Genomic DNA, 72,089 nt, shown 5'->3' on the forward strand with positions numbered 1-72,089 from the left:
TTCAAAGAACAATCAAGAAATGATTCTCTTCGTTTTAGAATTTGAGGTTGAATTAAAGGAACGCCCCACAAAATAGTTCATAATATTGTGCTATTGAATAGTACAGAGAAAATGGAAATAATCACAAATTATTCCATGTTTTCCACATCACACATAAGGCTTCATAAAATCACATCTCAATCAAAGAAGATTCAGATATTTCGAATGCACACATCTAGTTCGAAGTTAAACGTGACAAGGTAAACTGTTTCGAAGAAAACATAATATATTTATATTTCAGCATTAGAAATATATTACGGAAAATATCGCTTAGATCCAGGATGACACAGGTATTATGTTAATGTACTACTCTTACGAACAAGTCTTGTTTCAAGAAAACATCAATAAATCATGTAGTTTTCACAAGTCACGGCCAAATTGCATAAGCTCAAGGTAAGCATGTTCTTCGGTACTCATTGTTTCCACAATTATTTATTATTTGGATTGCTTGAATTCCCTCCTGCTCACAATTGTAACTCTCTTCTTGATCTCGAAAGTGACCTTGTCTAGATCAGCTACAGTAGCTAGATGCCCGTACAAAACCCTCGTTTTTTGTCCACTCTTGGAATCTGGTTTCACAAGGTTTGGATTGTTTTCATCATCTATACCAAGGGTGATCGAAGGTTTAACATGGGCCCATGCTTTTCGCTCATGCTTCTCTTTGATGAAATATTCTGCCAGTCGCAATGCCTCCTTTAAACCAGATTCGTCGCCTGGGAATTTTACTGTATGGATGCCGAGATGGCCTTCTCGTGAATGCATGGACATGGACTTGGCGCTAGGGAATCCAAGATCTAAAACATAAGATTTGTGGAAGGGCAGGAATGAGTACACTAATATTTAACAGATAGTAAGCACAATTCAAGATCCTAAGGCCAATTTCACCATTTGTAGCAAGATGAAGCATGAAACTTCTACATATTTAAGATCATGCCATTTGTAGCAAGATGAAGCATGAAACTTCTACATATTTAAGATCATGCCATCAATCCGACCCTGATATTTTATCTTATTATCTTTCAAGATACACTGTCAAATGAAGACATTATGAATTGACTGAAGATGAAGAGATGGAAGATAAACTAGCGGAACACGAGAAAACAATAATGTTGTATCAAAAACTATACAGCTATTAAATATAGATCAATCAGTCAACAGTAATATCAGCCTATGCCTCTCTCAACAGTAAGCAAACTTCTACTTTTGCAGCTCAAATTATGGTCAAATTCACGGGAGACAGAAGAACAGAGAATATTGGAAATCCATGAAAGGTAGCCTTCAATTGCCAAACGAGCGGTTGTTTTTGCTCTCCATCCAAAGATACACTTGCCATCTCTATTCATCCTCTCAGGTTCAAAATTTTGTAACGCCCTATGACACTAGTTCAAAATATCTATCTAAATTATAGACAGAGAAATTATCACCATTGATATACACTCATCAGACATCACTAAACTTTTTGGGAGTGGGAGTTCATCTATTCAAATATCGGTTTTTGGAGACCCGTGTTCCTATGAATAATCTCTTCCAATCGGATGATATTTTTCTTATCCATTGGACCCACCTATCTAAAAAGATAGGAAGTTTGGGACAAGGAACCTTCCATTATATAAAAATCTTAATTAATAAAATAAGATATACAAATTAAGGGAGGTTAAGCTCAGGTGACTGCAAACATGACAGAGATGAGCAGCCATCTTCAAAAGGAAACACCATCTGAGAATGTTTACAGTCACTCTAATAAACATAAATGAACATTAATCCGCTACAAGATTGAGAAAACGAACAGGGAGAATAATGTGCTGATAATAAGACGTGCAATCACAAGCACCTGATTAAAATGCATACATAAGCTTAAGGAGACTAGAGCAATCAATTTGATGAGGAGGAAAATTCAAATGAATCCTAGGTCAAAGTCATCCTAATTAACTAACCTGCACATACTAGAACTTCCTTTCATTGAAACTGGGCCCTCAAATTCTAAAAAAATAAAATAGAATAACTCCTCAGACGGAAAAAGGAAAGGGCAGATCCGTTTATGTGTCACGTTCTTAAAATAATAGAGAAATTCCACCAAATAAAAAGGCAAATAACTTCTTATTTGAATATAGAATCCATAGTTGCTGCATGGATGCCATGAGCTTCAACTTTTTTCCATAAGAAAATTTAATCATCAAATTGCATCATAAAGTAAAATCTATCAAGCACACTGATCCAGCAAATATAGATAGTGGATGTGAAAACTATACGACGCACTTAATGAAGAGCTTCAGAACCTAGGTGATACGCTGTTTTAAGCGATATTATACTCGGTTACAAAAATAGGTCAACGGCCCAAGTATGGAAAACGTAAAAATAAAATTAATCTAGCAGATAATGGTTATCATGGATAATGAATAAGGATACAATTAAAGCAGGACGCCTGTGATCATTAGTCAAACACCCTCTTGCAGTGATAAAGAATCACACAATTTAGAGGGTAGAGCTGATATATCATAGAGGGCATCTGTAACTTCATTAGGTCAAATGGCATCACTATAACATATAATAAATTATACCACATTCCATTCAAATCACTGACCAATTAGCCTGGAGAAACTTAAGATAGACCCGGCCCCAACTGAAAAATCTATTCTAGAGCATATAAGAAGGAATATACCAAATGCAAATAAAAGGTGTTGCCTGATAAAAGAAAATTAATAGACAAAAGATATTATAACAATTACAACAGCACACCAGTCATCTGTCACTAAAACATTGACAGTCGGTTGCGGGGGTAAAATTCATAATATTAAAAGGGAATAATGAAACCAACAAATTCATTATGAGAAGCAGACAACAAGTGAAATTTCAAACTGCAGAGGATGTGCCATTAAGAATCTAGAAGGGCACAAAAACCTAGTGGATGCTATAAAACAAAAATGCTTTACTGGTGCAGCCATTCAAGATTGCCAGACAATCTGAAACCTAGTGGATGCTATAAAACAAAAATGCTTTACTGGTGCAGCCATTCAAGATTGCCAGACAATCTGAAAGAACATCTCGCAATAACAGGAAAAACATTAAAAAGAATGGTGCATGATACCTCTAAGAATACTATCCATTGCCTTGTTTCCTAAACCTTCCAAACGTCCATCTCTACCTTTTCCAGTGATGGTATTATGAATTAACACTGAAGGCGGCCACATAATTAGATCATCCTGGTTTGCCTCAGCAACATCAGAAGGCAATTTCTGATACGCTTTCGAGTTATCAGGAGGCGTTAAATAGTTCCAGCCCATAAGAATGCACAAAGCCTTGTGAAAGGCCAGGTGATCCACAATTGATTCAGCCGTGTCCGAGTTGTATGCATGCATGATAAGGCTATGCATGTCTTGAAAATCTTTTGAAGCCCTGTATTTTCATGCCAAAACCGTGTTGAAGTTCTCACACAAAGACAATTTTGCACAATAATAAGATCACAATATATAACTATAGCTAATTTTCTGACAGAACTCGAATCATGAAGGATTCATTGGTTTCAATAGTCAACTAATCAACACGTGAGAATAATATTGATAGATAGGTAACTATAGAGAAAATTATTTCTCAGCGTTGGATAACATCTGACCAATATAGATGTCTCTGAAAATGTTTCAACTTAGATATACTTAATTTATAGAGTCATCCAATCATCTATATCAATAGATGACATAAATTATTTCCATTTGCAGGATTAATTATTGGCTATGATACTTGCTAATGCACAAATCAGCTTCCAAGAGACCTTAGAACTTGGCACAAAGTCAGTGCCCCAACTAGGTACTAATAGACTTGCACAAACAATTAAGACCGGTATGAAAATTTAACATACTTCAGATTCAGAGATTTGAAACTAAGTACATAAATTGATTACTATTGTTCGGATTGCTTTGAGTACAATAATTCAAACTATTCCCCTACCATTTCCAACTTTTATATCAATTAATATAAGAATTTCAAATCCATCTACAATAAAGTCATTTAAAATTCATTGTAAAGTTCTTATCTTAAATTCTAATCATTCCATCCAAAGGCAACATGATTTCTAGAAGCTGTGGGTTGCCACTACATAAACCTACCATATATCCAATAAAGTCAGAAGGATAAATCTAAGGGAAACATGTGGAAAAACTGAATCGTTAAAATCAGGGGTATAAGGCACTTACCTATCCAAGCACACCTTATAAACTTGGTTATAAAAAGGTAGTATTGTGCAATACCAGTTGGTCAAACCTAGAAAAAAATAGCCAGACCTGATTGTGAGCCTATTCAACTATGAGACTTTACTCATTGCATGAACTGAGGTCATATGCCCTAATGATATTTCACAAGAATCACAGGAGATCATCAGCAAATCTCAATGGCGTTCAAAAGCATGCGAACATAAATTACTACATTTGACTCATATATTCAAATAAGGTGCACATTTGCCAGAATAAGTCAAAATAGAAGTACTAGAACGGAATTCTCAATCACACAGATGACATTTTAAAAGATATAGAAAAATTTCAGTCATCAATTTTAATCTCTTCTTATCAAAGTTGGAGTCTTAAAAAATTTAACTTCTTGGTCACCAAGGTATTCGCATTTTCAATTCCCAATGGTTCACTCTCACTTTGGTAGCATAATCTCCTATACATTTGTATTTTACTGTTCCATCTTAATTTTGGAATTATGTTCAAGGTAATCTTCGTATAAATTATATGACAACTTCATCTTTTAAAAAATTATGCAGTTTAAATAAGAGAAACAAGACAATACTTTGAAGCACAGAGAGTAGTATATCACAAAACTTCCCTACCTTCTACATCTATTCAAAGCTCAATAAGTTAACTACATCCATTCTAGTCAATGTCTATCAGAATCAACGTACCAACAAATATGTAAATAACATGTTTCAAGGCCTCCCCATCACAGTATTCGTTAAAATTTTCAATTCCTAAAGATTTGCTCTAGTTTTGGAAACATAAATTTCCAATCTTTTTGTGTTTTACTATTCCATCCTAATTTCAGAGTTATGTAGAAGATAATCTTCTATAAATTAAATGCGGACTTAATATTTTGAAATTAAGCAGTTAAACAAAATAAGACAAAGAAGACATTTTTGAGTAAAGAAAGTAGCATATCGCAAAACTTTCCCACCTTCTGTATGTATCCAAAGCAAAAAAATTTAAGTACATCAGTTGTAGCCAATAACTATCAAAATTGGCATACCAACAAATCCTATATACATAACAAGTTTCAAGGTCTCCACATCACAAGCTACATTGTGAGATGAGTATGGACAGGAAATCAATTATGATGTCAACAAAACTAATATCAAATTCAAAACCAACCAATACGCCAAATCTTGCCATCTGCAAAAGCAGCAACAGGACATCTACTGAGACCAAAAAATCAGATAAATAAACTTATGCAAAGCCAGCACAAGCCTTCTAAATAACAGAACCAAAAAGAGAAAAAACAAAGAAAATAAAATATTGGCGGCCAAACAATTAGAAGAAAATTGGACATGTAAAGGATCGAGAAAAATAAACAAGAATTCAAGAAAACTGTTAGTCTTCACTTTTTTTGGGTTAAGAAAACACATATTGTGCTTCATTCATGTTAGAGTGAATGTACTCAAAATTCTGCAATCTATTATCGCAAGCATCAACCACATATAATATATATGAAAATTAATAATCAATAATCCACATAACACAGTTCAGATTAAAGGCTAAAAGCTACCGATAATTAGAAACATAACAGATCAAATGATTGTAACGAGAACCGCTGTAGATAGACAAATGTTCTGCAGCCAAAGTATAAAACTTGAAAATTCATATAAAGCTAAAAACCGATTCACATCTAATCTGATCCCGACCAAGATCAACGAAAATTAATGGAGGGTCACTCACGCTTTTTGATACTCACCAATGGGATGGAAATAAGAATAAATTGAAGATTGTGGAATTGACGATTGCAAGAAAGGCAAAATGTGGGAAAAGGATATGTTTGGAAATTCAAAGTAGAACAGTCAAATAAAAGTCCAAGATAGACTTCATTAGGCTCTGGGCTAGGTTCACTTATTCTAACCGATTAGAAGCGGTTAATTATGGTAGAATGGGCTCAAGAGTTACTCTTGTATCTAATTTTTGTAGCCTTCATTTAGTAATTTTTATTCGCTAACCAAAGCAGTACTTAAAGCCTATCATAGCTGTTTTAGTTTCTACACAATCTACTGTCTCTTCTTGATCTTACCCTTCATAAACGAGAATCAGACGCAATTTCAACAAGACCATATGTGAAAGTCAATGCTGACTGCTCATTGATTTATTATAGTAAAGCTAATGAGGACAGTCGAATTGAGGACATTTAATATCAAGCAAAGTGCATAATTATTGCACCCAGTTGAGGTGTAGACCTTCATCGTAATCATACCACCTACTATCAGGCTATCAACTCCGCAAACACTAACAAAACCACACAATAATTTCCAAGGTATTTCTGTGGATGTAAAGTATTCAAAAAGAGTAATAACGATGCATCATGTTAAGCAACATTTCTGTCGTGATCAAGCTTCCTGCTATATAACCTTAGTTTCTACATAAAACGTGAAAATATATTTTGTGCGGTACCATTGTTTTCTTTATACCTAAATTAACCCAATACATTTCCTAAAATATTTAAATATACTGAGATATTTTAATCTAAATATTTTCTATCACGGTTCACTAGACTGCAAGATAATGGCTGGAAGAAAATGGCAAGCTGCTTATTTCCAAAATTCTAAGAAGTTCTAAAGGGTTGGGCGAGAAATGGACAATCAAGTGTATTGGGCATAAAAACTGTGGAAGGAACAACATTACATAGAATGGAAAAGGAGCAGGCAGAAAAAAAGATAAAACTTGGTAAGAAAAAATTATCATTACTCGATGTGGTTATACCCATACAAGCATCTGAATCGAAATTTTACATAAAGCAAGAGACTATGGATTACCATTTGGTATCGCATATATCTTTTCTCGAGAAAACCATCTCATAACTATCTATAAAGTTATATATATATATACACACACACACACACACGCATATATATACATGTTTATGTGTGTTGTATTACAATGATAAGATACCTTATAGAATATCCCAATTATGAGTTGCCAAAAACATTATCCATATTTACGTATTTGACCGTTATATATAAAAAAGAACCCGTAGATCCCGCTTCGGCGTTTTAAATTTTCCTCTAACAAGTTAGGACAAATAAGAATGACTTGACACGATAAATGTGCCCGTAACGGTAATGAATATATATTTTCATACCCAAAATACATTTTCAGAAAATTTATCTCCTAAAGTGCCTTAAATGAAACCAAAAACATCCCATAGTTCCAAAAGAAAAATGTAATTGCTACTTTACTGATGTGCTCGTACCGGTAATGAATATTATATTTTCATACCGAAAACACATGTTCAGAGAATTTACCTCCCATAGTTCCTACAGAAAAATTATGTTTCCTATCAAAAAAAAAAAAGTTCCTACAGAAAAATTTAATTTAGTACTACAAAAATTGTTCACGGCTGCTTACCTGAATCCCATTAGTTGCGGGGATTAAGCAAATTATCAAGACCTAAGCACATGTATTTGCAAACACTCAACTCACAACCAAGCCTGAGCAACACAAATAACCATCGTGACAAAGAAAACGCTGGAAAAATGTATTGTATAATGAAATCTGAAATATTGATCACCATCAGACCTGCTGCAAGCAAGACATCGAAGAGACCCTTGTTTCCCATCCCCCAAATAACTCTTTTTCTGACTTGCAGTTTCGAAAATCGACTTCAAGAAATGAAAAAACGCCTTCTTTAAGGCATTCTGGTCAACCTCGCTATGCTTAAGCTTACTCGCATTCCCCTCGAGAGTCCTCGGATTCTTAGAGGCTCTCATCTCCTCACCTCTCCCAAAATTATACCCAGAACTAGGTCCTGGACCATTCACATTTCCATACTGTAAAAGCTGTTGTCTTTGACGCTCGAACCCATCATCGATAGCTCCCCTCTCATCTTCCCCAAACTTACGTTTCAATGAACTCTCGGGCCCTGGATTCCAAAACTCTGGAACCCTTTCCCATGCATTGGAACCTCGAAATTCAGGTGTTATATGGAACGGAGGCCTATCGAACCCAAACTCGTTCGGTCCACGAAATTGAGGACGAAAACCCAATCGTGGCATAGGCGTAAAGTTCTGGTAATCAGGGGGTAAAGCGAAGTAAGATCGTACAGATCCGTCAGCAAGAACTATGCTCCGGCGGTCGAGCATGTGGAATCCATAAGATGGGGGCGGAGGTGGTTCGTTGAAAGGGAAAACTGACCTTTGCCCTGATAAAGAGTTCGGATTATCTCTTGGAGACGGGTTTTCCGGCCTGGGAATGGACTGTTGAGTTGAAGGTTTTCTGTTAGCATCTTTACTACTAGGAATGGCGGAGGCGGCAGCGGCAGCGGCAGCGGCGGTAGAATTAGAAGAAGGTTTTGATTTAGGAGCCGTGGAGGCTTTGCGGTCGGCGGAGGCGGCAGCCGTCGAAGAGGATGATTCCCAACGGGATTTGCGGTGGTGGGATTGGGCTGAGAAGGAAGAATGTGGTTGTTTGGAAGAGCTACCGCCCGGCATGTCACACACGGAAAGTTTACGGTGCAATGGAAAGTTTGTGCGAGGGAAGCAATGGATATATGTGTGTATATATATATAGATACAGAAAAATGTTGGAGTGAAAGTAACCAATAACATAGAAAATTAAATGAAAGTCCGACTCCAAATATGTGAAAAGTATTATTATATTTGGATTTTTATTCATGTAATATATATATATATATATATATATATATATATATATATATATATATATATATATATTTGAAAATAAATGATTTGAATATTGAAAAGTAATAGTTGAATATTTGAATGTTGAAAATAAGAGTTGTAAAATTAGAAATTTGTGTATGATGATGTAGGTAATGATGTATTTTATTTTTTGGATTATGTGTAATGAAACTCTATAAATAGATCTCTCATTTGTGAAGAAAATCACAATTGAGTAGAGAGAAAAATATTATAAAGTATGTAGTTTGGTAAAATTTTGAAAGTTTGAGATTTTTACTTTTTACCATAAATTTTTACTTTTTCACAACACGTTATCAGCACGAATCTCTAAAAGTCCTACATACTTTTCCAAGCTCCAAACAGAAGAAAAAAGTAACAAAAGTAATTATATTTATTTTACTGTTATTTATTTATTGTGTATTTATTTAATATACAATATAATGTTATTATTATAAATAATAAAAATAAATTTTCATAAACTTGTTATAAATCCTGGGAGGATGTTAAGACGACATCTCATACTCTCGGTAAGGGATACGACAAGTATAAAAGCCATTATAATATTATGATATGATATACATAATTATTTAAACATGTCTAATATTATATATACCATATTATTACCAAAAAATTATACAAATACATACCTTTATTTTTTTGTACACCAACGGTCATAAATGGTAAAAAAACGGCTAGTTTTTGCCCTATAAATATGATCTCACAAACACATTCAATCACTCCAACTTTCTCTTCTTCTCTAAAAATTATTCATCATCAAATTTTTCGAAGAAAAAAGAAGATGGCTTTCTCGAGGATATTTTTAATTATTTTGGTTATCATACTCACGAATCTTGTATTTATCGAAGAATATCCTCCTCGTGCGTTTTCTTTATTTTTACAAATACTTGTACTTGTTGTTTATCCGTTACTTTGTATTGCAATATTTATTAACTAATAAAATGCATCGTAATTTTTTTAGTACCACCATGTCAAATTTAACAAAGCTCGAATTTGTTGCGCTCGACATCACGGGAAAGAATTATATGCCATGGACTCTAGATGTAGAAATGCATCTTGAGTTATTGGGTCTAAGCGAGACCATTAAAGAAAATGGCATATGCACGTCACAAGAAAAGGCAAGAGCCATGATATTTTTGCGTCGACATCTCGACGATGGATTGAAATGTGAATATCTGACTGAAAAAAATCTCATGGCTTTGTGGAAGGGATTAAAAGAAAGATTCGAACATATAAGAGAAGTTATACTTCCGACCGCCCGGGATGAATGGAATACATTGAGATTCCAAGACTTTAAAAAAGTCAGTGATTACAATTCGGCGATGTATAGAATAATCTCGCAATTAAAATTTTGTGGACATGAGGTCTTAGAATCTGAGATGCTTGAAAAAACATTTTCCACGTTTCATGCATCAAATATTACTCTACAGCAACAATATAGAGTACGTGGATTCGCGAGATATTCTGAACTCATCGTCTGTCTTCTTGTGGCGGAAACAACGAGCTATTAATGAGAAATCATCAGTCCCGACCCACTGGATCAACAGCATTTCCAGAAGTAAATGCTGTAAGTAAAAATGCATTTAAACCTGGAAAACAAAAACAATTTCAAAGACAAGGTTTTGGTCGAGGTCGAGGTCGTGGACGTGGACGTGGTCGTGGACGCGGCCGTGGTTTTGAAAATAATAGAGATAGTTTTTTTTATAACTCATCTCAAAAGAGCGTCTCAAACCATCCACTGAAAAGGCATCATGAGAATACAAGTGTTAATGAGAATCACTCAAAAAGATATGAAAGTTCTTGTTACAGATGTGGTACTCCAGGACATTAGTCCAAAGTTTGTTGAGCCCCTGAGCACCTTTGTAAACTTTATAAAGAATCATTAAAAGGGAAAGAAAAGGAGACCAACTTCACTGAACGCAGTGACCGTTTGAGTGATTCAACTCATTTTGATACTGGTGATTTTATGAATGATTTCTCTGGAAATGATCAATATGTTGGTGGAATAGAAATGAACAATATTGATGCTGCATATTTTCTCAACGATTTCTCTGAAAATGAACAATATAATGGTAGAATATAAATGTACAATAATTTATTTTTCATGTATTCGTAGAATAATGTTTTATTGTATAATTATGATATGTGTTATATTTAAATATATATTGCCAGTAATTTATTTCATTGCATATTTTTTTGAAGTTCAAATATGAAAAATGCTATGAGCAAAGCTGAAGTTTGCATACCCGATAGTGGTACAACGCACACTATCCTCCGAGATAAAAGATATTTCTTGGAACTAAAACCAACAAAAACAACGGTGAATACAATATCAGGTCCTGTAGACTTGATTAAAGGATGTGGTAAAGCACAATTTTTGTTACCTAATGGTACAAAATTTTTGATCAATGATGCTTTATATTCACCACAATCGAAAAGAAATTTGTTGAGTTTTAATGATATATATTCCCATGGGTATGATACTCAAACAATGAATGAAGGGAATGAGAAATATACGTGTCTAATCACATATAAATCAGGAAAGAAATGTGTGATTGAAAAACTACCAATGCTCCCTACTGGATTGCATTATACACTTATAAGCCTCATTGAATCAAACATGGTAGTTGATAATTCTTCGATAATTGACATGATCGATTTGGACATCTTGATTCAACAATGATGCGAAGAATTATAGAAAATACACATGGTCATCCACTGAAAGACCAGAAGATCTTTCAGAATAATAAGTTTCAATGTAAAGCATATTCTCTTGGAAAACTTATTATAAGACCATCACCAGTCAAAATCCAAACTGAATCACCAATGTTTCTTGAACGTATTCAGGGTGATATTTGTGGACCAATCCATCCACCATGTGGACCATTCAGATACTTTATGGTATTGATTGATGCCTCCAGCAGATGGTCACATGTATGTTTATTGTCAACTCGAAATGTCACACCCTTACTCTATACTTGACATGATTAATGATACTTATACTTGTAATCAAAATAAGGTTTGAATGATATAACTATAGTATGAAGTAAATCAAAACCAGAGGCATCACTTTGATGGTTTATAAAAATTTTGGCATGATGTTCCTATATTTTGTATACACCAAAACTCAAGCAATTACATTCATATATATAAAAACATATTTCATCTACACAAACGTATTCTGCTTCATTCTACACATAGACATAAACATTGTAAAATATGTTTCAAACCCTGACATTGTAAAACTTATAATACATATGTGGAAGCTATACAATAAGAAGCCCGGTTCTTGTCGAGGTGAGACACGTCACAAGCATCCATTGGCGAACCGGCACCCTAGGTCTCTTCACTACCTGATCCTGTAATACATGAGCTACGTGAGTTTATAAAACTCAATAAGTTGGCACTTGTATGTATCAATATGCATCGAAGGAACATACATATCAAGTCGCGGCAACAATGAAGCTTTAAACCATGTCATATCATAGCATATATTCATGTTCATTTTGTACTTGAGGCTCATTAGTTGACCTGTACTACCGTGCTTGCTTTATTATATAGCTACTACTGTGTTGGACGTCAGGGAGCAACCTTTGGCAACCCCACGCCCCATGAACATATATTGGCCAATAGCTTTGGTGGACTTAAAACCACCCATGATGTCAACAAGCTCTATATCATGTAAAAATCAGTCCTTTTCCTTTCATGTTCATGTTCTTGTTCTTGACATAGCACCCATCTTCAATATTCATGAGTTCCTTACATATTTAATACATAACAATGGAATATGGTGCTAAGTTTTCATCAATAAACATACTAACAATGTACATATATTAATAGACAATGAGATGCATTTGAAATTCATAATATTACTCATGTATTACTTCAAGAACATGCCAACTTACCGTCCAAGTGTACGAATACTTGTTTGGGACGATGTTTATCAGTCCTATGCTGTCAATAAACCAATAGTTCAGTTACAATTTCTATACAAGGTGAAATTTACCCCTATCCATGTAGAACAACTAAAGGAGAAGAAAACTTACACCTTTAGGAAGCTCTTGGAATGGAGAACTAAGTTTTAACCTCAAAATGATAAAAGGAATGAAGAAGGAAGCTTTTGGGAGAAAGAAATATTGTTTTCCCTCGAGTTCTTGATGGTAAAGTGGAGAAGGAATGGTTGGAATGGCTTAGAAATTCGATACTTATCCTTGTACAGACTGCCGGCGCATATGCGCGACATTCTGGGCGCATATGCGCGACCCTTACTGCCCTCCCGGCGCACATGCGCGAATTCTGGCGCATATGCACGCTACATTCTGCCACAAAACTCATTTTTAACTTCCGAATTAGCAAAAGTGGTCAACATGAAAGTTGTAGCCCTATGTGTTTTCTTGAATCTCCCCAAATTTCAGGTCATTTGGAGGTCTGAGTAAAACGTTATGCCTATTCTCCCAACATGTGTCATTGTAGGAGTGACGATACACACAACTCACTTCGGGGCGTTTTTGGCTCGTATTCCACAATGATTTGGACAAAACCCAAAACGTGAAAGTTGTAGCATTATATCTTAGCTTTCTAAGGGTTAAGGCCTCACACAATTTGGATCAATATTCAAATCATTATGCTAAAACCCGTAAAAACTACCATATCTACATCTCATTTCCTACCAACTTCATAACAATATTTCTATGTACACATCTTACCATCACTATTTTGACATTTATTCATTCTCAATGCACCATAAACAATATAAAAGTCATGTTCAATCTCAATATTGATACTTCAATCATCACGTGAAATCTAATAAGGTAATTAACTACAAAATAAACGACATAAACGCATTATTATCATTTGTACGAGTAACCGGGCATTACAATTCTCCCCTCCTTCAAAGAATTTCGTCCTCGAAATTTGACGTACCATATAGTTCGGGATATCTCTGTTGAATCTCGTCTTCGCGTTCCCAAGTTGCTTCTTCGATTGCATGATTTCGCCATAACAGTTTCACCAATGGTATTTCCTTGCCTCGTAACACTTTTGATTTCCTATCGAGGATTTGGACTGGTCGTTCTTCATACGAGAGATTCGATGCAAGCTCCAATGGTTCGTAATGAAGAACGTGAGAAGGATTGACCAAATACTTTCGTAGCAAGGAAACGTGAAAAACATTGTGAACATTTGACAAGTTCGGAGGTAAAGCAACTCGGTAGGCTCTATCTCCTATTCTTTCCAAGATTTCAAATGGACCGATATATCTTGGACTCAATTTTCCCTTCTTACCAAAACGCAAAATGCCCTTCAATGGAGATATCTTTACAAATACATGGTCACCAACCTGAAATTCCAATCGACGACGTCGCACATCAGCATAGCTTTTCTGTCGACTCTGTGCAGTGTGCATCCTTTCTCTGATCTTGGTTACCAATTCAGCTGTCTGTTGTACCAATTCAGGGCCTAATAATTTCCTTTCTCCTATTTCATCCCAATGTACTAGAGATCGACATTTTCTACCATATAATGCAGTATATGGTGCCATTCCAATGCTTGACTGATAGCTATTGTTATATGTAAACTCAGCCAACGGTAGTTTACTGTCCCAACTACCTGGGAAGTCAATAGTACATGCCCTCAACATATCTTCTAAGATCTGATTCACTCGTTCTGATTGTCCATCAGTTTGAGGGTGGAATGCTGTGCTGAATGACAATCGAGTTCTCATAGCATGATGCAAGCTTTTCCAAAATGCAGATGTAAATTTTGGATCTCTATCTGATACAATGGACACTGGGATACCATGAAGCCTCACTATCTCCTTGATGTATTCTTCAGCATATTGATTCATCGTGTATGTGGTCTTCACCGGAAGAAAGTGAGCTGATTTTGTAAGTCGATCCACAATAACCCATATAGCATTGAATCCTCTTTGTGTTCTTGGCAAACCAAGAATGAAATCCATCGTGATGTGTTCCCATTTCCACTCAGGAATGGGTAGCGGTTTCAGGAGCCCTGCTGGTCTTTGATGTTCAATCTTGACTTGTTGACAAGTTAGACATTGTGCAACAAATTGAGCAATGTCCTTTTTCATACCTGGCCACCAAAATAATGGTTTCAAATCCTTGTACATTTTCGTGCTTCCTGGATGGATCGAATATGGAGTAGCATGAGCATCAATAAGAATATCAGTTCTGATTGTTCCTTGCTTTGGCACACACAATCTACTACGATATGTCCAAATTCCTTTCTCATTCAATTCAAAGTTCGAATGTCCTTTTGCTTCATCTCGCTGCCTCAATTGTTGTAATTCACTGTCTATACTTTGTTCGGCCTTGATTCTATCTGCAAATGTTTGTCGAACCATGAGAGATGATAACTGAATTGCAGCTCCCTTTGGAATAACATCAAGCTTCAAGTTCTGCAAATCCCATAAAATCTGCTCTTGTACTTGCATTGCAGCAATAGAACTGGATTTTCGACTTAACGCATCTGCAACAACATTAGCTTTACCTGGATGATAATTAATAACACAATCATAATCTTTCACCAATTCCAACCAACGTCGTTGTCGCATATTCAATTCTTTTTGCGTGAATAAATATTTCAAACTCTTGTGGTCCGTATATATTTCACACCGTTCACCATACAGATAATGGCGCCATATTATCAACGCAAATACCACTGCTGCCAGTTCTAAATCATGTGTGGGATAGTTCTTTTCATATTCTTTCAATTGTCTAGAGGCATAAGCAATCACCTTCCCGTGCTGCATCAAGACTGCTCCTAAACCTTGTTTCAAAGCATCACTGTACACTACAAAATCTCCTGATCCTTCTGGAATAGCAAGGACCGGTGCTGATGTCAATTTTGCCTTTAACTCTTGAAAACTGCGATCACATGCTTCGTCCCACACAAATTTCACATTCTTTGGAGTTAAAGCAGTCAAAGGCAATGCTATCTTAGAAAATCCCGCTATAAACCGACGGTAATAACCAGCTAGCCCAAGAAAACTACGTACCTCGGTAACAGTGGTAGGTCGTAGCCAGTTATTAACAGCTTCAATCTTACTTGGATCCACTGATATGCCTTCTTTTGAAATGATATGACCCAAGAATGCTACTTGTTCAAGCCAAAATTCACATTTCTTCCATTTGGCATATAAATGTTTATCCTTCTCGATGCTCCTCTACAGTTCGTGAGTAGATTAAAATATCATCTATAAACACAATCACGAACTTGTCTAGGAATGGCTTGAAAATTCTGTTCATTAGATCCATAAATGCAGCTGGTGCATTCGTTAGTCCAAATGGCATTACAAGAAATTCATAATGCCCGTACCTTGTTCGGAAGGCAGTCTTAGAAATATCAGCTGACTTCACTTTTAATTGATGATAGCCTGATCGTAAATCAATCTTCGAAAAGATAGCAGCTCCTTGTAGTTGATCAAACAAATCATCAATTCTAGGGAGTGGATACTTATTTTTTATTGTCACTTTGTTCAACTCCCGATAATCAATGCATAGACGAAGGGTACCGTCTTTCTTTTTCACAAACAAAACAGGTGCACCCCACGGTGAAAAGCTCGGTCTAATAAACCCTTTATCAAGCAACTCTTGTAACTGTTCTTTCAATTCTTTCATTTCTGTAGGAGCTAATCGATAAGGAGCTTTTGAGATCGGATGAGTACCTGCCACAATATCAATCACAAACTCGATCTCTCTATCTGGGGGTAAGCCTGTTACATCATCAGGAAATACTTCTGGAAACTCACAAACAACATCTGAATCTTTTAATTCACGAACCGGTGGATCAATAACTAAAACAGATGCTAAATATCCTTGACACCCCTTCTGTAATAATTTACAAGCCTTCATACAAGAGATTATCCGAAGAGGTAAGGATATACCTGCACTTGCTACTGTGAATGGTTCAGCTCCTACTGGTGCAAACTTGATCATCTTCAGGCCACAGTCAATATTAACTCTGTACTTCGAGAGCCAATCCATTCCCAATATCACATCAAAATCGTTCATTTTCAAAACAATCAATTCAGCATACATCTGATGACCTTGGACATATATTGGACATCCTCGCAGAATCTGATCTGTCCGTAATTCTTGCCCGGAAGGTAAGGCTATGGCGAGTTGTGTCTCTATTGTACTTGGTGTAATGCCCAGTCTCTTTACAAACGATTCCGAAATAAAAGAATGCGTGGTTCCTGAATCTAATAAAACAATAGCAGTAATACCAGAAATCAAGAATATACCGGTGATCATCGATGTATCCGCATCCACTTCTTCTTTGGTCATGGAGAAAAGGCGTCCCTGTACTTTCCCAAAACTTCCTGGACAATGCTTGGCGAGATGTCCTGGCTTCTTGCAACGATAACAGACATTAGAACCCTGCATACACTCCCCGCCATGGAGTTTGCCACATTTAGGACAAGGTGGCCTGTCATGTTCTTTACGTGGAGGGGGACCCTTGCCACGGGGTTCCTCTGGTTTAGTACCCCTGCTATCAGTCTTTTTGCCTTGTCCTGTTCCTTGGCTCTTCTGAAAGTACTGCTGCCTTCGTTGTTGCCTGTCTATGTCAATGTCATGTTCATCTTGTTCTGCCATCAGTGCTCTTTCTACTATCTCCCCGTATGTAGCAACTTTCGACATCCTTACATCTCTTTTAATTTCAGAGCGAAGTCCCCGCATGAAGTGTTCGCTCTTACTTGTATCATCTTGTGCAATATATGGTACGTATTGGACTCCAGCTTCGAATTGTTGTATGTATTCTGTCATTGACATAGTTCCTTGCTTCAAGTTAAGGAAATCACTAGCTTTCTTAGCTCGTACGTCTTTACTGAAATACTTGTTGTAAAACATGGATTTGAAAGTTTCCCATGTCAATGGTATCGCAGGTAATACCACTCTTGCACTCTCCCACCATATCCTTGCATGCTTTGTCAACAAAAATATGGCACAAGTTACTTGTCTGCATCCTCCATATGAAGGTAAGAGAAGATGGACTCCAATGACTTAATCCACTCTTCTGCTACTGTTGGATCGGTGCTTCCCATGAATTCCGGAGGATTCAAACGTCTAAAACGATCATATACGTCTGTTTGAACAGGCACCTGTCTGTGTACTATGGCTTGAGCTTGTGCCTGTTCATGAGTAGTCCGTTGCATCTCCAGTAGCTGCTGGATTTGTTCACCATGGACCTTTGCTTGTTGTTGGAGTAATTGGGCGAAGTCATCTACAGGTCGTGGTGCACTACCTTCACCTTCGACTGCTGGGGCCTTGCCCTTAGATGACTCTCCCTCATGTACTTTACGTTTCGGTGGCATCGTTGCTTATCTTAACCTACAAATAGATCACATAACTTAACATAAACTATGGGATACAAAGATACTTACTTGCCGAGTTCTCCATGTAGATGAAGTGCAGTGTCTTCCCTGTCGAAGAACCGTGGGCTCTTATACCATATTAATTGTCACACCCTTACTCTATACTTGACATGATTAATGATACTTATACTTGTAATCAAAATAAGGTTTGAATGATATAACTATAGTATGAAGTAAATCAAAACCAGAGGCATCACTTTGATGGTTTATAAAAATTTTGGCATGATGTCCCTATATTTTGTATACACCAAAACTCAAGCAATTACATTCATATATATATAAACATATTTCATCTACACAAACGTATTCTGCTTCATTCTACACATAGACATAAACATTGTAAAACATGTTTCAAACCCTGACATTGTAAAACTTATAATACATATGCGGAAGCTATACAATAAGAAGCCCGGTTCTTGTCGAGGTGAGACACGTCACAAGCATCCATTGGCGAACCGGCACCCTAGGTCTCTTCACTACCTGATCCTGTAATACATGAGCTACGTGAGTTTATAAAACTCAATAAGTTGGCACTTGTATGTATCAATATGCATCGAAGTAACATACATATCAAGTCGTGGCAACAATGAAGCTTTAAACCATGTCATATCATAGCATATATTCATGTTCATTTTGTACTTGAGGCTCATTAGTTGACCTGTACTACCGTGCTTGCTTTATTATATAGCTACTACTGTGTTGGACGTCAGGGAGCAACCTTTGGCAACCCCACGCCCCATGAACATATATTGGCCAATAGCTTTGGTGGACTTAAAACCACCCATGATGTCAACAAGCTCTATATCATGTAAAAATCAGTCCTTTTCCTTTCATGTTCATGTTCTTGTTCTTGACATAGCACCCATCTTCAATATTCATGAGTTCCTTACATATTTAATACATAACAATGGAATATGGTGCTATGTTTTCATCAATAAACATACTAACAATGTACATATATTAATAGACAATGAGATGCATTTGAAATTCATAATATTACTCATGTATTACTTCAAGAACATGCCAACTTACCGTCCAAGTGTACGAATACTTGTTTGGGACGATGTTTATCAGTCCTATGCTGTCAATAAACCAATAGTTCAGTTACAATTTCTATACAAGGTGAAATTTACCCCTATCCATGTAGAACAACTAAAGGAGAAGAAAACTTACACCTTTAGGAAGCTCTTGGAATGGAGAACTAAGTTTTAACCTCAAAATGATAAAAGGAATGAAGAAGGAAGCTTTTGGGAGAAAGAAATATTGTTTTCCCTCGAGTTTTTGATGGTAAAGTGGAGAAGGAATGGTTGGAATGGCTTAGAAATTCGATACTTATCCTTGTACAGACTGCCGGCGCATATGCGCGACATTCTGGGCGCATATGCGCGACCCTTACTGCCCTCCCGGCGCACATGCGCGAATTCTGGCGCATATGCACGCTACATTCTGCCACAAAACTCATTTTTAACTTCCGAATTAGCAAAAGTGGTCAACATGAAAGTTGTAGCCCTATGTGTTTTCTTGAATCTACCCAAATTTCAGGTCATTTGGAGGTCTGAGTAAAACGTTATGCCTATTCTCCCAACATGTGTCATTGTAGGAGTGACGATACACACAACTCACTTCGGGGCGTTTTTGGCTCGTCTTCCACAATGATTTGGACAAAACCCAAAACGTGAAAGTTGTAGCATTATATCTTAGCTTTCTAAGGGTTAAGGCCTCACACAATTTGGACCAATATTCAAATCATTATGCTAAAACCCGTAAAAACTACCATATCTACATCTCATTTCCTACCAACTTCATAACACTATTTCTATGTACACATCTTACCATCACTATTTTGACATTTATTCATTCTCAATGCACCATAAACAATATAAAAGTCATGTTCAATCTCAATATTGATACTTCAATCATCATGTGAAATTTAATAAGGTAATTAACTACAAAATAAACGACATAAACGCATTATTATCATTTGTACGAGTAACCGGGCATTACACGAAATGTTGCATTTGCAAGATTACTTGCTCAAATAATAAAATTGAGGAATCAATTTCCCGATTATACAATCAAGAAAATTAGACTTGATAATGCTGGTGAATTTACTTCCCAGACTTTCAATGATTATTGTACGTCTATGGGAATCATTGTTGAGCATCCTGTTGCTCATGTACATACACAGAATGGATTGGCTGAATCATTGATTAAACGTCTGCAAATGATTGCTAGACCAATGATTATGAAAACAAAGCTCCCTATTTCTATATGAGGACATGCAATTTTACATGCTGCTTCATTAATTCGCATCAGACCAAGTGCATATCATAAATACTCCCCATTGCAGCTTGCATTTGGTAAAGAACCAGACATTTCTCATTTGAGAATTTTTGGATGTATGGTGTATGTGCCTATTGCACCACCGCAACGAAAGAAAATGGGACCTCAAAGAAAGGTTGGAATTTATATCGGTTATGATAGTCCATCAATCATTCGATATCTTGAACCTCAGACAGGCGACATGTTCACAGCACGTTTCGCTGATTGTCATTTTAATGAGGAAATCTTCTCAATGTTAGGGGGAGAACAAAAACATACCGAAAAGGAAATTACATGGTATGTATCATCATTGTTACATCTGGATCCAAGAACAAAACAATGTGAAAAAGGTGTACAACAAATTGTACACTTGCAACGAATAGCAAATCAAATACCAGATGCATTTGCAGATGCATTTGCAGACACAAAAGGGGTAACTAAATCATATATACATGCTGCAAATGCCCCTGCTCGAATTGAAATTCCAAAGAAACAAATTGAAGATACTCATGATGTCATTAAACGCTTGAAGCATGGAAGGCCAGTCGGTTCCAAGGATAAAAATCCTCGAAAAAGAAAATTCATTGAGAAACACGATGATCACAAAATAAAGAATGATGTTTTTGAAGAAACACATGATGATCACAAAATAGAGAATGGTGTTCCTGAAGAAACACATGATGATAAAAATGTTCTGTCAGAACCACAAACTGACGAGAATCATGAAATCTCTATCAATTATATTAATACTGGAAAAATATGGAACCGAAAAGATATAGAAGAAATCGACGATATATTTTCTTATAATGTGGCAATCGACATCATAAATGATAACGAAGATCATGAACCAAAATCTTTTGGTGAATATAAAAATCGGCAGGATTGGATAAAATGGAAAGATGTCATCCAGGTTGAATTAGATTCGCTAAATAAATGTAATGTTTTTAGACCTATAGTCCTTACACCTGAAGGTGTAAAACCTGTTGGATACAAATGGGTTTTTATTCGAAAGTGAAATGAGAAAAATTAAATAGTAAGATATAAAGCTCGACTTGTTGCACAAGGTTTTTCTCAAAAGCCTGGAATTGATTATGAAGAAACGTATTCTCCTGTGATGGATGCAATTACGTTTCGTATTTGATTAGCTTGGCGGTATCTGAAAATTTAGAAATGCGTCTTATGGATGTTGTTACAGCTTACTTATATGGATCACTTGATAGTAATATATATATGAAAATCCCTGAAGGATTTAAGATGCCTGCAGCACAAAGTTCAAAACCCAGAGAATGTTATTCTGTGAAATTACAAAGATCGTTATATGGGTTAAAGCAATCAGGTCGAATGTGGTATAATCGACTAAGTGATCACTTGATGAAAAAGGGATATGTAAATAATTCAATATGCCCTTGTGTTTTCATTAAGAAAACAACATCCGGATGCGTAATTATTGCTGTATATGTTGATGATTTAAACATCATTGGAACGAATAAGGAAATTCAAGAAGTTGTGTCATACTTGAAGGAAGAATTTGGAATGAAGGATCTTGGAGCCTGTGCGCGCGAGAGAGAGCCTCTTGACCAATCATTGTTACACCTTCATAAAGTGCGCGCGAGAGAGAGCCTCTTGACCAATCATTGTTACACCTCCATAAAGTGTAACACAATATAAACTCACCAATGCTATGTTCATTTTCCAATGTGGGACATTTCCCACTTGCCATCTACTAGGTCTTGTCCAATTTCTCATTCAAAGAACAAGCCCAATAGGCCTATATAAGTGCCTATATAAGTCCAACAATCCCCCACGTGAATGGAAATTGAAAGATATTCAACGATTTTCATGATAAAGTTCAACAGTTGAATCTTGCATAGGATAGGTAGGTATTACCCTTTGAACCTTCCCTTGTGAAAGCATAATAATTCACTGGTTGACAGTAGACATGATGTCTTTGAACTGTACAGCCGTTTGTGTGAGTTAAGATATACTTCACACAAGACTCTTCCTAATACTATTCATTTCTCATGATTGTGTTCGTTTTGGCCATGAACACACTCCTGGTTCTGCAAGAGGGTCTAGAATTGAGCCTTGCAATTCCTTCGAAGCGGCCCCACTTCTCTCTCACATAGGTGATTCTATATTGCTTCTCATCAAAATCATTAAAAGCCGTAAGCTTATCCTCAACATTCACTGTTTCATAATAGAAATGGACTATGGATAACCCCCACAGTGATTCTTCAAATTAATGCGATTAGGTTGTCCCATTGAACCTAGTTCTTGGGATCTCCAGTCAGCGTAGGTTGGGTTTTTCCTTCGCACCAATTTATTCTATAGGCTTGAGCCACATTCCCCTTGACGATTTCGCAACTAACTCTCTGTTTAACCCTTTGGTTAGCGGATCCGCTATATTATCCTTTGACTTTACATAGTCAACAGAGATAACTCCAGTTGAGAGTAGTTGTCTAATGGTGTTATGTCTACGACGTATATGTCTAGACTTACCATTATACATATTATTTTGTGCCCTACCAATCGCAGATTGGCTGTCACAATGTATGCATATAGCCGGCACTGGTTTTTCCCATCCTGGAACATCTTCTAAAAAGTGACGCAGCCATTCAGCCTCTTCACCACACTTGTCAAGAGCTATAAACTCAGATTCCATCGTGGATCTGGCTATTACAGTTTGTTTAGAAGATTTCCACGCAATTGCTGCACCTCCTAAAGTGAACACAAATCCACTTGTAGATTTTGAGTCTTTCATATCAGATATCCAATTTGCATCACTGTATCCTTCGATAACAGCAGGATATCTGGTATAGTGCAGCCCATGATCACGAGTGTACCTTAAGTATCTTAGCAATCTGATAATTGCTTTCCAGTGTTCAACTCCTGGATTACTCGTGAATCTACTCAATTTGCTTACTCCATAGGCTATGTCTGGTCTTGTACAACTCATTAAGTACATCAGACTTCCAATGACTCGAGAGTATTCTAATTGAGACATGCTCTCCCCTCGATTCTTTGATAGATGATGACTGGTATCTATCGGGGTTTTAGCCAATGCAGAGTCATCGTTATTGAATTTCTCAAGTATTTTGTCAACATAATGTGACTGACTAAGGACTAGCCCTTCTGATATTCTATGAATTTTAATTCCAAGGATTACATCGGCTAAGCTCAAATCTTTCATATCAAATCTTGAATTCAATAACTTCTTGGTGGATTTGATGATCTTATCATTACTACCAATGATAAGTATGTCATCTACGTAAAGACATAAAATGACATATCCAAATTCAGTGTTCTTTATGTATACACATTTGTCACATTCACTGAATTTAAATCCACTTTCCATCATGGCCTTATCAAATTTTTCGTGCCATTGCTTTGGTGCTTGTTTTAAGCCATACAGAGACTTCACCAGTTTACAAACCTTATTTTCTTGCCCAATCGCAGAAAATCCCTCAGGTTGTTCCATGTAAATTTCCTCTTCTAAATCTCCATTTAGAAAAGCAGTCTTTACGTCCATTTGGTGTACTTCAAGATTCCGCAAGGCGGCAATCGCAAGTATCACACGAATAGAGGTTATTCTCGATAAAGGAGAATATGTGTCAAAGTAATCAAGCCCTTCACGTTGATGGTAACCTTTAATTACCAATCTGGCTTTATACTTATCTATGGTTCCATCTGATTTCATTTTCTTTTGAAAACTCATTTACAGCCTAGTGGTTTACTACACGGAGGAAGATTTACTAATTCCCACGTATGGTTTTGTAAAATGGATTCCATTTCGGAATTGATAGCCTCTTTCCATAGAGGTCCCTCAGATGAACTAATTGCTTCCTTGAAGCTTTGAGGTTCACTTTCCATCATGAAAGTGATGAAATCCGGACAAAAGGATTTCTCAGTCCTAGCTCTCTTGCTACATCTAGGTTCAATGTCTTGATCAAGCTCTTGTTCTTCATCAATTGTTTCATACAATCTTTTGGATGAACTTGATTCTTCCTTAGATTTGCATGGAAACATGTGTTCAAAGAACGAAGCATTTCTTGATTCCATTATCGTATTCTTGTGAATATCAGGTATTTGAGATTCATGTACAAGAAAACGATACGCACTACTGTTTTGAGCATATCCAATGAAAATGCAATCCACAGTTTTTGGTCCTATCTTTACTTTCTTTGGAGTGGGTACTGCTACCTTGGCAAGACACCCCACACTCGCAAGTATTGATAGGAAGGACTTCTACCTTTCCATAACTCATATGGACTTTTATCTTGCTTCTTTCGGGGCACCTTATTTAAAAGGTAATTTTCTGTTAGAACAGCTTCCCCCCACAAGTTCTGTGGTAAACCAGAACTTAATAGCAACGCATTCATCATTTCTTTCAAAGTGCGATTCTTTCTCTCTGCAATGCCATTTTGCTGAGGAGAATAAGGTGCAGTTCTTTCGTGTTTGATACCGTGTTGAGCACAAAACTCAGCAAATGGTGATTCATATTCACCTCCACGATCACTTCTTAGCACCTTAATTTTCTTGCTAAGTTGATTTTCAACTTCACTCTTGTATTGGACAAATTTGTCAATAGCTTCATCCTTACTTTTAAGGAGATACACATAACAAAATTTTGTGCTATCGTCAACAAAAGTAATGAAGTATTTATTTCCACCACGAGTTTGTACACCTTTTAAATCACATACATCATTGTGAATTAAATCAAGCGGTTCACTATTTTTTTCAATAGTTCGAAAAGATGATCTTGTTAGTTTTGCCTCAACACACGTTTCACATTTGTGTTGTTTATCAATTTGGAATGCAGGAATGCTTTTCATGTTAATTAGTCTACGAATTGTATCATAATTAACATGTCCAAGTCTACCATGCCATAAACAAGAAGACTCAAGCAAGTAAGCAGAAGTATTAACTTTATTGATCACGGGCTTAATAGCCATTACATTTAGTTTGAACAAACCATTACAAACATAACATTTGCCTACAAACATTCCACTCTTTGCCAAAACCACCTTATCTGACTCGAAGACAATGCGGAAACCATGCTTGTTAAGAAGCGACCCGGACACCAAGTTCTTGCGAATGTCCGGTACATACAACACATTGTTTAAAGTCAGTTCTTTTCCAGATGTCATCTTCAGAACAACTTTTCCTTGACCCTTGATTTCAGAAGTGGCGGAATTTCCCATGAACAGCTTTTCCCCATTCTCATATTCCTCAAGAGTTGCAAACATCTCCTTATCCGAGCAAACATGGCGAGTGGCACCCGTGTCGATCCATCACTCCCTTGGATTTGAACCCACCAGAATAACCTCTGATATTACAGCACAGAGATTCATATTCGAAACCTCTTGAGATATGTTCTCTACCACATTCGTCTCTCGGTTTCTCTTCGGCTTCTTACAATCAGATGCCTTGTGACCCATGCCATCACAATTATAGCACTTTCCCGAGAACTTCTTCTTTGAAACGCCTCCTTTGGGTCCCATGTTCAACTTTCTGTTGGAGGAGGAGAAGGTTCTCTTTTTCGAGCTTTGACCATGCTCGACAACATTTGCCTTAGCAGCAACAGGAGAGAACAATCTTCTTTCCGAACTCTTGTTGTCTTCCTCAATACGAAGTCGAACAATGAGCTCTTCAACATTCATCTCCTTTCGTTTGTGCTTCAAGTAATTCTTGAAATCCTTCCAAGCTGGTGGTAGTTTCTCAACAATAGTAGCCACTTGGAATGATTCACTCAAAGTCATCCCCTCACCGTGAATCTCGTGAAGAATCACTTGGAGTTCTTGAACTTGGCTGATAACCGGCTTTGAATCCACCATCTTAAAGTCCAGAAAGCGACCAACAAGAAACTTCTTGGCCCCGTCATCCTCGGTTTTGTACTTTCTGTCAAGGGATTCCCACATCTCTTTAGCCGTTTTCTTTTCGCAAAACACGTTGTAGAGCGAATCTGCCAATCCGTTTAGTACATAGTTTCGGCACAAGAAATCAGAATGATTCCATGCCTCAACCACACTAACAGATTCAACATCTCCCTCACCCTCGTTGAGTTTAGGAGCATCCTCAGTGAGGAATCTGGCCAGGTTCAGCATCGTCAAGTAAAACAGCATCTTCTGCTACCACCTTTTGAAGTCCACACCAGTAAACTTCTCGGGTTTTTCATCGTGACTCGCTGGAACAGAAACCGCAGTAGCACGTGGGGTACCATGAGGGACAACTTGAGGAGGGACAACTTGAGCAGTTTCCCTTTGCACACTGAATTCAGTAGCCATATCTGAAACAGCACGTAATGAGTAATCTGTTTTAAGATTGTTACTCAAAATATATGGAACGGTACAGAGTAGAAAGCAACGTGCAAAACAAGCGAAGCAGTACGATAAACAAAACAGCAGGACAATGCTAAAAATAAATCAAACCGAGGCCTGTATGAAAATACAGTGTCCTTAAAACAGATTCGTCCCCTTCGGTGTGTGCTGCAAGGATGAACGTGGACGTCTGTTTCCCAGGACACAACGGAAAACCAGTAGTACCGTAGCACAAGGCACCACGACGGCGAACTGAAGAAGTACCTGAACTTTATCACGGGGCAGAACAACGGCAGAGAAACAACATCTGGTTGGAACAGCAGCAGCCGAGATAACAGAGCAAACAAAGCTTCGAAAATATAAGAATGTAGGAGGGTGTGTTAAGTGTCTTGAAGGACTTGAGGCTGCCCCTATATATAGGCAATATGGATGATAGGGGGTGTTTTTACGTGTTTATTGCATTAGTTTTAATTGTGTTTACATTGCGCATGCATGCATTTCATTTACTTTTTGTTCATTTTATAGTAATTAATTGCTTTTGATTATGTCTCACTTGTGTGTGATGGATCTGCAGGAAAAATGATCGGAGAACGAAAATCAGAGCGAAAGGTGGAAAGCTCAAGAATATTGGACAGAACAAGCGGCGCCCGAGCGGTACATTTCTACCGCCCGGGCGCGAGAAGTGAATAAATTAAGGGCCAAGACAGAAAGTTGGCGCTCGGGCGGTGCTTTTCTACCGCCCGAGCGCGAGAAAATGCCTCTGAAGTCAGCCTTACAGAATCTTGGCGCTCGGGCGGTGCTCTTCTACCGCCCGAGCGCGAATGCCGCATCAGCCGAGGGAACTTACAGAAAGTTGGCGCTCGAGCGGTACTTTTCTACAGCCCGAGCGCCACTTATTTTTGGCAAGATTTGTTCAGCCGATTCTTTCCTTAATTTCTGAACAAGACTGATATGGTATGCGAGGGGGACGAATGGGAGACCTATTCAGACATAATTCGACAGCCGTCAAGGAGCTTTGGAGAGAACTTTGCGCTTGGAGTGAAGATTTGAAGTTTTCCGGGCATCGTTCTTCGCAGATTTCGTCACGTCTCGTATTTCTAGTTTATTTTCCGTTGTTTAAATATTGTTTTGCTTATTTTCATTATGAATTCTAGTAGCTAACTTTATTATTTGTTGGGATTAAAGGGGATCCTACCCCAAACTTTTAGTTGATTAATTTATATTTTGAGTGTGCTTTATTCTTGATTGTACTACGATTTTTATTGTGTCGTTTGAGCGTAGCTAACTTTTACGACAATTTTATATCACGAGTGAGTTCGAGAGAATAACTAGTGATAGGATCGAGTGGTATAATTCGCGGATCTACAATTTACATAGATATATGAAATTGGATACGTGCCGATAGTCATAGTCCTTAGGGTCGAAAACTAGGGGATTTCATCAATCGAAATGCGGTTCATTCTTGATAAATAATTAAAGACATTTAATTACTTCATTGAGTGAATTAGTTTGGCATAGCTCGAGAGAGTGTGTTCAATTGAATAGGGAATCCTGTCGGAAGCGTAGAGCACAATCGAACGAATTAATTAATTAATAAGGGGTAGGTGAACCAGAATTCCCAACAAATTCTTTTATCATTTGAAATTTAATCCATTGATTTGGCATTCATATTTCATCATTTAATCTTTGAGCTTGTTTATTTAAATTTTCTTGAATTTTATTATTCATAAAACAAACAATCAAATTTCGTCGCTAAAGTTTTAATAACTAAAATAATAATTGTTAAACACAGTCTTCAGTGGAACGATACTCGTACTCACGTACAATATATTATAACTTGACATCGTGCACTTGCGATTTATTTTGAGCATACAAAATCATATTTTTTATTGGGGATTTTACTGTGCAAGTTTTGCTCGACCAAATTTTTGGCGCCGTTGCCGGGGACTGTTAATCTACAATTATATTTTTAGTTATTTTCTTTAGTGTATTTTATTTTTACTGAACTAACACTCTATATTTTGATTCAGATATCTCTTCCGGTGCATGCCAAAGTCACTTGACTTGGAGCTTGAGTGTGACCCTGAAATTGAAAGGACTTTCCGCAGGCGAAGACAACAGCAAAGACTTAAGGAACTGATGGAGAGGCACGAACAAGAGCAGGAGGCAGAGCGCCAAAACGAGAGACGAATTGAGATGCCACGCCGCATACCCATGTTAGAGTATGCCCAGCCTTCTTTGGATGGTGCACGCCCCAGCATTGTGAGGCCGATTGTGCGGGCAAACCAATTCGAAATCAAACCAGCCATTATCCAGATGATTCAGAACACCGTCCAATTTGGAGGAACTGCTGTGGACGATCCAAACACACACATCGCGGATTTTCTTGAGTTCTGCGATACTTTTAAATTCAATGGAGTTTCTGATGATGCTGTTAGACTGCGTTTATTTCCTTTCTCTTTGCGTGATAAAGCTAAATCTTGGTTGAATTGTTTACCTGTAGGTTCGATCACTACATGGGAGGACATGGCGAAGGCGTTTCTTATCAAATACTTCCCTCCATCAAAAACCATGAAGCTGCGAGCAGACATTACAACATTTGCTCAATTCGATCAAGAATCTTTATATGAGGCATGGGAACGCTTCAAGGACCTACTACGAAGATGCCCACATCATGAGTTACCACTTGGGTTAGTCGTTCAAACATTTTATTACGGTTTGCTTACTCCTAACCGTACTATGATAGATGCTGTTGCGTGTGGGAACCTTTTGAGGAAGACTGTGGAAGAAGGATATGAGTTGTTGGAGGAGATGGCTGCTAGCAGCTATCATCCTCAATCTAACAGGAACAACCAGCGGAGAAGTGCCGGAGTTCACCAGGTAACTGATTTTTCTGTTATTACTGCACAACTTGACGCTTTAAACAGGAAAATAGACGGCTTGAACGTGGGTGGCACGGCTATGCGTCTTCAAGAGATATTCTGTGAGAAGTGTGGAGGGGAACACTATGTGAAAGACTGTCAAGATGGAAATCCCTTCTATGTGCAAGATGAGGCACCGGTGAATCAAGTGGGAGTCCAAAACCGCCCAAGGAATGACCCTTACTCGAACACATATAATCCTGGGTGGAGGCAACATCCCAACTTCTCATGGGGCTGTCAAAACAGTCATAATAGGCCGCAAGGAGGACAACAATATGGGAAACAACCGATGTACAGATCCGATCCTCCTAGAGAAGAAAAGTCCAACTTGGAACAAATGATGTCTAAGTTTATCTCATCCACTGAAACTCGACTCCAAAACCAAGATGCATCAATAAAGGGGCTCGAGAATCAAATTGGACAGTTGGCCAAAATGATAGCAAGTAGAGAGCCGGGCACCTTGCCAAGTAATACCGAGACTAATCCAAAAGAGCAAGTGAAGGCCATTGAGTTGAAGAGCGGAAAATTTTTGGAGCCTAGAGAAAAAGAGAAAAGCCAAGTGCCGGATGAACATGCTGCGACGTCTCAAGGTAAGTCATCTAACTCTACACCAGCACTCACTGCACAACCTAAGATTGTTATCCCTCCACCTTTTCCTGCAGCATTAAAAAAGGCAAAACTAGATGCACAATTCGGTAAGTTCTTAGAGGTGTTTAAAAAATTGCATATTAATATTCTTTTTGCCGATGCTTTGATGCAAATGCCTAGTTATGCTAAATTTTTGAAGGACATTTTAGCCAACAAGAGAAAATTGGAGGATCACATGACGGTGAACTTGACTGAGAGTTGCTCTGCTTTGGTGCAAAACAAAATCCCACCGAAACTAAAAGACCCAGGGAGTTTTTCTATCCCTGGCATGATTGGTGATGTTGTTTTTCGTAAAGCGTTGTGTGATCTTGGTGCAAGTATTAATCTGATGCCCTTATCTGTTTTCAGGAAACTCGGATTAGGAGAGCCTAAGCCGACGAGGATGTCTTTACAACTGGCTGACAGGTCTGTCAAGTACCCCCGCGGAGTGATTGAGGATGTGCTAGTGAAAGTGGACAAGTTTATCTTTCCTGCGGACTTCGTGGTGCTTGATATGGATGAGGATGAGGAGATGCCTCTGATTTTGGGTAGACCGTTCCTTGCGACTGGCAAGGCACTGATTGATGTGCAAGAAGGGAAGTTGCGATTGAGAGTGGGCGACGAAAAAATTACTTTTGATGTGTTTAATGCACTTAAGCACACACTGCATTCTGATAGTTATTTTAGAATTGATGCTTTTGACTCTCTTGCGTCTAACTATTTGCAGGATGCTCTTAGGGACCTTTTGGAGGCCACTATCGATACTAAATTGGGAGAAGAGGAATTGGATGAGGAAAGAGCCGAAATTGTGGCACACTTTAATGCCAACCAACCATGGAGAAGGCCAATGAGGATGCGACTAGAGGATCTAGGAGAACGAAGAGATTTGACCCCTCAAAGGTCAAGCATAGAGGATCCCCCAACACTTGAGCTGAAGCCGTTTCCTCCACACCTCAAGTATGTGTACTTAGGTGAGAATAACACTTTACCTGTCATTATTTCTGCTGCTTTGACAGATGTGATGGAGGACAAACTGTTGGAAGTATTGAAAGCACACAAGAGTGCATTTGGGTGGAAGGTGGCGGATATCAAAGGGATCAATCCATCAGTCTGCATGCACAAGATCTTGATGGAAGAGAAGTACTCACCTCTTGTGCAACCTCAGCGAAGATTGAATCCTAAGATGCAAGAGGTAGTGAAAGCTGAAACGATTAAGCTTCTCGATGCAGGTATTATCTATCCTATATCTGATAGTGCATGGGTAAGTCCCGTTCAATGTGTGCCAAAGAAAGGTGGGATTACTGTTGTCACAAATGAAAATAATGAATTAATACCCACTAGGACTGTTACGGGATGGCGTGTGTGCATTGATTATAGAAAATTGAATGATGCCACCCGTAAAGACCACTTTCCTCTTCCCTTTATTGATCAGATGCTTGAGAGGTTAGCGGGTCATGAGTTTTATTGCTTTTTGGATGGGTATTCGGGGTACAACCAAATTATGATTGCGCCGGAGGACCAAGAGAAAACCACTTTCACTTGTCCTTACGGCACTTTTGCTTTTCGCCACATGCCGTTTGGTCTATGTAATGCCCCTGCCACATTTCAACGTTGCATGACCGCTATATTCCATGATATGATAGAAACTTTTCTTGAAATTTTTATGGATGATTTCTCGATATTTGGCTCGTCTTTTGATGATTGTTTGCAGAATCTGACGGTAGTGTTGAGGAGATGTGAGGAGACAAACTTGGTGCTTAATTGGGAAAAATGCCACTTCATGGTACAAGAGGGAATTTTCCTAGGGCACAAGGTTTCGGGAAACGGAATCGAGGTGGACAAGGCGAAAGTAGAAGTGATTAAGAACTTACCACCTCCGGCGTCCATAAAGGGAGTTAGAAGTTTTCTAGGCCACGCCGGTTTTTACCGGCGTTTTATCAAAGATTTTTCTAAAGTTGCCAAACCTCTATCTTCTTTACTCATGAAAGATGTACCTTTTGACTTTAATTCTGATTGTTCGCAGGCATACGAGAAGTTGAAGGAGCGCTTGGTGACGGCTCCTGTCTTGGTAGCACCGGATTGGGATCTACCCTTCGAGATCATGTGCGACGCTAGTGATACTGCGGTAGGTGCTGTCCTCGGCCAAAGACAGAACAAGGTATTCCACACTATATACTATGCAAGTAAGACTCTAGATGAGGCACAATTGAATTATGCTACCACCGAAAAAGAGTTACTTGCAGTAGTGTTTGCACTTGACAAGTTTCATGCATATCTTGTTTTGTCTAAAGTCATTGTCTACACTGACCACTCTGCACTGAAACATTTACTTGCTAAGAAAGATGCAAAACCACGCCTACTTCGGTGGATTCTATTGTTGCAAGAATTTGATTTAGAAATAAAAGATAAGAAGGGTGTTGAGAATGTGGTTGCAGATCATTTGTCTAGATTAGAGTGTATTTGTAATGATTCTGTTGATCATGCTATCGATGATTGGTTCCCGGACGAGCAACTATTTGAGGTGAGAAATTGTCCATGGTATGCAAATTTCGCTAACTTTCTTGTCACAGGCACACCTCCACCGAACCTATCTTTTCACCAACGAAAGAAATTCTTTTCTGACGTGAAATACTATTTTTGGGAGGAACCGTTCTTGTTTAAGATTTGTGCAGATTCCATGATAAGACGGTGTGTTGCGGAGGAAGAGTTTTATAAGATTCTCAACCATTGCCATGACCGTGAGGTAGGTGGTCACTTTGGACCAACGAGGACGGCATCTAAGGTACTCGAATGTGGCTTTTATTGGCCAACCCTCTTTAAAGATGCTCGTTCTTATGTGCTACATTGTGATAAATGCCAACGGTCAGGTAACATCTCTAACCGTCACGAAATGCCTTTAAATAATATCATTGAGTGTGAGGTTTTTGATGTGTGGGGGATAGATTTCATGGGACCATTTCCTAGTTCTTTCACAAAAAAATACATTTTGGTGGCGGTGGATTATGTGTCTAAATGGGTAGAGGCGGAAGCATACGCCACTAATGATGCTCAAGTGGTTCTAAAATTTTTGAAGAAAAACATTTTTAACCGCTTTGGAACACCACGAGCAATCATTAGTGATGGTGGCACTCATTTTTGCAACAAACTCTTTGAAAAACTTTTAAGCAAATATGGTGTCACACATAAGATCTCTACCCCTTATCACCCCCAGACGAGTGGTCAAGTGGAAGTGTCGAATCGTGAGATTAAGCGAATTTTGGAGAAAGTAGTAGGTGTCAGTAGGAAAGATTGGTCGGTGAGGTTAGATGATGCTCTTTGGGCGTATAGGACTGCTTTTAAAACACCTATAGGCACTACACCGTATAGGCTTTTGTTTGGTAAAGCATATCATCTACTTGTTGAATTAGAGCATCGAGCATACTGGGCCACAAAAGCGCTAAACTTTAATTTTACTAATGCAGGTGAACAGCGGTTGCTTCAATTGGACCAGTTGGAGGAATTCCGAAATTTGGCCTATGATCTTGCACTGTCTTACAAAGAGAAAACCAAAAAGGCGCATGACAAGAGAATCATCGAGAGAGAGTTTAAGGAGGGTGAAAGTGTTCTGCTCTACAACTCCCGATTGCGCTTGTTTCCCGGTAAATTGAAGTCGCGATGGTCCGGTCCATTCGTGATCTCGAAAGTTTATCCATCGGGAGCTGTCGAATTGAAAGATGGGAAGGACGGGACATTCACGGTCAATGCCCAGCGCCTCAAGCACTACATGGGTGGCACAGTTGAGCCACAACTTGGAATCACACGGTTCCAAGATCATCCGAACTGAGACGGACCGACAGTCAAGCTCTCGACTATAAATTGAGAACTATTCTTTTTCCCTTCATCTTGCATTTAATTTGATTTTAGTGTTAGTTTAAGTTTATGTTTTCATATTAAAAAAAAAAAATTAAAAAAAACACTTGAGCGTTTTAGGCAGCGAGGTTGGCGCTCGGGCGGTATTTTTGTACCGCTCGAGCGCGAAATTTACCTTGGCGTACAGAAACTTGGCGCTCGGGCGGTGATTTCCTACCGCTCGAGCGCGCCCGCTTACCTCTGATTTTTACGTCCAGAGAGGTTGGCGCTCGAGCGGTAACTTTTTACCGCTCGAGCGCGATTACTTTATAAGCGCGATTCCCTTTCTTTTTCTTCATTCTGCGCGACATCTCCCCCAATTTCTCCCCAAAATCCCTAACCCTCTTCCACTCTACTCTCAAATTTTTGCAGGGAATCACTCCAACCGTCAAGGTTCAAGCTTCGTGGGTACAATCATCCTTCGGAATTCAAGCGGTCATCTTCTCCGATTCACCCCACATCTCTCTCCTCACCTACCATGGCTCCAAAGAAGAAACAACGAGGTACTTCCGGCTCTTCTTCTTCCTCGACTTTTGATAGGCATCGATTTGTTAGTGAGGGAGCTCGGGCTAGATATGAGCATGCCAAGATGCATAGAAATCCGATAGTAGAGAGGGGATTCCGAAAAGAATCGGCCGATAGGCACCTAGGACCTCGGATAGAATTGGAACGGCGCGGATGGGAAACTTTTTCCAATCATCCTAAGGCGGCGGTAGTTTCGGTGGTGCGTGAATTTTATGCGAATGCTATGGAGGGGAGAAATAGGACGATGTTTGTTCGGGGTGTACATGTCCCGTGTGACTCGGCAACTATCAATGCACTGTTGGAAACGGCGGAGGTCGACAACTCTCGTTTTGAGGCTTTAGCTGCTGACCCGAACTATGACTTAATTATCACCGCGCTATGCCATCCGGGTGCGGGTGCTATGTGGAAACCAATGGGCGGACCGCCGAGCTGTTTCGACGAGAAATTCTTGACCGTTGACGCTGCCATGTGGTACTTATTTGTGGCCCGACGGATGATGCCGGTCTCGCATAAGAGCGAGGTCCAAAAGGAACGAGCGGTTCTCCTTTTTGCGTTAACTCACGGCTACGACGTGAATGTGGGCACACTTATCCACTCTCAAATCATGTTGTGTGCTCGCAACAGTCACGTCGGTCTGTTCTTCCCGACAATTATCTCCGAGTTGTGTGCCCGGGCGGGAGTTCTATTCCGGGACGACGAGGAGTGGATTCAACCCATGAAGCAGATTTCCATCGAAGACGATAAGCGAAAGTATGCCAAGCGACAGGTTGACTTCCCCACTGAGGAGGAAAATTTAGGTGGCTCTAGCGCCGCCGCTCCACGCCGCCATCCACCACCACCCCGTCGGCGAACTCACACCGATATGATGGCCGAGAATCTCGCCTTCCAAACGCATCAAGGTCAATTCAACTCGTATGTCACCGACCATCTGTCTCACATTGACTCCATGATGCGCTCGCTGCTTGTGCAAGGGGGCGTTGACCCATCGACCGTGCCGCCGTCTCCACTACCTCCTCCCCCATTCCAGTTCCAGTATGATTATTACCAGCATGGGGAGGCCGCAGGAGTGCCACCGCCGGAGCAGGATGAGGATGACACTTGATCAGGGGAGTTTACTGTTTCTCCTTTCTTTTTATTTTGCATATTCTCTTTTGCATTTGCATTCATGGTTCTTTTTGTTCTTAGTTTTTGTTTCGTTTTGTGCAATGAGGGCATTGCACAACTCTAGTATGAGGGGGGGTAGAATGTTTTGTTAGGTTGTTTTGCGTGTTTAGTTAATTGGTTTTTAAGTCGTTGCATTTATGGTGAGAAGACATGTTTATGAGCCAATGATGATGGTGAATTGATAGTTTACAAAAATATTGATTGGGTCACGTCGTGAATGATACTCGTGATTGTTAAAGCATGAATTATGGTACAAATTTTGAACTTTTTGAGCACATATGTGTGGGGGCTAGAATTTTGTAGGAATAATGGTGGAATTTGAAAGTTTTATGTGGTTAACTTGAAAGGCACCACTTATGAGTTGATTTAGCATGCAAACCCGTGAAAATAAGTCGCTATGTGGGACCTTGAATGAGAAAATTTGATTTGCCTTGAACTTTACATTTACCTCTGTTCCAATGCACTCATTAAAAGATCATACTCCCAACCGGCTGTAATCCAAAGTTATATTATATTCTTAGCCTAGGGAGTACATGTGTGAAAATTGTGCATTCAAAAAAAAACAAAAAAGGAAAAAAAGAATAAAGAAGGAGATGTAAGGTCAGGGGGAGCCGAAATAAAAGGAATGAAATTCTATTCCTAGGCTAAAAGTTGGAGATGTAAGGAGATGAGGAAAGTCAGACGATAAGTCTTGACGATTGCACAATGAAAATGATCGGTGTACTCCCAACTTTTAGCCATTTGAGCTTATTTTCCTTCTTTTCGACACCTTTATATGCACCTAAAAGTTGAATAAAGTTCAATTTATGGCTAGTGATAAATGGACACGGGGATGAATGCTAGTGAGACTTGTATTGAAGTGTTGATTGAGTGACTCGCATGATTTGATGATTGATCTATTTGACGTACGAATGACTAGACCCATCATGACACACACACACATTCAAATTAGTGTCGATATTTATGTGTAGGCGAGAATGAGTGTTCGTTGCGACTTGACTTGATTCTGATGGGTAGTGGGAAAGTAAACTGAGGCATGAACATAAACGTGTCACTTCACCATTGGTATTTAATTGTGTTGGTTAGTTCTTGTTTGAGTCTTTTACTTTTGTTGTGTTTGTTTAGAGTCTCGTGCTTTAACCTGTTTTGCTTGAGGGCAAGCAAAAGGTTAGTATGAGGGAGTTGATAGGGGGTGTTTTTACGTGTTTATTGCATTAGTTTTAATTGTGTTTACATTGCGCATGCATGCATTTCATTTACTTTTTGTTCATTTTATAGTAATTAATTGCTTTTGATTATGTCTCACTTGTGTGTGATGGATCTGCAGGAAAAATGATCGGAGAACGAAAATCAGAGCGAAAGGTGGAAAGCTCAAGAATATTGGACAGAACAAGCGGCGCCCGAGCGGTACATTTCTACCGCCCGGGCGCGAGAAGTGAATAAATTAAGGGCCAAGACAGAAAGTTGGCGCTCGGGCGGTGCTTTTCTACCGCCCGAGCGCGAGAAAATGCCTCTGAAGTCAGCCTTACAGAATCTTGGCGCTCGGGCGGTGCTCTTCTACCGCCCGAGCGCGAATGCCGCATCAGCCGAGGGAACTTACAGAAAGTTGGCGCTCGAGCGGTACTTTTCTACAGCCCAAGCGCCACTTATTTTTGGCAAGATTTGTTCAGCCGATTCTTTCCTTAATTTCTGAACAAGACTGATATGGTATGCGAGGGGGACGAATGGGAGACCTATTCAGACATAATTCAACAGCCGTCAAGGAGCTTTGGAGAGAACTTTGCGCTTGGAGTGAAGATTTGAAGTTTTCCGGGCATCGTTCTTCGCAGATTTCGTCACGTCTCGTATTTCTAGTTTATTTTCCGTTGTTTAAATATTGTTTTGCTTATTTTCATTATGAATTCTAGTAGCTAACTTTATTATTTGTTGGGATTAAAGGGGATCCTACCCCAAACTTTTAGTTGATTAATTTATATTTTGAGTGTGCTTTATTCTTGATTGTACTACGATTTTTATTGTGTCGTTTGAGCGTAGCTAACTTTTACGACAATTTTATATCACGAGTGAGTTCGAGAGAATAACTAGTGATAGGATCGAGTGGTATAATTCGCGGATCTACAATTTACATAGATATATGAAATTGGATACGTGCCGATAGTCATAGTCCTTATGGTCGAAAACTAGGGGATTTCATCAATCGAAATGCGGTTCATTCTTGATAAATAATTAAAGACATTTAATTACTTCATTGAGTGAATTAGTTTGGCATAGCTCGAGAGAGTGTGTTCAATTGAATAGGGAATCCTGTCGGAAGCGTAGAACACAATCGAACGAATTAATTAATTAATAAGGGGTAGGTGAACCAGAATTCCCAACAAATTCTTTTATCATTTGAAATTTAATCCATTGATTTGGCATTCATATTTCATCATTTAATCTTTGAGCTTGTTTATTTAAATTTTCTTGAATTTTATTAGTCATAAAACAAACAATCAAATTTCGTCGCTAAAGTTTTAATAACTAAAATAATAATTGTTAAACACAGTCTTCAGTGGAACGATACTCGTACTCACGTACACTATATTATAACTTGACATCGTGCACTTGCGATTTATTTTGAGCATACAAAATCATATTTTTTATTGGGGATTTTACTGTGCAAGTTTTGCTCGACCAAGTATGGACAGTTACGGTTGGCCATCTGAAAGGCCAAAGGTCAGCAGCTGGAGCACCAAAAGTCGGCAGCTGGAGCACCAAAGGTCATCAGTTGGAACACCAAAGGTCTACTGAAACTGTTCCAACTGAAACACCAAAGGTCGCATTCCATAACGTAATGTTTCGAAAATAAAAATAGCAAAAGCCAGGTGAACCGTGGTGGGAAATTTTGCCTTGATCGGTCCGACATTCGACGCACCCAGGTCGCGCTCGTACGCTTGCACACAAGTCAAGCCTTTTTTCACTGCAAATCGGGCCCATGATTTGCACCCCACTGCGCCTGTGCGTGCGAGAGAGAGCCTCTTGACCAATCATTGTTACACCTCCATAAAGTGTAACACAATATAAATTTACCAATGCTATGTTCATTTTCCAATATGGGACATTTCCCACTTGCCATCTACTAGGCCTTGTCCAATTTCTCATTCAAAGAACAAGCCCAATAGGCCTATATAAATGCCTATATAAGTCCAACAAAAATCATATGAAAGCAAAAGAAGAATAAGCACATAAATCAAGTAGTAAAACAGAAATATTTAACTGGAACTTTTACTTCATCGCAAAATCTTGAAATATTCCATGACATATGTGAGCACCAAGATCGTAGACTCGTTCTATGTATTAACAATATTTTTCGCTGAATCACAAGTAAAAAAACATGACAGACCTCGCCAGCCATCAATCTCTCGTCACAAAGAGAATCAAGAAAAAAAATCTATTACAGTTTCTTGATTTGCTCCTATGTTTAGTTGTCACCCTTTTGTTTTTACAGCAGATGACCAAAATAATAGTGCGTATGTGTAGTATCCCGATTCCTAATTTGAGTTAATTACTGGATTAATTATTTTCGGTGGGATCGGAAGGACCTAACCGGGTTCGGATCGTCCGATCATGGTTCGGATCGTCCGAGCCAGATGTCGGATTGTCCGAGCCAGGTGGCTGGACCCGTGGCAGACATGCAGAATTCGGATCGTCCGAGCAAGGGTTCGGATCGTCCGAGACAGGTGGCTGGACACGTAGAACGCATGCAAGGTTCGGATCGTCCGAAGTGGGTTCGGATCGTCCGAAGTGTACCGGATCGGAGCTTCTGAAGTGGATCGGATCGTCCGAACATTGGCTATAAATAGAGGCGCGAGGCTTCATTTCTTACTCGCCATTTCAGAGCGTTCCAGAGCGTTTTAGTCGTTTCTGAGAGGTTTCTAGTCTTTCCCGAGGTTCAGGCACTAGCAGGGAGCTACTGGCTTTGTAGCGGAGCTGTGCTCTAGTTGGGAGCTAGCGGCATCAGCGGGCTAGCGACGGACGAAGGTTTGGAATTGTATCATTATTATTTCAGGATTATCTAGTTAAGTCTGGTAGATAAGTTTTAGTGATGGTTTTCACTTGATGAATAGGCTTGGAATAGACCTGTTTGTCTGGTTTTCCAGTGGATTAGGATTGCAGTGATAGAGGTACGAAAGTACTATCCGAGATATCCTGGTCGAGTATACATTCTTATATGTGTTGCATGATTATGTGGTGCATTGATATATGTCATATGATGCATGCTATTATGTCACGCTGTATGATGCATGTTGCATTTCATGTTGAGCCGTATCTCCTTCGAGATAGCCTTTACTGTTGAGCTGTATCTCTTTCGAGATAAGCTATATCTTGTGGGGCCGCTCAGCCCTGTCTTGTGTTGTGGACGCATGGACACCGAGAGTACACAGTGGCCGACGGGTCCGGAGGGCTTCGGTGATCCGGGACATTTTAGGTCCACGTCTGTTCTTGTAGTGGATGCAGTGACCCAGAGGAGTACCGCGCGGCACTATCCACTTGGCGCCTCTAGACTGAGCATATTGAGATCCTTTGTTACTCCTGTTTCTTGACTACCCTGGTATCATATCATAGCATGTGCATTTCATATAGGTTTGTATACTCATGCTTTTGTACTGGGCGTTCTTATCGCTCATGTCCTCGGTTTTGTTTATCTTGGACACCCCATTTTCCCACGGGGCAGGCCTCAGGTTGGACAGCTCAGGAGGAGGAGGAGGAGGACGTTGAGTAGCTGGTTGGCTTAGTTCTTCGGTATCTTTTTGATTCGATATGGTTGTACCGTATATTTCATTTTAGTTGAGTTGTCCTGGATTTTCGATTGGGTTGTATAACTATCTTTTGGTGACAGTTTTCCGCCTTTATTTCTGATTGTTTTTAATTAAGTTAATCGCATGCTTAGTTCTTGATTAGTAGGTGATTCTGGAACGGGTCACTACATTTATGGTATCAGAGCATGCTTACGATTTTGGGATATAGATTTCTGTTTTGGGATTTTCGTTGACCATTTTACCATTTTCCCCATTCTATCTTGTAGCGATGGCTGACCACTTTGGTGATGAGAGTAGTCAGGGAAGTGTAGGTCGTTGGGGTGACCAGGACGATCGTAGACGTCATTCTTTCCGTTTCTACCCCGATGGGTCATTCGGTGTTAGCTAAGCGTCTAGTGATGGGTTGTCCCTTAGATTTTGAGGGTAACGAATTGATTGCGAATCTTATGATCCTGGAGATGGAAGATTTTGATTGTATTCTAGGTATAGACCTATTGACTACCTACCGAGCTACCGTGGATTGTTACCAGAAGCTTGTTCAGTTTCGTACGACTGAGAGCTCTAGTTGGTTTTTCTATGGTGAGGGAGCGCGACCTCCGATGCCAGTGGTATCTGCTCTGAAAGCCTGTCGTGCTTTAGAGGCGGGCGGGGAAGGCTACCTCATCTATGCGATTGATTCCTCCACAGGTAGTGTTGGTATAGATGATATTCCAGTGGTTTGTGAATTTCCTGATGTTTTTCCAGATGAGATTTCTGGTTTTCCTCCGGTTAGAGAGGTGGAATTTGGCATTGAGTTAATGCCAGGGACTGCACCGATTTCTCGTGCCCCTATCGTCTTGCTCCGTCAGAGATGAGAGAATTGAAGCAGCAATTGCAGGATCTTCTTGATAAAGGTTATATTCGCCCGAGTGTTTCACCTTGGGGAGCTCCAGTCTTGTTTGTCAAGAAAAAGGATGGATCGATGCGATTATGTATTGATTATCGCCAGCTGAATCGTGTGACGATCAAAAACAAGTATCCATTACCTCGTATTGATGACTTGTTCGATCAGCTTCAGGGTACCTCTGTTTACTCCAAGATTGACTTGCGATCGGGTTATCATCAGATGAGAGTCAGAGATGATGATATTTCCAAGACTGCATTTCGTACTCGATATGGGCATTACGAGTTTCTAGTTATGCCATTCGGATTGACGAATGCGCCAGCGGTGTTCATGGATCTAATGAACCGAGTCTTTCGTGATTTTCTGGATCAGTTTGTTGTGGTTTTCATCGATGATATCTTGATTTATTCTCACAGTGTGGAAGAGCATATCCAGCACTTGAGGATTGTGTTGCAGATTCTTCGCGAGAAGCAATTGTATGCTAAGCTGAGTAAGTGCGAGTTCTGGATTGATCGTGTAGTATTCCTTGGTCATGTGATTTCCAAGGAAGGAATTTCTGTGGATCCCAGCAAGATTGAGGCAGTGCTGAATTGGTCACGTCCTACGACGGTGGCTGAGATCCGTAGTTTCCTAGGTCTGGCAGGGTATTATCGTCGCTTCATTGTGAATTTCTCTCAGGTAGCTAGACCATTGACGCAACTTACTCGGAAGGATGTTCCATTTGAGTGGTCATCTGAGTGCGAAGATAGTTTCAGAGAGCTTCGTCGACTTCTGACTTCTGCACCTGTTTTGGCGTTACCATCAGGATCTGATGGTTGCAGTGTTTACACCGATGCCTCTTTTCAAGGCTTAGGGTGTGTGTTGACGCAGAATGATCATGTGATCGCTTACGCATCCAGGCAGTTAAAACCTCACGAGGAGAAGTACCCTATTCATGATCTAGAATTAGCTGCTATTGTGTTTGCGCTAAAAATCTGGCGTCATTATTTGTACGGGGTTAAGTTTGAAATTTTTACTGATCATAAGAGTCTGAAGTATCTGTTCACTCAGGCTGAGTTGAACATGAGACAACGTCGTTGGATGGATCTACTTAAAGATTATGACTGCGAGATCAAGTACCATCCAGGTTCTGCGAATCTCACAGCCGATGCTCTTAGTCGCAAGGTGAGAGCCTCTGCACTTCAGACCAGTGCTATGATTAGTACTATCCAGGATTGTTGTTCGTTGGGATTTAATTTCAAACATCGAAAAGGTATGGAGAGTATTCGTGTTGCTACCATTTTATCTGAGCCAATTTTGTTCGCTCAAATTCGAGATGCTCAGATGTCTGATCTCAAGACTCAGAGATTAGCTCGGTTGGCTGGTGGAGATAGTAATTTCCATTATCAGTCTAATGGTCTTCTGTGTTTGTCTAATCGGGTTGTAGTACCAGAGGATGATACTTTGAGGGAAGAGATCTTATCTCAGGCCCATCGAAGCAAGTTGAGTGTTCATCCGGGAAGCAATAAGATGTATAAAGATTTGAGGACACGATTTTGGTGGAAAGGGATGAAGCGCAGCGTTTATCAGTTTGTTTCCAAGTGTCTTGTTTGTCAGCAGGTTAAGGCAGAGCACCGTCGACCGGGAGGATTATTGCTGAACTTACCTATTCCTGAATGGAAGTGGGAGCATATCGCGATGGACTTCATTACTCACTTACCATTGTCTTCGAGGAATAGTGATGCTATTTGGGTAGTGGTGGATCGACTCACCAAGTCTGCTCATTTTCTGCCATATAACCGTGATTTCACTTTCGATCGTATGGCTCGCTTGTATATTCAAGAGATTTTACGTCTGCATGGAGTGCCAGTCAGTATTGTTAGTGACAGAGATCCTCGTTTTACCTCACGATTTTGGGGTAGTTTCCAGTCAGCATTGGGCACTTCACTAAGTTTGAGTACGGCTTATCATCCAGAGACCGACGGTCAGACAGAGAGGACTATCCGTACACTTGAGGATATGATGCGAGCTTGTGTTATGGATTTCGGACCCGCTTGGCAGGATCATTTGCCTTTGATTGAGTTCGCGTACAACAACAGCTATCATCGTAGTATTGGTATGGCACCATTTGAGGCGTTGTATGGGCGACGTTGTCGTACTCCATTATTCTGGGATGAAGTTGGGGAACGACATGTTGAGGGACCGGAGTTAGTCCAGCAGGCTATTGATAAGGTTGCAGTAATCAAGAAACGGATTAGATCGCTCAGGATCGACAGGCTAGTTATGCGAACACCAAGCGGCGACCTCTTTATTTTCAGCCAGGTGAGAAAGTGTTTCTCCGAGTTTCGCCTTTTCGCAGGATTTTGAGATTTGGTCTCAAGGGTAAGCTGTCTCCGAGATTTATTGGTCCATTTGAAATATTGGAAAGCGTGGGAGATTTGGCTTACAGACTTGCATTGCCGCCATACCTATCAAGTATTCATGATGTATTCCACGTATCTTTGTTGAGACGATACGTAGCAGATGAGTCTCACATCTTGCATCCCTCTGAAGTTCAACTAAATTCGGATTTGTCTTACGTGGAACGACCAGTGCGGATTCTCGATCGCAAAGACAAGGTATTGCGGAATAAGATCATTCCTCTTGTCTTAGTTCAGTGGCAGCGCAGAGGCACTGAAGAAGCCACTTGGGAGCTAGAGAGTCGTATGCGTTCGGAGCATCCAGAGCTCTTTTGAGTTGTAGTGTAGTTGTACTATGGATGTGTGTGTGTGTTTTCCGTTGTAATCCAAAGATCAGTTGTGTTCAACAACAATTGAGATATAATAACAATGTTGTTACTCCTTTTTGTTCATCCTATAAACCTGATTTCGAGGACGAAATCTTTTTAAGGGGGGGAGAATGTAGTATCCCGATTCCTAATTTGAGTTAATTACTGGATTAATTATTTTCGGTGGGATCGGAAGGACCGAACCGGGTTCGGATCGTCCGATCATGGTTCGGATCGTCCGAGCCAGATGTCGGATCGTCCGAGCCAGGTGGCTGGACCCGTGGCAGACATGCAGAATTCGGATCGTCCGAGCAAGGGTTCGGATCGTCCGAGACAGGTGGCTGGACACGTAGAACGCATGCAAGGTTCGGATCGTCCGAAGTGTACCGGATCGGAGCTTCCGAAGTGGATCGGATCGTCCGAACATTGGCTATAAATAGAGGCGCGAGGCTTCATTTCTTACTCGCCATTTCAGAGCGTTCCAGAGCGTTTTAGTCGTTTCTGAGAGGTTTCTAGTCTTTCCCGAGGTTCAAGCACTAGCAGGGAGCTACTGGCTTTGTAGCGGAGCTGTGCTCTAGTTGGGAGCTAGCGGCATCAGCGGGCTAGCGACGGACGAAGGTTTGGAATTGTATCATTATTATTTCAGGATTATCTAGTTAAGTCTGGTAGATAAGTTTTAGTGATGGTTTTCACTTGATGAATAGGCTTGGAATAGACCTGTTTGTCTGGTTTTCCAGTGGATTAGGATTGCAGTGATAGAGGTACGAAAGTACTATCCGAGATATCCTGGTCGAGTATACATTCTTATATGTGTTGCATGATTATGTGGTGCATTGATATATGTCATATGATGCATGCTATTATGTCACGCTGTATGATGCATGTTGCATTTCATGTTGAGCCGTATCTCCTTCGAGATAGCCTTTACTGTTGAGCTGTATCTCTTTCGAGATAAGCTATATCTTGTGGGGCCGCTCAGCCCTGTCTTGTGTTGTGGACGCATGGACACCGAGAGTACACAGTGGCCGACGGGTCCGGAGGGCTTCGGTGATCCGGGACATTTTAGGTCCACGTCTGTTCTTGTAGTGGATGTAGTGACCCAGAGGAGTACCGCGCGGCACTATCCACTTGGCGCCTCTAGACTGAGCATATTGAGATCCTTTGTTACTCATGTTTCTTGACTACCCTGGTATCATATCATAGCATGTGCATTTCATATAGGTTTGTATACTCATGCTTTTGTACTGGGCGTTCTTATCGCTCATGTCCTCGGTTTTGTTTATCTTGGACACCCCATTTTCCCATGGGGCAGGCCTCAGGTTGAACAGCTCAGGAGGAGGAGGAGGAGGACGTTGAGTAGCTGGTTGGCTTAGTTCTTCGGTATCTTTTTGATTCGATATGGTTGTACCGTATATTTCATTTTAGTTGAGTTGTCCTGGATTTTCGATTGGGTTGTATAACTATCTTTTGGTGACAGTTTTCCGCCTTTATTTCTGATTGTTTTTAATTAAGTTAATCGCATGCTTAGTTCTTGATTAGTAGGTGATTCTGGAACGGGTCACTACAGTATGACACTGTGTTTTCCACAAAAGGTGACAACTTCGATGTTTAATTATACTCAAAGCACAGAAAAACCAATATACCAACATATAGCAACAGTTCTAACAATTGATCGCAAGTGACTACCTCTTGGCATTTGCTCCCATGGAATGATGCACAATCTGAAATATAACTAGAGCATATGACCTCTCACTGCATGATGGTTGATCTCCAAAAAAAAAAGAATACATTTCAGCTTATAATGATAAAAACAGGATATGAACTCCCACGGAATACATTTCAGCTTATAATGACAAAAACAAAAAATACATTTCAACATATGACCTACCACGGAATAAACATGTAAAAACATTTACATTTTTTCTTACAGAAACTGCATCTGATAAGTTCTTCAAGCAATTTTAATTGAACCCATAAAACTCATTTATAAAAGTTTAATGAATCATTCCCTATTGAGATCAAGTGTGCCTGCTGCGATTCTCATAGCGGATATCCAATCATCTATGAGAGCTTCTCTGTTTTTGAAGTCTAATACATCTAGTTTAAGAATAACTCCATAAGGATGTATATGTTCTAAAACAGATTTCTCATAGGGTGTTTGGTGCAAAGGAATTTGACTATTCATTGACCTTGTTCCTGTTTGGTGTGATTCTCCACCAGTGTAAAAGTTCGGTTGAGATTTTCTCTTATTTATATTTTGACAACACTTTCTCTTGGTGGTTCCCGCGAAGATAACCAGGTTATGATGAGTTGTTTACCCCCAGTTGTGTTCATCTTTAGATATACAACTTTGAGATTTGCAAAAGATTCTGCAAGGTCTTGGAGATCATCTAGACCAATCTTTTCTAAAGTTGTCATCAGATTAATTTCTTTTCTGAGACCGTTTTGATTAGATTGCTCATTTTTTCTTCTTTAGTTATAGGCTTTGGCATCACTTCGGGCTTCCCTCTTTGATGAAATAAGGGTTAGTACCAAATAATGGTGGTAACCTTCCTTCTAAAGTCCTTCTACTAGAACTTGGTCGTTGTTATAGGTTTTGAATTTTTGTTCGAATATCCTTTAATATTCCAAGAATTTTTTTCCTGGTTTTCAAGGATTTTCTCTACATTTTGTGGTACATAATACAACATATTGCCATAATTTTGTACTGTCTTATGAATTTCTGTAAGATCTCCGGAAAGTTTAGAGGAATCCGACACTATTTCTAGGAACATGTTATTTTGAATCATAAGTTTACCTTAGGACTCTGATAAGTTCTCATATTTTCTCGATATCTAACCTTGGTTAGATTTTCCTGTTTCAAATATTCCAGAGTTCTGAAATGAATCATGTAAATAATTAATCTCGAACCTGGGTTTGGATTCATGTTATTTGAGTAAATTCTCCTCCTCAAACATTTAATTATATGATAATAATAAATTTGTATGTTTGAAATAATTTTACCTATGCTCTTATACTATTTCAAGCCACATCAAAATCAATAATAAAATTTAACACATATAAGGGTATTTTTGCCATTTTTATTGTATTAGGGAGTTTAAAGAAAGTCTTTGGGTATAGAGAGTTAGAATAAAGTTGAGTTTGAGTTTTGGTATTTATCTCTAATTTACCCAATGGATTTTTTTTCAGAAAGCGTAAAAAAGCTCAATCCCATATATATCTTATCTAGTCTAGATAATAAAAGTCAGCATTACTTTTAAGTGCAATAATTGTCCCTGTTGAGTATAGCAATCAAAACTTGATGTTTTATCTGTTGTACGGTTTAAAAGATTAGTTACATTGTTACCACCAACTATAACTTTTAGTAAATCGATAAACGCTTGGCCCTGCAATTGGTATCATAGCCAATGTCATGGATTCGATTCTCATTTATTGCAAAGAGCGCAATTATTGGGATAAAGATTGTTGTGTGCAATAATTGTCTTTGTTGGGTAGAGAAATCGAAACGTGGTGCTTGAACCGTTGTATAATTTAAAATATTTGAGTTGAACTGTTACCACTCGTTATAGTTTTTTTTGTAAAACGACAAGTGCCGAATCCTACGATTATGCATTCCTTCAATTGACACCACACATATGACTTTAATCAAGATCATAATCTTGTCCCCAAAGAATCAAGTTCTTCAAGAACTTTGATCATTCTTTCAGTCCACTTGCCTACCAAATCTCCTCCAAGAAAGGAAAGAAACGAAAAAATCACATCTTTATTACATAAAATGATCATGTTGCACCAAACATATGAAGAGCTCATCCAAGCGTAACTTCATGGAGGGCCAAGCATCTTGGTCTTGCCTGCAAATTAGGCAAAATCAACTAACACATCGGTAATATTTGGCCATCTTGTCCTCGTGTCGTTGGTGCATTTGTGATGCCATCCATGCAAAGGGCAAGTAGAATTGAACCATAAACATTTTCTTGATACATCGACAAAAGTTGTTGTAGAGTGGGGACATTAAATTTGATAATTAAAGAAAATATTCTAATTTTTGCCATTGATATATATATATATATATATATATATATATATATATATATATATATATATATATATATATAACTATGATTATAGCTTAAATCACGCGACATGTTTTGATCGCTTCTCAACCAAATCCGCCCAAGAATTGCACCACCTACAAGTCACAACTCACAATAATCGAATATATGTCTAACACAAACATCGTATTTCGATTGCTTTCCAGCGATATTATCCCATCGTGGAAGCTTTCTATACACCAAGTCTAGATCTAAAATCAAGTCTTTTAATGTGGGGCATCCCGCGTTTGGAAAAAATGAGATTCCCACTTTTTGTGGGGAAAAAAGAAAGGGCCATTTCAAGAAACCGTTCTTACTTTCCTTGTTATCATTTTGTTGATGTACGTACATTCACTCATTTTCAACTCAAATGGGAGTCACTTTCATTTGGAGTGGAGAATTCATAACCTGCAAGAACTACGTCAACATTTTACACGTAAGGCTGGACAATGGGCATCGAATTCGGTCCATTCCACTATTGTGATGGAGATTTCTTCTTTGACTAAAATTAAGTCGAGTATGACAAAAACATAAACTTCTCAAGTTTTAGAAATCTGTGCATCCACTGGTAGAGAACTGGCCCTGTGGGAATAAAAACTCTTAGCTGTGACCATGTGCACCGGACTACATAAACTGTAGGCAGACTCATAATCATGTTTCCTTCCAGAAATTGTTGATGAAAATGTTGTAGCATGCTTCATTGAGGCAAAAGATTCAAGCCTAAATTCGCGTTCCTCATCCTGTGTATTGTTCTTGCATTCTTCTGAGTGAGAATCCATACTCGGATGCTCGACCACAACCCCGATTTTCTCATCTCCAAGCTCCCTCAACTGCATCTCATACTTGGACTTAAGCCACCTTGACTCCTGCTTAATCTCATTCCCATTAGACGCCTTCTCTTTGTTGATTCTTACATTCGATTCATCCTTGTTATTTTGCTCTGACGTTTCATGTTCATCTCCAAATTCATCAGACAGATGGGATGTGCAGAGATTATGCTCGCCGTCCGACTGGCTTGAACACATTGGAGCACCATCTGTAACACATTGTTCCGGACCTTCAACTTGGTATGTAATCTCTTCAAAACGACCATGTATCGCTCCATCTCCGTGCTTAGAACATTGAGGAGCTTGCAGATTCTTTCCTGGTTTGTGGGACGATAAATAGCCAGCTTGAGCACCTTCTGATGCACAATTCTGACAGTAGTTACTAATACTTTTATGAAAATTTTCTTCAAATCCAGCACCTGTTTTCCAATCCGGTACCAACAAAATTATTTGGGCATCAATCATATCTGCAATCTTGGTTACATCTTGATCTGTGATATCCAACTCAGAAACCATTTCGGCAGCAACACTCAAAGCTGTATCAGTTTCAATGTCAAAAGGGAAGTATATATTCCGAACACGACCTACAAATTGGGATTTGAAATATATATTTTCAGCACATCATGATGAGAATTTTCCATATAAATGAATCCAAAACACATGTACCTTCGTTATCAGCAATTCTGAGTTTCAAAAAGATAGTCCCGTCTTCACTCCTTCTCCCCTTGATTTTAATGTCCACGTTATCCAAGTGATCATCTTCATGATTTGTGAATAAAGCTATCTCATCCGCTTCATACTCAATCGAGTGGCAATCCAAGTCATTTTCATGATCATAATAAAGATAGTTTGAGTAACCATTGGCTAAAGAACTGGTCGTGCTATGACGAGCACTCAAGAGGGGTTGCTTTAAAATCGAGCCTATTTCGTCATAATCTCTCTGATAATTCAACATCCTAAAATCATAAAAATTATCATCGATTTGGAGAAAAGGGTCGTTGAGAAGTTCCCAAGCAGATAACCGGTCAGACACAGTCGCTAAACACTTTTCAACAAATCGCCGTACCTCAAAATCCTTAACTTTGTAAAGGGCATCTGGTTTCTTCCCCTAAGATGAAATGAAACAAATCTTCCAGTGAAAAGGAAAGTCCCTAAATTATAGAATGATAGAAAAAATTTAGTCCGGATTCTTACAGAGATCACTTTCTTATAGATTTGAGCAGGGTGAGTGCATTCACTATATGGATACTCAAAGGTCACCATTTCCAAAATGCACATTCCAAACGAATATATATCCACTAATTCATTATATTCCTCGTTGTATACCTCAGGAGCCATGAACTCCGGTGTTCCTGATATTACCACCAACCAAAATCCGATACAACATCAAAGTTTTTACATTGATTCAGAAAAAGAATTTCAAGAAACTTCAAAACATTGCACGTACCCACACACCGAGCAGCATGCGATTTCCGAAGGATTGCAGCTAATCCGAGATCACCAATCTTGACTTCACCTTGATTCCCATTGACAAAAATGTTATCGCATTTCAGATCTCTATGAATCACGGGAGGATCATGACTGTGGAGATAAAGAAGCCCTTGTAAAATCTGCCTACACCAGTGCTTGATAGCTCTAGTATTCACCCTTTTATGCTTTAGCCTGTATCTATTTCAGATCAACGAAAATCACATTAATGTGTATCAAAACATAAAGATTTCAAATTCCCAGATCACCAAATCTACGGCAAATGGAGACTTACTGTCTGAGGGTACCAGAGGTGAACATTTCCGTCACAAAATTGATGTTTCTATTGACGGTATCAACCCAAGATGAGTAGAATTTCATAATATTGCTATGTTTCAAAGTCTTGAGTAAATGGATTTCACAATACAACCTCTCAAGATCTTCAGGGCTCTGTAGAAAATCGTAGAGCTTCACCTGATTCCAAGCTACTTCAATCCCTTCATACTCGTCAAAAGCTCTGTAACTGAAACAAAACGAAGAAAAATGGAACCCCAAAGTAAATAACTGAATGCCATAATTAACAATACTGAAAAGCTCAAAGCTTGGAGATGCACGATTTATTAAACACATACACTATTTTTGAAGCCCCCTTTCCAAGAATCTCATTGTACTGCAATCAGAAATCAAAACAAGAAACATGAAGCTAAAATTAAAGAAAAATAAATACATATGTTAGGAAGAGAAATAATCAGAAAGATGGAAAATACAGCCCCCAAAAAGAGAAAAGAAAAGAGGACGATACCTTTCCATATCTTCCAGTGGGATCAACTTCAACAAACTCAGACTCTTCTAAATCAAGATCAGTAACACCATTCATCCCTTAAATCAATAATCAAATTTCCCCACTCCTAGTTTTCTTTAATTTGAGGGAGAGAAAGATGGAATCTTTCTGCAGTAATGATGGAAAAATTTCAGCAAAAAGCCAGAGGATATACAAGGTGCATGATTTGTGGGGAAGAAGAGGATTTGGGGAGTCCATAAAAAGGACAAAAATTATTTTCCCAACAACTCACAGACCACAACACCCATCCGGTAACTCCTTTACTTAAATCCCATAAATAATTTTTTCCCAGCAAATTATTTTATTTTCTAGTTCCTTGGTTAAAGGGCGAATCTTGACAAAACACCACTCTTTTTATCGTACTTTTAATCTCATCACGGGCTGTAAAAATTAATACTAAACAAAAAACGCAGAACACACACTCATAGAGTCAGAGTATCACCAATATTGGATATATATATATATATATATATACACATATTTATTTTACATTTAAATATATCACTTTGAAATTTGAGCTGCATGAGAGATATGCTAAATATTTTTCAATATTCCTCACCCACCCCACAAGAAATGCTTCGTTGTAATCAAAGGACCTGCCCACCATAAATTAATTCAAATAATCGTTTTTTTATTTTTATTTTACTTGATATAAAATATAATAAGTCTTTTTGAAATGACAAATTAACTATATCTATATTTATAATAATAAGTAATAATTTGGTATAAAAATAATAATTTTCTGTTGGTCCCACGTGCGGAATTTGAGATAGTAAAAACCCGAAAATAAAGAATAAACTGGACACCGAGATTTACGTGGAAAACCCCTAAAAATTATTAGGGTAAAAACCACGGGCAAGATGAAAAGAATTTCCACTATAATATTTTACCGGTGTACAACCCACTCATTGTGTTTCCAAAGAGAACACACACTCTCTTAATACAGGAGAACAAACACCTCACAAATATTATAGAACTAAGCACTTGAATGCTATAGAATGAGAGAAAACTCGAAGAAGGGATAATTTCAGAATGAAGGGGGGAGCTCTATTTATAGAGCCTCCTGTCAGTATGAACACGCGTTAAAAACGTGTGAGAACCGAATTTCCCCACATGAGTAATCCATTGTAAGGAAATTAAAGAGTAGAGGATATTCTATATTTTTGGATCATTGTGTTACAATAAGGGATATATATATATATTGGAGAATATTTTATGGAAAAATCTTTAATGTCAAGATATTATTGCATGCACTTGTACAAGCCAAATTTCGAAATTTTGGAGAGGAGTTTTACAAGATTTGAGATATCATAAAAGTGGATGAATTAAGATTAAATCTACAAGAGATTTTCGAAAAATTGACCTATAATATTTGACTAATTAGTGTAATGGGTAGATACATGATTTCTTGGAAGCAAATCCTCAAAGGTGGCTCAAGATCCTCCCCATCTAGCAACCATATTTTCGAACCAAATGAGGAGCAATTGATTAGGGAATAAATCCTACCACCTTGGCAACTCAATTTTCGAAAAAAAGGGGCAAGAATATTGGAGTCAAGATGGTGAGATATGTCATGAATTTTGGTAAGATTTGTGTACCAAATTTGGACCCTTTTTCCCTCACCTATAAATACCCCATCAACCCTTTCATTCCTTACACCCAATTCTCGAAATTTAGAGCTGAAAACCAAGGCGAAACCCTGTTGAAATATCGTCCCAAAAACCGTCCAAGGAACCAAGCCGAAGCGCTGCCCGAGTAAGGAGCACGAAGCGATCCACCCTTCAAGCCGAACACCTACGTTTTAGCAACTCATATACTGTAAGTGGGCTTATTTTCAAAACCTTGAAATCTCGAAATTATACATACATGCTTTCGTTTTTTTGAAAAAAATAAATAGTCGAGTACAATTTCCTTCTAATTCTTGCATTGTCATACGATTTTAAACGCACTGTGAGGAGTCAACCGTATATGGGTGGGAATCCCAACCATGACGTACCCTTACGCGGTGGGGGACATAACCGCTATACGGCCTCGTCCCCTTAGAGGAGTAAAAATTAGGGACTGACGTCAGTAAACCATAGAAGGTCGATAAATTGCAGTGCTTGATATATGTTTATGCATGTGGTACGAAAATGTTATGCAAGTCATATGATTAATTCGAAATTTTACATGTTGATTTATATTGTGCTCGATATCCCCCACTTGCTGAGTATTCCCAAATACTCACCCCTTACAACCTTCCCAGATAAGTCACCCGAAGAACAGGTTGAGGACGAAGAGTCCGAACAGTTTTGGGGATGGTGATCCACGCGACCAGTAGTAGTAGTAGTATAGCTCGAAATTAATGATTTAATAAGTTGTAAGACGTTTCCGCACTTAATTCTGTCATTTGTTGATTTTCGGATGTAAAAGACAATTGTTTATTTCGATTGAATTTATGATATAAACTGGTTTGGTTTAAACTGTGCTACGAAGGCTTGTCGTTTTAAATTGTGTGATTGTAAACGACGCCGGTGTCAAATCCCGAGTTTCGGGGCGTGACATTTAAGTGGTATCAGAGCCGCCAGGTTCATAGTCCGGTTGGGAAAAATCGATTTTCAAAAAAAAAAAAAAAAAAAAAAAAAAACCCTAAAAATTTTCGGTGGAATTTTAACTCGAGGCCGATGCTACCCCCTCCGAAACGGCCCAACGATCAAGACTCCCGACCCTAATCGGGAGCCCCAGCGAAAAATCGCGAAATTCCTTCGTTTAGGCCTCCGAAACCTCGATTTTGCCGTTTTAGGAAAGTTTGGTAACCCCTAGGACTTTTCGTAGGAAACTCCAAATTCGATTCCGTCAACTGTTCTGGAATCCTCTCGACATATGCTTCGAACCCATATGTCTAATTCCAAACTTTCCATTTTTGGAAAAAAAAAAAAAAATTTTTTTTTTTATATATTCATTTAAATTTCGAAAATTTCATATGTATTGCATATTTTCACTTGTTATATACTGTCTATTTCGGATTCTGAGCATTTCCGTTTTTGATTTCAGGAAATGGCTCCATCTACTCCCCTGCGACCCCGTACTCGTTTCCAAGCTGCCCTTCGTCTGAAGGAGCTTGCCCTTCACTACCAGTCACGCCAGATTCGGCGACTTAGAGCCCGATTAAGCGAGAGGAGGAGTGAGGTCGAAGCCTTAACTGCCGAGAAAGAAGAGATTCAAGTCCGCCTTAATCAGTCTATCTATCAGGGGGAACTAGTTAGGGGAGATAACATGGATCTACGGGATGTCATAGAACAGTGTAAGTATCGAAATGGGAAGCTACAAGAGGATGCGGATCGCTATCGCAAGGAACTTGAAGAGGAGAAGCAGCAGAATGCCAGAGGTAAGAGAAGGCTAGAAAATTCTTGTGAGGCCATGAACAGTCTAGCATATGTGAACCAGCGCTTGGTCCAGCAAGCTGAAGCTCTAAAGAATAAGATCAAGGAAAATAAGGAGGGTTACGAGCTACGCTACCAGAGTACCGTAGATCTGTTGGACGAGGCAGAGGCAAATGCTCATGAGTGGAAGATGCAGGTGGCCCAGCTCAACGCAGCAAACGCACAGCTCAGTACAGAAAACGCTAATCTTACTCACATGGTTGAGGTACTGCAGGAGGAAGAGCCGGAGGAAGAGCCGGAGGAAGAGGAGCCTATTGAGATAGATGAGCCGATAGCTGCAGTAGGAGATGGAGAGTTAGACGATTAGATCATCTTAGTGACTTTTCCTTATTACTAGGAGTTTATCCTTCCATTGTTGCTATTTTATTTTCAGTCAGCAGTACTTATTTCCATTCAGTACAATTTGTTCAGTCAGTTGTTTCTTCGAATTCAAAATTAATAAAGTATGATTATTATTTATCTCAGTCGTGCATTGATATTCAAATTATGTTTGCTTATTTACTCAGTTGTTCCAGCATAACTTATCTATTCAATCTTGTTGATTTATACAACAAATTCTTAGAAGCGTTTAACTTGTAGGAAATGGCCGGTAGACCACCGAGACAGAACCGCAACCCCCGTTATGCTAACAACAACAACAACAACGACAACACTAATGAAGAAGGCAACGGGCCTCCACCCCAGTTCAACCTCAACCAGGCAGACTTAATGGCTATAGCCACGATCGTGGCAACTACACTTCAGGGGTTGGTGAACCCCAATGCTAATCAGCAGCCCCCACCTCCACCACAGCATGGGGTCAAGTTTCATTACGAGTCTCTGCGCAAGAACAGGTGCCCAACCTTCAGTGGCGCTGCTGACCCGGAAATTAGCCAGAGTTGGCTAAAGAGTGTGGAAACTCAGTTAAGACTGTTGGAAGTCCCAGATGCACTAAAAGTGGACGTAATAGTGCCTTTCCTGGAAGACAAGGCAGCTAAATGGTGGGAAGCAGTCTCTCCAGCCATGACCGCTGCTGGACCAATCACATGGCGAATCTTCCGGGAAACATTTCTGAAACAGTACTACCCGGCGGAAGTCAGACTACAGAAGTTAAGTGAGTTTGAGAGTCTCAGTCAGGCCCCGGATATGTCAGTAGTGGAATACACCTCTCAATTCAATGCCCTTGGTTCTTATGCTCCTGCAATTATGGCAGATGAAGTTCTGAAATTGCACCGATTTAAAAAGGGGTTGAACAGCAGAATCCAATCCGCTCTGGCAGTCTACCAACCTACCAACTTTTCAGACTTGATGGGTGCGGCTATCCGAGCCGAAGCTGATATTCGTCGGAGAGAAGGGGAAAACAGGAACAAGCGACCCCCTGTCAGCCAGCCTTCCCAGGGAAAACCAGTGTTCAAGAGGCCCAATCAGTCAGGTGGACCTCCCTCAGGGAAATTCCCCGCCAATAACTACCAAGGACTCAAGCCATGCTCAACATGTGGCTTCAAGCACTCGGGGGAATGCCGAAGGGCAAGTGGTGTGTGTTTTGGATGTGGGAAAGCGGGGCACCGAATTGCAGAATGTCCTACCGCTGCCAACCGACCAGCAGGGCCAAACAGAGGAGCTGGGCCAAATCCGGGAGCAGGCCCTAGTAAACCAAAAGAGGATAAACCCAATGCTAGGATCTTTGCCATGACTCAGGAAGAGGCTGATGACGCAACTGAAGTCGTGTCAGGTACCATTCTAATTCAATCAGTACCTGCCTATGCATTATTTGACTGCGGTGCTACCCATTCCTTTATGTCTAAGAGGTTTGCTAAGAAGTTAGGACGTAAACCTGTTAAACTTACTGAACCTTTCCGTATAGCCACACCTACTAATAGAACCGTTGAAACGGACGAGATTTTCAAAGATTGTGAGATCAGTATTAACGATCAGACTTTTAGGGCCGATTTGATACAGTTGATCATGGTCGATTTCGACGTAATCTTAGGAATGGATTGGTTGGCAAGAAACAGTGCAATAGTAGATTGTAAAGGAAAGAGAGTTAAACTCCTAACCGCAGAACAGAAGGAAGTCGTGTTTCATGGGAAATCCAAGGAACGGAAGTTGCTACTTTCCGCAGCTCAAGTCTGGAAATCAATGAGATCAGGAGAGGACATCTACCTAGCAATGGTCAGCGAAGTGAAAGAAGCAGTCGAGCTGAAATTGGAGGACATCCCTATAGTAAGAGAGTTCCCAGACGTTTTTCCAGAAGAACTCTCGGGGACGGTCCCGGACCGTGAAGTGGAATTCGAAATCAATCTGGTTCCCGGTGCGACCCCAATCTCTAAAGCACCTTACAGAATGGCACCAGCAGAACTCAAGGAGTTAAAGGAACAACTCCAAGAATTGCTAGATAAAAGGCAGATTCGACCGAGTGTGTCCCCGTGGGGAGCTCCGGTACTCTTCGTAAAGAAGAAGGACGGTAGTATGAGATTATGCATCGACTACAGGGAATTGAACAAGATCACGGTCAAGAACAGGTACCCTCTACCTCGGATAGACGATCTGTTCGATCAGCTTAAAGGAGCCGCCGTCTTTTCTAAACTGGACCTGAGGACCGGTTATCATCAGTTAAAGGTCAGGGCTGAAGATATTCCCAAGACAGCCTTTCGAACCAGATACGGGCACTACGAATTCACAGTGATGCCCTTTGGTCTGACCAACGCACCAGCAGCATTCATGGACCTTATGAACAGAGTATTCAAGCCATTTCTGGATCAGTTCATAGTGGTATTCATCGACGACATTCTCGTCTATTCTCCTGACGAGGCAAGCCACGAAGAGCACCTTCACCTTGCTCTGCAAATCTTAAGAGAGAATAAGCTCTATGCTAAGTTTAGCAAGTGTGAATTCTGGCTAAGAAGTGTGTCATTTCTAGGACACGTGATCTCGAGAACAGGAGTGTCAGTGGATCCAAGGAAAGTAGAGGCAATTACAGAGTGGCCGAGACCGAAGAACGCCACTGATATCAGAAGCTTTCTTGGATTGGCAGGATATTACCGAAAATTCGTCGAAGGGTTCTCCTCGATAGCCGTGCCACTGACGAAGCTCACACAGAAAAATTCAAAATTCACCTGGAATGAGGATTGCGAGAAAAGTTTCCAGACGCTGAAAGAGAAACTCGCATCCACACCAGTGCTGATCTTGCCCGCAGAGAATAAGGATTTCACGACTTACAGTGACGCCTCTAAGGACGGTCTAGGATGCGTACTAATGCAAGAAGGAAGAGTGATCGCCTATGCGTCTAGACAGTTGAAACCGCACGAGCAGAATTATCCTACTCATGACCTGGAACTAGCAGCGGTTGTCTTCGCCTTAAAGATTTGGAGGCACTATCTCTATGGTGCTAAATGTGAAATCTTCACAGACCATCAGAGCCTCAAGTACTTGTTCACCCAAAAGGAACTTAATATGAGGCAAAGGCGATGGATCGAACTTCTGAAAGATTATGACTTGACCATAAGTTACCATCCGGGTAAAGCAAACAAAGTGGCTGATGCGCTAAGTCGGAAGGGCCCAGGCAAAATGACTCTAGCTTCCCTCTCGGCCCAGCCATGTCTGCAGGAGACCGTCAAGTTAAACCAAGATCGAGATCCGATATTGATAAGACTTAAGGATCAAGTCAGAGAAGGGAAGTCTCAGGATCATCAAATTGATGACAAGGGAATCTTATGGATGAAAGGAAGACTGTGTGTGCCAGACAGTGATAACCTTCGCCGAGAGATAATGACAGAAGCGCACAAGTCAAAATTCTCAGTCCATCCAGGCAGTACGAAGATGTACAGGGATCTCAAGAATAACTTCTGGTGGAATGGCATGAAGAGAGAGGTAGCTGAATTCGTCTCTAGATGTCAGGTATGCCAGCAGGTCAAAGCAGAACATCAGCGACCTGGAGGATTACTGCAACCTTTGGAAATCCCCGAGTGGAAATGGGAGCATATCTCCATGGATTTCGTGGTAGGATTGCCAAAGTCTAGGCAAAGCCACGACGGTATTTGGGTAATCGTGGACAGACTCACCAAGACTGCACACTTCCTACCCGTCCGCATGAATTACAATCTCGACAAGTTGGCTTCACTGTACATGGACAACATTGTCAGACTTCATGGAGTACCAGTGAGCATCTTATCTGATAGAGATCCGAGGTTCGTCTCGCGCTTTTGGAAGAGCTTTCAAGAGGCCATGGGGACAAAAGTAACCCTAAGTACTGCCTATCACCCCCAAACCGATGGGCAAACGGAGAGGACTATACAAACTTTAGAGGATATGCTGCGAGCATGCGCTCTGGAATTCAATAGCAACTGGAGCACTCATTTACCCCTAATTGAGTTTGCTTACAACAACAGCTATCACAGCAGCATCGGAATGGCTCCATACGAAGCCCTTTATGGAAGAAAATGTCGATCACCACTTTATTGGGACGAAGTGGGAGAGAAAGCTATAGTGGGACCCGAGCTAGTACAGATGACAGTAGACAAGGTTAAAATTGTCCGAGAGAAACTCAAAGCAGCTCAGGATCGACAGAAAAGCTGGGCAGATCTTAAGAGAAGGCCTGTAGAGTTCAATGTAGGCGAGAAGGCTTTTGTGAAAGTCTCGCCTATGAGAGGAATTGTCAGATTCAGTAAAGCCGGGAAACTGAACCCTCGCTATGTCGGACCCTTCGAAATCTTGGAAAAAGTGGGAACACTAGCATGCAGACTGGCATTGCCACCGAACATGTCAAGGATCCACAACGTATTCCATGTTTCTCAACTAAGGAGATACGTCCCAGACCCAAGCCACATCCTGGAAGTAGAACCACTCATAATGGAAGGAAACTTGGGAGAAGAACTGAAATACGAAGAAGTTCCTATCAGAGTTGTGGACACCAAGGAACAAGTGCTTAGACGACGTATCATTCCCTACGTCAAAGTGCAGTGGTCTAACCACACAGAGAGAGAAGCAACTTGGGAAGTTGAAGAGAAGATGCGAAAGGAATATCCTTATCTGTTTGGAGACCAAGCCGACTCAAGTTTCGAGGACGAAACTTCTCATAAGGAGGGAGGGATGTGAGAACCGAATTTCCCCACATGAGTAATCCATTGTAAGGAAATTAAAGAGTAGAGGATATTCTATATTTTTGGATCATTGTGTTACAATAAGGGATATATATATATATTGGAGAATATTTTATGGAAAAATCTTTAATGTCAAGATATTATTGCATGCACTTGTACAAGCCAAATTTCGAAATTTTGGAGAGGAGTTTTACAAGATTTGAGATATCATAAAAGTGGATGAATTAAGATTAAATCTACAAGAGATTTTCGAAAAATTGACCTATAATATTTGACTAATTAGTGTAATGGGTAGATACATGATTTCTTGGAAGCAAATCCTCAAAGGTGGCTCAAGATCCTCCCCATCTAGCAACCATATTTTCGAACCAAATGAGGAGCAATTGATTAGGGAATAAATCCTACCACCTTGGCAACTCAATTTTCGAAAAAAAGGGGCAAGAATATTGGAGTCAAGATGGTGAGATATGTCATGAATTTTGGTAAGATTTGTGTACCAAATTTGGACCCTTTTTCCCTCACCTATAAATACCCCATCAACCCTTTCATTCCTTACACCCAATTCTCGAAATTTAGAGCTGAAAACCAAGGCGAAACCCTGTTGAAATATCGTCCCAAAAACCGTCCAAGGAACCAAGCCGAAGCGCTGCCCGAGTAAGGAGCACGAAGCGATCCACCCTTCAAGCCGAACACCTACGTTTTAGCAACTCATATACTGTAAGTGGGCTTATTTTCAAAACCTTGAAATCTCGAAATTATACATACATGCTTTCGTTTTTTTGAAAAAAATAAATAGTCGAGTACAATTTCCTTCTAATTCTTGCATTGTCATACGATTTTAAACGCACTGTGAGGAGTCAACCGTATATGGGTGGGAATCCCAACCATGACGTACCCTTACGCGGTGGGGGACATAACCGCTATACGGCCTCGTCCCCTTAGAGGAGTAAAAATTAGGGACTGACGTCAGTAAACCATAGAAGGTCGATAAATTGCAGTGCTTGATATATGTTTATGCATGTGGTACGAAAATGTTATGCAAGTCATATGATTAATTCGAAATTTTACATGTTGATTTATATTGTGCTCGATATCCCCCACTTGCTGAGTATTCCCAAATACTCACCCCTTACAACCTTCCCAGATAAGTCACCCGAAGAACAGGTTGAGGACGAAGAGTCCGAACAGTTTTGGGGATGGTGATCCACGCGACCAGTAGTAGTAGTAGTATAGCTCGAAATTAATGATTTAATAAGTTGTAAGACGTTTCCGCACTTAATTCTGTCATTTGTTGATTTTCGGATGTAAAAGACAATTGTTTATTTCGATTGAATTTATGATATAAACTGGTTTGGTTTAAACTGTGCTACGAAGGCTTGTCGTTTTAAATTGTGTGATTGTAAACGACGCCGGTGTCAAATCCCGAGTTTCGGGGCGTGACAAAACGCGTATTCAAACTTTCCTCGAAATTCAATCAAACTGGCAGCCCACGTTTTTATTCCAGCTGCTTTCTTTGATTTGGTCCCCCCTTCCCACTTGAGTTTCCTGCCGACATTTCTCCCACTTGGAGATTTGATTGAGAATCAAACACATCTCCACACATCCTTTCAATCTTGCCATTCCCTGCTGCTTACGTTTCTGCTAGGCCACTTGAGGATCTACACCACTCAAACTTTTCAGTGTTCACTGGCTTGGTCAGAAAATCAGCTATGTTTTCTTTCGTTTGGATCTTCTGCATATCCACGCTTCTTTCTTCTACTACTTCCCGCACAAAGTGAAATTGTACTCCAATGTGTTTCGTCCTGGAATGAAAAGCTGGATTCCTTGCGATATGCAAGGCACTCTGACTATCACAAAACAAAGGAACATTCTCTTGTTTGTGCCCGATCTCTTCCAACAACCTTTTAATCCATATTGCCTCCTTGCAAGTTTGAGTAGCTGCCATGTATTCTGCCTCTGTTGTAGATAACGCCACAACTGTCTGCAATTTTGAAACCCAGCTTACTGCTCCCCCTGCAAGTGTAAACACATAACCAGTAGTAGATTTCCTCTTATCAAGATCACCTGCATAATCTGAATCGACATAGCCCCTGAGTGTAAAATCCGATCCTCCATAACATAATGCAGCATTCGAGGTACCCTTAATATATCTAAGGATCCTCTTAACAGTGCTCCAATGCTCTCTTCCAGGATTCGTCATATACCGACTAACTGCTCCCACTGCTTGAGCAATGTCCGGTCTTGTACATATCATGACGAACATCAAACTTCCCACTGCTGATGCATACGGTACTCGAGACATCTCCATCCTATCTGTTTTACTGCTAGGACACATCTCGGAGGATAACTTGAAGTTAACAGGAAGAGGGGTCGATATTGGCTTACTATCTTGCATGTTGAAGCGTTGCAAGACTTTCTTCAAATAATTTCTCTGTGAAAGCCAAATCTTTCTGTTACTTCTATCTCGGTGAACTTGCATCCCTAGAATCTTGTTTGCTGGTCCCAAGTCCTTCATATCAAATTCCCTAGCCAACTGTGCCTTCAATCCTTGGACCTGATCTTTGTTGGGGCCTGCTACCAACATGTCGTCCACATACAACAGCAAAATGATATAATCATCACCAGACCTCTTGAAATACGTACAAGGGTCTGCACTCAATCTGTTGTATCCAAGGCTCATGATATAGGAATCAAATCTCTTGTACCAACACCTCGGCGCCTGTTTAAGACCGTACAGAGATTTCTTCAACCTGCAAACCAAGTTCTCTTTGCCTTTTTTCCGCAAAACCTTCTGGCTGGAACATATAGATTTCTTCTTCAAGATCTCCATGAAGAAACGCCGTTTTCACATCTAGCTGTTCTAGATGTAGGTCAAACACCGCACACAATGCCAACACTACTCTGACTGTTGTAAGCCGAACCACAGGAGAAAATATCTCATTGAATTCAATGCCTTCTTTCTGAGCATACCCTTTTACCACCAATCTAGCACGATACCGCTCCACTTGGTTATTGCCATCACGCTTGATCTTATAGACCCATCTGTTTCCAATGGCTTTCCTTCCTCGTGGTAGTGTAACAAGATCCCAAGTTTTATTCATGTCTAAAGCCTCCAACTCTTCTTGCATTGCTATCATCCATAAGGATACATCCGAGCTTTGAGTAGCCTCGTGGAAACTCGATGGCTCACCATCCTCTGATAATAGACAATATGCAATGTTGCTTTCAGTGATATAATCTGAAAGCCAACCTGGTGGTCTTCTGTCTCGAGTTGACTGCCTCACATTGGAAACTTCAGACTCAACATGTTCTTGTTCTTCGTGCTCTGGTACTGCTTCACAAGAAACTTGACCTTCGTCTGTCTTATTCTCCACCTGAAATGTAGTAGTTTCTGAATTCTGTGTGCCTTTGTCTCCCTTTACTTTATCTTCCTCGAAGATAACATCCCTGCTGATGACAAGCTTGTGAACAGTAGGATCCCACAAGCGAAACCCCTTTACTCCATCAGCATAACCCAAGAAGATACATTTTCTGGATTTCGAATCCAACTTTGATCTTTCTTGCTCATTGTACAGAACGTACACCGGACTTCCAAATGTATGCAAATGAAAATAATCTGTCGGCTTCCCGGTCCACATCTCCATCGGAGTCTTCAGATCAATCGCCACTGAAGGAGAACGATTGATAATATAACAAGCGGTTTTTACTGCTTCAGCCCAAAATGACTTTTCTAGACCTGCAGTCCTCAACATAGCTCTTGTTCTGTCCAACAAGGTCCTGTTCATCCGCTCCGCCACTCCATTCTGTTGAGGTGTGTAAGCCGCCGTGAACTGTCTCTTGATGCCCTCATGTTGACAAAATGCATCAAACTCGTCACTGGTATATTCTCCTCCATTGTCAGTCCTCATACACTTGATTTTCTTTTCAGTATCAAGTTCAACCCGCGCTTTGAAATCTTTGAAGATCTGGAAAACATCTGATTTCTTCTTGATTGGATACACCCAACATCTCCTAGAGAAATCATCAATGAACGAGACAAAGTATCTCGCTCCTCCTAGGGATACAACCGGTGCTTGCCAAACATCCGAATGAATCAGCTCCAATATGCTTTTGCTCCTGGCAGTAGAAGTGCCAAACTTTAATCTGTGTTGTTTACTGGTAACACAGTGCTCACAAAAGGGTAGTGACACTTTTGTAAGTCCCGGCAGCAGCTTCCATTCTGAGAGAATTTTCAACCCTCGTTCTGACATATGCCCGAGCTTTCTATGCCATAACACTGTTAATTCTTCTCCTGAACCAATTGATGCAACAGCTAGTTCTGCCTCTTTGTGTGTTTCTCCCAAAAGTACATACAGATTTGCAGCAACCTTTTCCGCCTTCATAACCACAAGCGCGCCCTTCACAATTTTCATGATCCCGTTCTCGATCCGAGTTTTGCACCCGATGTCATCCAATTGCCCCAAGGACAAAAGATTTTTCGTCAGTCCTTTCACATGTCGTACCTCCTGTATGGTGTGAATGGTGCCATCAAACATTTTAATTTTGATAGTACCGACCCCAGCGATTTCCAAGGCATGATCATTTCCCATGAATACAGATCCTCCTGAGATTGGTTCATAATGATCAAACCATTCTCTCCGAGACGTCATGTGCCACGTCGCTCCTGAATCCATAATCCATGTGTCACAAAATTTGTGCCTGCCTTCTGCAACTGTTGCTGCTTCGCTGAATAATATTTCACCACCGCCTGAAGTACTGGCCACATTTTCTTGAGAACTCTTCTCGATACTCGTACACTCTTTCTTGAAGTGCCCTTTACCGCCACATTTAAAGCAGTAAATATTTTTCTTCTTACTTCTCGACTTTGATCTACCCCGTCTTTGACTCCCACTGGAGTCACGGTCCATGAATCTTCCTCTTATCATCGGTAGAGCCTCTTCCTGCTTCGAGGTTACCAACCTATCTTCCTTATTCTTGCGCCGGCTTTCTTCTCCGAGAACCGCAGTTAAGACATCGTCGAATCTTAGAAAGCCCATAAGAATATTGTTGGTAATGTTGATGATAAGTTGATCATATGAATCTGGTAGACTTTGAAGTAGAAGCTCCGCACGTTCATTTTCTCCTATTTTATGCCCCATGGAAGTGAGTTGGGCAAATAGAGTATTTAGTGTATTGATATGGTCGGTCATCGATGAGGATTCCGCCATCCGAAGAGTATAAAGCCTTCTCTTTAGGAAAATCATGTTGTGTAGCGACTTGACCTCGTACATCTTTGTCAGAGTATCCCAGATAACTTTGGCTGTTTTTATCTCAGAGATACTTGACAAAACTTCGTCAGCTATAGCCAAGTGTAAATTGGCAACAGCATTATCATTCATCTCATTCCACTTTCCATCATCTGTAATCTCCACTGGTCTATCTCCAATAGCCGCCAAGCAATTCTCCTTTCTCAAAACTGCTTGTATCTTTATTTTCCACAGCATAAAATTGCTTCCATTGAACTTTGTTATCTCGTACCTTCCCGCCATTATGTCTACAACAATTTTAGTAGACCGGACTAAATAATCCCGCCTTAAATAAAAAATCTCAAAAAATCTTTTCTGATGTGGAAGATCAGTCTAGGCTGCAACCACAGTGCATACTCAGAATTTTAAGAAATTTTAAACCAAGGCTCTGATACCACTTGTTGGTCCCACGTGCGGAATTTGAGATAGTAAAAACCCGAAAATAAAGAATAAACTGGACACCGAGATTTACGTGGAAAACCCCTAAAAATTATTAGGGTAAAAACCACGGGCAAGATGAAAAGAATTTCCACTATAATATTTTACCGGTGTACAACCCACTCACTGTGTTTCCAAAGAGAACACACACTCTCTTAATACAGGAGAACAAACACCTCACAAATATTATAGAACTAAGCACTTGAATGCTATAGAATGAGAGAAAACTCGAAGAAGGGATAATTTCAGAATGAAGGGGGGAGCTCTATTTATAGAGCCTCCTGTCAGTATGAACACGCGTTAAAAACGCGTATTCAAACTTTCCTCGAAATTCAATCAAACTGGCAGCCCACGTTTTTATTCCAGCTGCTTTCTTTGATTTGGTCCCCCCTTCCCACTTGAGTTTCCTGCCGACATTTTCCACGAGTGACCCAAATAAGTTATTGTTGGAGAAAACCAATAAACTACATAATCGATTATGTTAAATTATTAGGAATTTGACTGAAAGCTTAAGTTGAAGCGTATTTGAAGTCATAATTCTAAATTCTTTATAACATATCTTGATCTTCTAAATCTATACGCTCATCTCCGAGAATCTTTTAATTTTCTCTTCTGAACAAATTTTTTAATGGGTAAGAGGGTGATCTGGGGACCATGACCCCATATATAGATAATGTATATCATTAGCTTCTTATATTTCTATTTTAGTCCATGATAAAAACAGAAATTACACTCATACCTCTACACATTAAAGGTTCACAACCTATTGTTAGAAACATTAAAGCTCAATAGCAAAAACTTTAATTTCATTCTTAACTTAGTAGACAACTCACAACACATAATTATTCACATGTAAGCTCATATAAATAAAATTGTTCTAATATATATATCTGACAAAAATTAACTCATGAAATTATCTCACAAATTTCATATGCATCATATATTAGTTTCGGTTGAAAACTACATCATATTAATTAAATATAAATGATTAAGTACAAGTTAAAAGACTTCATAGTCATCAATTGTACCATGGTACGGAATCGCCGGCTTCTAGACGGGTAGAATTTTCAAGAAAATAAAATAAAATAAGAGGACATAATTGAAAGAAACAATTTAATCTTATTTTCACAATGTTACGCGTTGAATTCTTTTGTATGCTTGAAGTTGACATAATGACGACATTTCATTGATATAATATATAATTTATTATGGCAAAAACTTATATGACACGATCTCACGGGTCGTATTTGTGAGACAAATATCTTATTTGGGTAATCCACGAAAAAATTATTTTTTATGTTAAGAATATTACTTTTTATTGTGAATATCGTTAGGGTTGACCCGTCTCACAGATTATGATCTGTGAGACGGTATCACATGAGACCCACTCATTTATTATTATGTTATTAAATTTCAGCAATTATTTTGCTTCTAAAATTTCTCCAATTACGAAAGACATTATTTATTAGCTTCACATGTGATGTACTTTGGTCCGGATGGTACGTGAATTTCTACACGTTATTTGTGTAGACTTTGTCGGTTCACATTTCACACTTTAAAATGGTTCGTCTTTGGTCCAAAATTTGGGAAAAAGAATCGAATAGGATAAAATATCTGTCAAATTTGAAAGTCAATCTCGATGTTTTCCATGTTTTTTCTTGCTCAAATTTGACTGGGATCAAAGTTTAAGTTTAAGTTCAAGTTTGTTTGAACAATTCGACATGTTCGCAAACAATTCAAAATTCAAGATTCGAAATATAATTATTTAACATATAATTATATTATTTTAATAAAATATTAAAACTCAAGCGATTTTTATTTATGTAATTGGAAAGTGGGGTTTACACACATGCAAGTTCACATGGAAGCACATGAGCTACCCCAATTGACAATAAATATGGATGTTCGTCTATACTTCATGAAATTTAGGTAATCTTTCACCTAGGAACATAATGAACCATGTAAAAAGTTGGTGAGAGTGAGAATTTTAAATAGAAAGTTAGAAATATGTCAGTTCTGTTTAATGTTCGTATCGATCTTTTCGATCGATAAAACCTAACAAATGAACTAGATCAAATTATAGTATAATAAAAAATGAGTCCGAATCGATATAACGTATACTGATATTTATTTACTAAAATTTTAACTATTATACTTAAGCTAAACTAAATAAATAAGCATAAGAGAATAAAGTATTAATCTAGATAAATTAACTATGGAGATTTTTAATTAAATCTAACGATATTCATTGATGTTTAATTAATTATTAAATTCTTACACAACAACAATGAAAATCTCCTATTTTATTTATTAATCTATCCCTGCGTTAATAATAAATCTATTTAAAATTGAGAGTGTAATTATTTATAATTGAATTTAATTATATTTAAATAGATTAAATCATCATAAAATTTCAGTTTTCACATAAAACCGAGTGCATAAATCAAATTCATAGTCAATTAATATGCGTTCATCGATATCTATTTAATCAGTCATAATTATATTCAAGATTAATCAACGAATATTTAAATAGTTGATCACGTTATTCACAATTAATATTAAACAAAATCAATCAATAATTGGAAGGTAAGAAAAAAGAATTTAGAAAACAAACCTAAAATAAAAAATTATGTAAAATCAAAATAAATAATATAAATACAAATAATTAAAGACCAACCCAAGAAGTGATCCTCTTAGGAATACACGACTCTTGCAATCGCAGATATTATGACAAAACAAAATGAATAAAGATTACGTTTTTGTGAAATGATATCAGAAATCTTTATTTGTGTGACGGGTCAATCCAAATAAGAGATTGCTGTAATGTAATATTCTTGGCATAAAATGTAATATTTTTTCATGGATGACCTAAATAAGAGATCCGTCTCACAAAATACGAACAGTACGACCGTCCCACACAAGTTTTTACTCTCAATAAACAATAGAATAAATTTAATGTTAAAAAAATAATATAATAAATATAAAATTATGGAACCCGACAACGTTCTTTACAACGCAATAGATTTGGAATATTCCTGTGGCCAATGGATTATAATATGGGCTGATGATAAACTAATAATTAATTGTCAGCTAAATTTTTGGAAAATGGAGAGCAGATGTACGAACATCTGCGGCGGCGATCGGCCCACCGTGATGGTGACGAATGACGACGGAATTGACGCGCCTGGCCTCCGAGCTCTCGTTAGCGTTCTCGTCTCTTCTGATCGATTCCGCGTCTTGGTTTGCGCTCCTGACTCGTATGTATATATGCTAACACCTAGTGTATTTCTGTGTTTGGCCTATAAATGTTATACCTGTATGCCTGTGTGTACGATTTTGATTTCGCGATTGATTGCCTACGGCATCCAAAACGTGTTTCCTGCTTCGACGAGAAATGATGATTATACTTTAGCTTCCTTCTCCCTGTTGGTGCTATAAATCGCAAATGAAATGATTGAGCTTTGATGATTTCCATTTCGGCGCGAGCCAAAGTTATAGCTTTAAAGCCTTTCTGATCATCAGCCCATGTTTGTCTACGTGAAAAGTGTGAATTTTCTTGTACGCTTGCTGTTTAACTTTTCAGGTAAATTGTGTTGGCTTTTTATGTAATTTTTCTATGTCAGTGTCTTGGATGAATCTTTTGATAGGAGATATATCAAATTTAAAATTTACTTAGAGATTGTAATTTGTAATTGTGAATAAGATTGCTGTATGGTTTTGGAAAGTAGACGGAGTAATTTCTTCACCCCTCTGCTTTTGCATGGTGTGGTCGTGATTGACTGGAGTGACCATTTTAGATGCCTGACTGATGGTTTTCAGTCATGTGGCTAATGGATTTGCTACTATGCTATTCCTTTCAGATAAAGTTTTGTTGGATATTACATTTCTGTTTCTATTTTCCAGAGAACAATCTGCTGTTAGCCATGGTATTACTTGGAAAAATGCTCTCTCTGTCAAGCCGGTGGAAATCAGTGGGGCTATTGCTTTCGCAGTTTCTGGCAAGTTGCAAAGCTCATTGTTTCTCTGTCATTTAACCTCTTGTGCTTCAACGCCATAGAATTTTTTTTAGTAGAATTCGAACTCCCCAGTAATCAAACCCAGGTTAGAGAAAAAGGGATGTACAAGACCACGTAAAATGAAGGACATTGCAGGCAATCAAGTTTTATTTTGACACCCTTTGTGTGGGCATATTTTCATTTTTGCATACCTGGAGGGAGATGAAAATGTAAAGAGGCCAATTAATTTTATTAATGAAAATAGTATAACATGAACGAGTACATTACATTTGTAGAAAAGGAAAAGAGTTATTTATGCAATTTGCAATTGATGAGATCGCCAAAAATGAAGAATACATCAAATAAATGGATTAGCAAGAAAACATGAATCAGATTTATCAGAATCCTTCCGATCATGTAGCACACTGAGTCTGGGCTGTATTGATAGCAATAAATTTTCTATTTTATCTATAAAAATATATGCAACAGTTGGGCCAGTTTGGCTCTCAAACATCTTCATATGCAAATTAGTTAATTTTTTCCATGAAAATTAAGGCTTCCATAAAGTGGCAGATGCAGTTTAGTGATGAAGCTGTTGACCTCCTAGAATTTATGGCTTAGGTTTGAGCCTCGAAGGCACATGCCTAGGTTTTTTTTTTAAAAAAAATTTTAAAATAAGGATTTTATAAAAGATTGGCCTTGCATTCTACCTTTTACTTTCAGATCATTCCACCCAATGCTGGAGTTTTGCACTTGGTCAGACAACACACTACAACATGTTTCTAAAATAATTGAGCTCATCAAGTCCACAATCCTAATATATGGACATCATCGGAGCTGCATTTTACCTTATTGTTTTTGTGGGTTAACTGTTGATATTACGTTTTTTTAAAATTTCTTTGGCGTGTGTTTGTACAATACTTTCAGGAACTCCAGCTGACTGTACATCTTTGGGAATTTCCAAATCACTCTTCCCCTCATTTCCTGATCTGGTACTTACCGTTTGGTGACTGGAATATAATTGCCAGCATTTCAGATTTTTTCCTAGGACTTTTCAATGAATCATAATCAGTTGTTGATTTCTACGAGGAAAGTATATGACATGCATATATCTTTCAATGTCCGCTTTGCAGGTTATCAGTGGCATTAATATGGGCAGCAACTGTGGTTACCACATGTCAGTACAATTTCTGCTTTTGATCACTGGATCCTTTTTACTTATGTGTCTGTTAGTGTAGAGTTTATTTTGCAGTAGAAACTTAAATGTGTCCCTGCAAGTATCGTTTCCATTTCGAAGTGCAGTAATGTGAAATTAAATGGTATTCAGCGTTGATATGTCCAGTACAAGCAATAATAAGTGTTATGACTTACGAGGTGCCGCACAACCTTTCCCTCAAACAAGTAGATTTATCATACAGAAGTTAATCGTTATGATTTTTATTGCTTAAATGGGTGTATAAGGATGTTGTAATAGGTGTGTAAGTAAACTTATCAGGCAGAAGTTTACCGTTATGATTTTTATACCTTAAATGGGTTTATAAAGAATTGTTGTAACAAGTTTACCTGGCCACCATTAGATTCCGTGCTTCTAGTGACTGCTTATCTTGATAAATGCAGTGTTTATTCAGGAACCGTTGCAGGGGCTCGGGAAGCCTTTTTTAATGAAATACCTTCTGTATCTCTATCATATGCTTGGTATGTGCGCTAGCATTTTCATTAAATCTAGCCCACTTGATATGGGCTTAGATTTGTTCCATTAGATTTCTTTAATGTAAATTCAGTCACTTGGATACCTAACTTTCAGGGTTGGAGGAAGAAGTAATGTCAATGATTTCACACTAGCAGCAGAGGCATGCTTGCCCATAATTTGTGCCATAATGGCTGAAATCAAGAAGAAAACTTATCCTCAAAACTGTTTCCTAAATATTGATGTGCCGACAAATGTTGCAAATCATAAGGTAGATTTAGGTTTGTTCTAGCCGCTTTGACATTGACTTGGACATATATGTTTTGACGAGTCTAAGTATAGATTTTAGGTCTGATGGCATGATACAGTTAACATATGTTCTTTGTAACAAATATTGTTGTCTAATCAATCTTTAAACTTGTCCTTCA

The 72,089-nt window shown here is 39.2% G+C and overlaps 3 protein-coding genes and 1 non-coding gene across 5 annotated transcripts in view; 1 reads left to right on the forward strand and 3 right to left on the reverse strand.

Moving 5' to 3' along the window:
• Window positions 1-247: 247 nt before the first annotated feature.
• On the reverse strand, window positions 248-8,754 carry LOC140830685 (uncharacterized). The gene is made up of 3 exons (XM_073194115.1): window positions 7,806-8,754; window positions 3,125-3,432; window positions 248-833 (listed from the first exon to the last, which is right to left on the reverse strand). Exons 1-3 carry the CDS (start codon window positions 8,714-8,716, stop codon window positions 475-477), a joined length of 1,578 nt encoding a protein of 525 aa, XP_073050216.1. The 5' UTR covers window positions 8,717-8,754; the 3' UTR covers window positions 248-474.
• Window positions 8,755-29,552: 20,798 nt separating this feature from the next.
• Window positions 29,553-29,658, reverse strand: LOC140831248 (small nucleolar RNA R71). The gene has a single exon (XR_012117824.1). It is a non-coding gene; the product is annotated as a small nucleolar RNA R71 (small nucleolar RNA).
• Window positions 29,659-48,711: 19,053 nt separating this feature from the next.
• Window positions 48,712-52,055, reverse strand: LOC140830684 (probable serine/threonine-protein kinase WNK9). The gene is made up of 7 exons (XM_073194114.1): window positions 51,718-52,055; window positions 51,548-51,585; window positions 51,211-51,438; window positions 50,896-51,116; window positions 50,643-50,800; window positions 50,115-50,556; window positions 48,712-50,032 (listed from the first exon to the last, which is right to left on the reverse strand). Exons 1-7 carry the CDS (start codon window positions 51,790-51,792, stop codon window positions 49,161-49,163), a joined length of 2,034 nt encoding a protein of 677 aa, XP_073050215.1. The 5' UTR covers window positions 51,793-52,055; the 3' UTR covers window positions 48,712-49,160.
• A 16,975-nt stretch (window positions 52,056-69,030) lies between these two features.
• Window positions 69,031-72,089, forward strand: part of LOC140830691 (uncharacterized) — a 4,615-nt gene continuing 1,556 nt past the window's right edge. For both annotated transcript variants that reach the window (XM_073194119.1, XM_073194118.1), the window contains exons 1-6: window positions 69,031-69,236; window positions 69,883-69,977; window positions 70,902-70,966; window positions 71,108-71,151; window positions 71,592-71,669; window positions 71,779-71,932. In XM_073194119.1, the coding sequence (XP_073050220.1) occupies window positions 69,085-69,236; window positions 69,883-69,977; window positions 70,902-70,966; window positions 71,108-71,151; window positions 71,592-71,669; window positions 71,779-71,932 (588 nt within the window). In that variant the 5' untranslated portion in view covers window positions 69,031-69,084. The remainder of the gene's footprint in view (window positions 69,237-69,882; window positions 69,978-70,901; window positions 70,967-71,107; window positions 71,152-71,591; window positions 71,670-71,778; window positions 71,933-72,089) is intronic.

The sequence above is a fragment of the Primulina eburnea genome, chromosome 4, assembly GCF_022965805.1.
Source record: "Primulina eburnea isolate SZY01 chromosome 4, ASM2296580v1, whole genome shotgun sequence".
Classification (NCBI taxonomy): Eukaryota; Viridiplantae; Streptophyta; class Magnoliopsida; order Lamiales; family Gesneriaceae; genus Primulina; species Primulina eburnea.

What these genes read in the sequence shown, in the direction of transcription:
- LOC140830684 (XM_073194114.1), bottom strand. Translation starts at nt 51,792, where the DNA reads ATGAATGGTGTTACTGATCTTGATTTAGAAGAGTCTGAGTTTGTTGAA. An exon ending in ACCTCTGGTACCCTCAGACA is followed by an intron (nt 51,117 to 51,210) that starts GTAAGTCTCCAT and finishes GATCTGAAATAG; the next exon opens with ATACAGGCTAAAGCATAAAA. An exon ending in GCATGCTGCTCGGTGTGTGG is followed by an intron (nt 50,801 to 50,895) that starts GTACGTGCAATG and finishes TGGTAATATCAG; the next exon opens with GAACACCGGAGTTCATGGCT.
- LOC140830685 (XM_073194115.1), bottom strand. Translation starts at nt 8,716, where the DNA reads ATGCCGGGCGGTAGCTCTTCCAAACAACCACATTCTTCCTTCTCAGCC. An exon ending in CGATGTCTTGCTTGCAGCAG is followed by an intron (nt 3,433 to 7,805) that starts GTCTGATGGTGA and finishes ATGAAAATACAG; the next exon opens with GGCTTCAAAAGATTTTCAAG. An exon ending in AATGGATAGTATTCTTAGAG is followed by an intron (nt 834 to 3,124) that starts GTATCATGCACC and finishes CTTATGTTTTAG; the next exon opens with ATCTTGGATTCCCTAGCGCC.